At 39.3% G+C, this 72,089-nt stretch overlaps 1 protein-coding gene and 1 non-coding gene across 5 annotated transcripts; both read right to left on the bottom strand.

Annotated features, from left to right (window-relative positions):
- Positions 1 to 21,679: 21,679 nt before the first annotated feature.
- CD55 (CD55 molecule (Cromer blood group)) lies at positions 21,680 to 48,013 on the bottom strand. Of its 4 annotated transcripts, none has more exons than XM_049112048.1 (11): positions 47,847 to 48,013; positions 46,087 to 46,269; positions 44,515 to 44,706; positions 43,792 to 43,891; positions 42,626 to 42,711; positions 38,886 to 39,074; positions 34,875 to 34,985; positions 34,017 to 34,082; positions 25,981 to 30,736; positions 23,851 to 23,956; positions 21,680 to 22,740 (listed from the first exon to the last, which is right to left on the bottom strand). In XM_049112048.1, exons 1-9 carry the CDS (start codon positions 47,935 to 47,937, stop codon positions 30,471 to 30,473), a joined length of 1,284 nt encoding a protein of 427 aa, XP_048968005.1. In that variant the 5' UTR covers positions 47,938 to 48,013; the 3' UTR covers positions 21,680 to 22,740; positions 23,851 to 23,956; positions 25,981 to 30,470. The 4 variants fall into 4 exon arrangements, with proteins under 4 accessions (XP_048968005.1, XP_048968006.1, XP_048968003.1 ...); XM_049112049.1 differs by having other exon boundaries at positions 34,926 to 34,985; XM_049112046.1 differs by having other exon boundaries at positions 34,017 to 34,985.
- Positions 41,206 to 41,307, bottom strand: LOC112649032 (U6 spliceosomal RNA). Its single transcript, XR_003129451.1, has one exon. It is a non-coding gene; the product is annotated as a U6 spliceosomal RNA (small nuclear RNA).
- Positions 48,014 to 72,089: the final 24,076 nt, after the last annotated feature.

Raw genomic sequence — 72,089 nt, 5'->3', positions numbered from 1 at the left:
GGGCCCTAGATTTCTGAAAACCACATGAAATAGAAGCTTAAAATATTTTGTTTAGTCGTTTAAGAACGAGTGACCCTAAAATGTTGAACGTTAACACATACATTGTATGAACTTAAAGTTGCAAAGCAGACTTCTGTGTTCTGAGAAAAGATTAGAAGGATGTATTTTAAAGCATTACCTTTAGATGGTATGATTATAAATAATTTCTTTTTTTCTCTGTACTCACTGCATTTCCTGGATTTTTCTCCATGAGCATGGATATGTTTTTATTTTTGTTTTTGTCTGAAGTTTGATTGGTTGTTTATCTGGATAGTATTTTGAAGTTTGAATGATACCCACCCTCCCAAATTTCCCCATTTCCTTCCCCATTTAATTGATCAGGTTACTGACTAACTGGGTTACCTTGCTTCTGGGAAAGTATGTGGTTAGCAGGAAGGCAGAAGTTCTCTGCAAGACTTCCGGTGTTTTGTTTGAGTGTATAAGGGTTTGCAAAATCTTTAAGAGAAATTGGGGGTTTGGAAGAAACAGAAGGAGGACAGGGGTGAAAATTGTCCTCCAGAAAGCAGTGATTTATAAGGTTGGAGAGGGGGGGTCTGTGCATTTCAAAGGACAGGGCACCAGAATGAGCTTTCTGGTAGTGCTGGGGTCTTGCGTGATTTCAGGGAAATGACTGTGTACTCTTCATAGGAAGAAGAACTTACTGACCCTGGGGTTCTCCGCCTTAACGACAATGTCTCGTGTGTCAAAGATAGTGCAGATGCAACAGAAAGCTGCCATCTTTGAATTCATCAGACAACAGCAAAGGACATTTCGGTGATAACCTGTGTAGACCAAAGGCCCAACCCGCAGTACTCGGTCCCTTAGAGTTTGATTCGGCCCTGGGATGGGTAGAGGAATTTTCCACTAGCCGGAAGGAAGAATTAAATTAAATTAATTAAATTAAAATTAAATTGACTTAAGAGATTAAAAAAAAAAAGGAATGTGGAGAAAACAGAACCCTCATGGATGATGGGAATGTAAAATGTACAGCCACTATGGAAAAACAGTTTGGCAGTTCTTCAAAAAGTTAAACACAGAATTAGCATATGACCCAGCAATTCTTGGTATAGACCTCAAAGAATTTAAAGCAGGGACTCCTTCAGGTGCTCATAAGCCAGTGTTCACTGCAGCATCAGTCACAAAAGCCTAAAGGAGGAAACAACCCAAATGTCCATCAACAGAAAATGGATTTTTAAAAGGTGACATACACATACAATTGCAAATAATTCACCCTTAAAAAGGATTACAATTCTGATTCAAACCACAACATGGATGAATCTAGAAGACATTATGCTGAGTGCAATAAGCCAGACACAAAAGGACAAATGCTGTGTGATCGTACCTATGCGAGGTCCCCACGGTAGAGGCAGCTTTATAGAGATGGAAAGTAGAAGAGAGGTTACCAAGGGCTGGAGGGAGGGGAGGATAGAGAGGTCTTGTTTAATGAGCATAGGGTTTCAGTTTGAGATGGTGAAAAAGTTCTGGAAATGGGTAGTGGTGTTGGTTGCACAGTATGGTGCATGTATTTCATGCCGCTGGATTGTATACTTCAATGTGATTAAAATGGTAAATTTTATGTTATGGTTATTTTACCACAATAAAAAAAATCCTTTAAAAAACACTTAATTTGTGTTTTCGTATTCTTAAGTTTTATTAAGTGGCTTCAGAACAGTCTTTAGAGTTAAGTTAGCCTTCGTGATGAGGCAACAGCCTCTTGGCTTTCTGCTTGATGCCCTGTGTGTTGAGGTCTTTCTACCCTTGCCAGTGAGAACACAGACTGTTCCTAGTTTGCTGAGCCTCAGGAATTTTCTGCCTTTGTCCTGTTGGTGCCTGTTTCTCTGGCTTCGGGTGATTTCTCGTAGGTGAGTAGCTGGTCCCCAGCCAAAGACTCGAGAGCATCCCTCTGTTGATTTCTGCGCAGCTTGTCTTCTCCCTGATGCTCAGCCCAGCAATTCTGGCCACGTTGCACCTGCCACACTCCAATCTCTGCCTGTCAACTCGGCGAGGCTGCTGGCTCCCTGCACGGGAGCTTGGTGACCATGGCCACACAGCAAGCTGCTCCCGCGGGAAAGCTCACCTTGTCTTTTCCCTTCTCACAAAGATCATAGTCCAGGGCTGCTTCTTGTACAGTGTCTCAATCCCTTTGGGGATTCCTGGATTTCTTTCCGTGCGTAGCTCTCTCCACTCTGGTACTCTGCCTGAAACTCCCATGGCTTCAGACTCCCTGAGCACAGATCCCCAGCTCTTCAAGACTTCGACTGCACTGTGTTTTGCCGGGGTTTCCCTCCTCCTGTCGTGACACAAAACATGCGTCCACATGGGAGCCAGAGCCCCTTTTCTCTCGGGTGTTATCTAATGTCCGAAAATTGCTGTCTATATTGGATCCAATTTACCTGTTTGTGGTATCAGGGCAGGTCTGGTACTAGTGGAGTTGCCTGGTCTGGCCAGATCTGGAAGTGTGAAATACCGTACTTTTAATTTTTAGAATTTCTTTTAAAAAACAAAACAAAACAAAACAAAAAACAAAACAAAACATATCTGATCCTTTTCGTTACATCTTGTTCTTACATTATGGTTTCCACTCTTGATTCCCTTTGAACATGTAAACATCTTTAATTTAAGGCACGCTCATATTTTTCTATTATCTGTATTTCTTTGGATGTGATTTATCTAATTCCCTGCACTCTCCCTCTTTCTTACTTCCTTGTCTCCTCTTGTGGGATACACATTTTTACTAGGAATGCTTCTTCAGTGGGAGCTAGTTCCACAGGGATCAAGTGTGCTGATGTGTGGAGATTTTCTCTGTGGGGCAGGATCACATTTGACTGTGTCTGCCAAGGCCCCAGAGGTTTCAGTTTTTATAAGAATTTATCGTTTGGGGTTTTCCACATAGACAGGATAATGCAAATTCATACAACACATCGATCAAAGTTCAGGGGCAGGCTTCCTATTTCTTTTTTCTCTACCCTCTTGCTCCTTTGCTGCTTCACTGGCTTAGTGAGCAGGGTAGTCTAGTTTCCATTTTAGGGACTGGCTCTCAGATTTACCAAAGGGCCCATCTCTTGGTGGCAATGTTTGTCCGAAACTTTGGACTCAAGTCTAGAGCTTTGTATGTGTTAAAACCATGGTCCCCATAGGGATTTACTTCATTCTGGCACCTCCATAGGTCATTGGGTTTAGCTCTTGCTCACTGCACTGGTTTTGAATATTCTATTTGTTCTTCTACCTGGGGATTTCCCATTCTCAATTTCAAGCTCAACTGTCTGTTTTAAAAATGTGATTTAGGTTTATTGGATCCAGTTTTTCTAAGCCTTTTGCATGGGATGAGAAGCTTCAAAAGTCAGTCCTGTCCACCATATTGGCTTGAAGGATGTGTGGTATTGAGGACTCCATCTTACGGCCTCTTGAGTCATACAGTTTCTGGAATCACGCTCTTTCACTTGTAATGAATGTGTTATTTATCTTCTGCTTGATTCCAAAGAGAATTTTAGATGCTAGTGGTGAATTTCTCATCTCCTAGTTTGACTATAAGGTGCTTTTGTGGCATGGAGCATGTTATTTTAGCTTCTATGCTCCAGGACTCCTGAAGCAACACCAGCCTAGCACAGGGCTGAATAGGTATCTGTTGAAAAGAACAGAAAGAAAATTTCTTAAACTTTATTAAGAACTTGTATGTATGTATGTGTGTATGTATGTATTTATTTATTTTTAAAGATTTTATTTATTTGTTCATGAGAGACACAGAGAAAGAGAGAGAGACAGAGACATAGGCAGAGGAAGAAGCAGGCTCCATGCAGGGAGCCTCATACGGGACTTGATCATAGGACTCCGGGATCATGACCTGAGCCAAAGGGAGATGTTCAACTGCTGAGCCACCCAAGTATCCCAAGAACTTGTATTTATTAAGTTCAATTTCTTTAAGATGAAACCCTTTTTATTGGACTGAAGATAACTGTTGGGTAGGCAGATGATCCCTCAACCAGTAGCTGTTTTTGATTTTCTCTATTAATCTGCTAAGAAAATACAGCATTGGGTAGCCCCGGTGGCCCAGCAGTTTGGCGCTGCCTTCGGCTTGGGGTGTGATCCTGGAGACCTGGGATCAGGTCCCGTGTCGGGCTCCCTGCATGGAGCCTGCTTCTCTCTCTCTCCCTCTCCGTCTGCCCTTGTCTCTGCCTCTCTCTCTCTGTCATGAATAAATAAATAAAATCTTAAAAAAGAAAAGAAAATACAGCATTAGGAAAAAGCTCAATAAAAAGATAATACCTCCTCAAAGAGGTAATGCTTCAATTGGCTAAAACAGGAAGTGACAAAATGGAACCACTCCTTTTAAATCCTATTGGTGATCATGAAGTAATTTAGACACACGAAGATGCAGAGAAAACTTCATAAATGTCTAGCAAACAGCGTAAAAAAACAAAACCTTCCAATGAGGGTGGGGGCCAGGGAGGAGTGGGTGGTGGTGCTCTCTCTTGGAGTCTATTACTGGACCACTCAGGGACATCCTCTGGATCTGGAGCCAGAGCAGAGCGAGATGTGGAGGCAGGGGCCCCATCTGTAAGAAAGGAGCTCTGAAACCCCTTCATACTTGCTGCTTGGAGCTCCACAAGAGGTGGTGCCTCCCAGAGAGCTGTATTGTCTGGGGACTAGAGAGGCCTCTGGTTGACCCTCCAGCCAGAGACTCTGGGAATAGTTGGATGCACCCCATTTCTCCTCATTTTAAGAAAATCCCTAAGAGACCCTTAGTTGGAAATTTACGCAACTGGATTGCCCCAGACTTCCCGAAGAAGGAGCAATATCTTGTTGCTTCTGCAAAGAAATGAATCTTTTGGAAAACTTGGGACTCTGGATATTCTTTCAAAAGGCTTTTCCAAGGACGGGGCTGCAGAGAGATGGAGGGGCATGACACTAATGGGAAACACCTGAGGAGCAGAGCTGGGAAATAATTTATTTGGGTACCTGCTTCCTGCATCCAGATTTTGGGGGAAAACCTCTCTCCAGAAGGATCCAGGATCCCTGGAGGGGCAGAAGCGAGGCGTGAGGACAGGTTTAAGAGCAAAGTGATCTCAGCACTGAGTGAAACAGGCTTCATGGGCCCTATTGCCAAACTGAGGACAGGGCTCCATCCTGTGGGCAACTCCTCCTTCAGAGAGGTTTTCTAGAAGAGCCCATAACGAAAAAAAAACCTCAGGCTATATATTGGAAAAAGCTAAAAACACCCAAATATCTGTGACTTCCATGACATTTAAAAACTTAAAGTTTATTAAGAAAGAGGAAAGCCAGCAATGATAATAGGGATTCTCCAGAGGCAGATAAAGACATCCATCAAGTTGAGTTTATCCTTTTGGCACTTGTAAGACAAAGCATTAACTCTGCGGACAGAATGTTCAACCCATAGGGAAGGAGGGATCTCTTCTCAGAAGAACATATACCAACTTGGTTCACTTACTTTTACTCATCTGTAGGGATTGCCCAGAGAGCGGACTCATTCCAGTACCAGGGACTTTTGAAGCAAAGGCTAGGAATTAATTTCCAGCTCTTGACTAGACTGCAGAGTCCGCTCACCCATGCTAGAAGAAACCTTTGCTAGTCTTCAGTTTAACTCACTTAATTTGCAGGAAAGAGCCTTGAAGTCCTAAAGACATGCAATCATACCACTCAATGACAGCTGGGACTGCAATCTGATGTCCTGACACTCAGTCTCATGCTTTTTTCTGATACAACTCAAAAGCTTTTCTGGGCTGGAGAGCACACTCAGAGCTGGCTTACCTGTGAAAGACAATTAAGGAAGTACTGACTTTAGGTGGGGAAGTGACTTGTTCAGCGGTAATGGAACCTTTCCACTGGCAGGAAAATAGATATGGGCTACTTCTTATCTGTGATAGGAAGGAAGAACATCGAAGTTTCCATACTCAATTTCAGACCTTTTTTTATTTTATTTTAATTTTTATTCTAAAGTAACAATCTCCAATTTTGTTTGAGTATATCTGTTTGGATTATTAGAACCACAAGTAATCCCAGTCCCCTTCTGTGTTCAATACTTCCTGAGAAGGAAGACAAAGTTTGAGACGAAATCTTTGGGTTATCTTTCTCATTACTGTTGGGAGGAGTGCGTGAGGTGGGAGGGCAGGTGGTAAAAGTTAAGAGAAATCGAGGCTATGATTCAGTTGCTCTTCCACATAGCGGATGTTCAGAATGTTCTTTTCTACACATGGTACGTTTTCTACACATGGTGGTTTCTAGGGTCCTACAAAGCATGGTGGGCCTCCAGGTGGGCTTGGAGCCCTTTGTTCAAATGGTAGAGGAACCTTGGTGGGAACACAGAAGGATCTGACTCAGCTTGATCTTGCCTCCCTTCCTGTTGTCTCATTGTTTTATCCATGTCACAGTTCCTTTGATGGGAATAAATTGACAGGGAAAAGGGAAGCGTAGGAGCAGTAGAAATAGGAACTTTTTAGGGAAGAACCAGAATTGGTTGTCTTCAGAGTTAGTCTCCAGCTCCCATGTGCACACTCCGTTCACACGGTGCCTTATAAAGACAGCCAACGAATACACATGCTTAGCCTGTTTCTTTCTTTTTGCTATTCTAAACAAATGTTCCTTGGACTAAGTAGCATCTTCTTCTTGTCATTCTTTGAATCTATGGCAGAAATCTTAACTTAGCAATAATTGACCCAATGGTATTTTAAGAAGGTTCTGTAGAAAACGTGCAGGAAGATAGAAAATACATATATTTGTATATGTATTTTTGTAAAGCCTCTTAAATTTCTGGACTTTTTTTTTATTTCTGGACATTTTTTGATGGTCAGCTCAATTCAACTTGATGTATAGACTTTTATGGAGTATTTTTCTATTTTATCTCCTCATAACCTTCTCATATTCAGAAACCTCGTTCTCTTTATTATGTAATTTTACAGTGAATTCATCATATGGTTTCACTCATAGGTGGAATATAAGAAATAGTGAAAGGGATTATAAGGGAAAGGAGGGGAACTGAGTGGGAAAAATTAGAGAGGGAGACAAACCACGAGAGACTCCTAACTCTCGGAAATAAACAAAGAGTTGCAGAAGGGGAGGTGGGTGGGGGGATGGAGTGACTGGGTGTTGGGTACTGAGGAGGGTACTTGATGGGATGAGCACTGGGTGTTACACTGTATGTTGGAAAATTGAATTTAAATCTTAAAAATGCAAAAAAATTAGTGACTTATATTCCTACTGGATTTAAGCATTTGTACAAATGTGGGAAGTACTGAAGGGTTTTCAAATGTTGATACTGTTACAGATTAAAAAAAAATGGAAGGCTCAAAAAGATTCACTTAGTAAATGAAGGAGAGTCATTACAAAGTTATCTACATTTCATACCTGAAACCATTTTATTTTTAAGAAAGTCTGAGGGCAGGGATGCCTGGGTGGTTCAGTCGGTTAGTTGTCCAACTCTTGATTTCAGCTCAGGTGATGATCTCAGGGTCATGAGATCTGGCCTCGAGTCAGGCTCTGCTCAGCGGGGAGTCTGCAAGAGATTCTCTCTCTCCCCTCGCCCTGCTTGTGTATGCTTTCACTCTCCTCAGTAAATAAATCTTTGTAAAAAAAAGTTTGAGGGCTATATATAAGTGTGAATAATATCGGCTCTAAAATTTAGCCAGAGGCCAACCTGAGAAAATGACCAGATAGCTAGCTGACTCCATCACATAAATAAGAACCACTGGCATCTTTATTTTTTTCACATTCAAATAAGCAAAAATTTTTCAATTAATTAACAGAGTATATTACTGGTTTCAGAGGTAGAGGTCAGTGATTCATTAGTCTTATATAACACCCAGCGCTCATGACATTACATGGCCTCCTTAATGCCCATCATCCACTTACCCCATCCCTCCACACACCCCCTCCCAGCAACACTCAGTTTGCTTCCTACAGTTAAGAGTCTCTTATAGTTTGTATCCTTCTTTGGTTTCATCTTGTTTTATTTTTCCCTTCCTTCCCTTATGATCCTGTTTTATTTCTTAAATTCCACATGAGTGAGATCATGTGATAATTGTCTTTCTCTGATTGACTTATTTCACTTAAGCATAATACCCTGTGTTCCATCCATGTCATTGCAAATGACAAGAGTTCATTTTTTGATGGCTGAGTAATATTCCATTGTATACATATACCATATCTTCTTTATCCATTCATCTCTCGAAGGATATCTGGGTCACCATATTTGTATCTTTGGGGTAAATCCCTAGTAGTGCAATTGCTGGGTCATAGGGTAGCTCTATATTCAACTTAATAAGGAACTTCCACTGTTTTCCAGAGTGGCTACACAACTAGCATCTTTAATATATATTTTTATATGAGAATTTTAGACTTTATACAAAAGGATCTTGTTAATATTTTAAAGACGACACCACTAATTTGAATAAAGTAAAATTTAAATAAAATTTTTAGTCAGCAAAAAAAAATTTCCTCCCTACATAACAAGATAAACTGTGGGGACCCTGATGACATTTACCCAATAGCAGCCACAGTAATTCCTATTTATTCAACGCTTCAGTTGTTTCCCAGTGCGACCATGGCCTTATTTATTAAACAAGTACTTGAAATATTTTTCTACCACTAGATGGAGACATAACTATAAGAGATCAAAGCTCGCTTGCCTGTTTAAAAGGGGGGAAAAAAATCACCTCACCCTGCACTAATTGCATAGAGAAAGGGACATATAAGTAATACAATATGATCATTTTTTGACAGTTTTATATACTTGTTTAAATTTTTAGTATTTCGGGATCCCTGGGTGGCGCAGCGGTTTGGCACCTGCCTTTGGCCCAGGGTGCGATCCTGGAGACCCAGGATCGAATCCCACGTCGGGCTCCCAGTGCATGGAGCCTGCTTCCCCCTCTGCCTGTGTCTCTGCTTCTCTCTCTCTCTGTGACTATCATAAATAAATAAAAATTAAAAAAAAATAAATTTTTAGTATTTCATTACTATAAAAGCCTGACATGTAAACGTTCCAGGTAATTTTCAGATGCCGTATTAATACCTTAAATCTCTGGGACTGAACAACAGAAGATGGTCAGTTGTGAAAACAGAATATAGTAAAACTGCATGTGTAATGTTATTAGGACCATGTCTAGAATCTAGTTTTCTTTTTTTTTTTTTAGAATCTAGTTTTCTATTTAATAATAGTAAAAGATCTAATAAAAGCTATTATCTAGCAGTACTTTCTGTCATGGAATTTAAAGATTCTTTTTCAGAATAAGACTTAGATGGATGCATTTGCTTCATCAGTTTTACCTAAAATTCTGTAACTTTTTACTCTATAGATTCAAGACTATCTTCAAACTAGAAACATCTTCCTTTATTATTTCTCTAGTTATCATCTACAATGAAAATGTTTTTATGTACATTATTATGTGGTTATATGTGTATGTATAAGTTTTAATAAATTAATATATATTCACCTATTTATAGAATATAAATAATAAAAATGAGATTCCCAGGTTAAACATTATATATATATTTAAATGTGATCATATACTGTCAGATTACTGTCCAGTTGTTGAAACAGCCACTTTAATCCCTGATGTGTATGTTTGCTTTACTAAAATCTTTTTAACACTGAATGCTTAGAATTTTGCCTACCTGATGACTGAAAATTTATAATTTTTACCTGCATATCTTTGAATACCTGTGATATTGAACTTTTTATATTTTTATTAGGTATATGCAATTTTCCCCCTATAATTGTGTTTTTGCTGCTTTATCCAATTTCTTATTTGAATGTTTATCTTTGTAATTGCAGAATTCATTTTATATCAGATATTAGTTTGTCGTCTATTATACTGGCTGCAAATATATTCTGGCTTACATTTATAGTGATTTATGCCATATATAATTTTGAAGGTGATCAAGTATTTTTCTTTAGAATTTTTGGTTTTCTGGTATTGTTCAAGTTTATTCAATTGTTATTCTCAATTCTTATTGCATGTATATACTTTCACATAAAGATAATAAAATAATATATACATATTTAAATTCTAGATACTTAATCTATCTGGATTTTACTTACATAAATAATGGGATGCAGCAATCTTTCTGTCTTCCAGAACAATATGCATTTATGCTGGCCTCATTTTTATAAAATAGTCTATTATTTTTCTAGTGAATTAAAGTATCAAGTTCATCCTAAATTAAGTTTCTGTATAATGTTAGAACTCTTTCTCTGCTCATACATTTCACTATCTTGGTTTATCTATTCTTAAATATGTATTAGTACCTTTCATGATTAATTTAATTTTAATTTGATAAGCCTTATTTCAAATAATTTAAGATATAAAACAATGGCTATTATGGAATTACAATAAGCCTCAAAATCAGCTAAACTCCTGGACTCCTGACAGTGAGGATAAGCAATTTCACTTGTTCCTCTTTCTGAGGCCTCAGCAATGATAAATCTAGGTGATTCCTCATTTTCCTGAAACCTAAACACAACGCAGGGCTTTTTAAAAAAATACATTTTCCATGATGAATAGTTCCATTGTCTTGATTTTATTTTTTTTTCTTACAGTAAATAACTGTTTTCTCTGAGCAGTGTGGCATACTGTTCTATTATAAATTACCTAAACTTAGAAAGATCTTTTTCTCTGAGTGGGACTTTCAGTAGGGGAAAGCCTGGGCTGGCTGCTTAACTGCATGCTTGCCTGGTTGGAATGTATTTCTGCCAATCTCTTTTGCAGTTTCAGAATGATGTTTTATAAAAGTCATCCTCTAGTTTGCAATAGTACATAAAAAGTATGGGCTTCTGATTGGCTGCCTTAATAATATTAGCCTTGGTTATAATATTTAAATTCATATATCTGTTTTGTCAAAGATACAAATACTTTTGAGTAGGGGGCCCTGGGTGGTTCAGTCAGTTAAGCATCCGACTCTTGATTTCAGCTCAGGTCACGATCTCAGGGTCGTGGGATCAAGATTGTGGGATGGAGCTGGACATGGAATCTGCCTAAGATCCCTCCCCCCAAATAAATAAATAAATAAATAAATAAATAAATAAATACTTATGAGCCTTATTTTTAGGGAAGAGCTTTGAAATTTTCTTTTTTCCCCATTATTCAAAAGAAAAAGTAAAATCTGCTGTCTTGCTGGATTACTTATTCAAACAGAGAATCAAGAATCCTTGCCTCTTTTCAATTAGCAACTCTCTGGGGACTAAACGATTAAAGTGAGGTGGAGTGCATGCTAACAGAGGTAAGAGTCACCACCATCTGGGGCTCAGAGGGAAGACCCATCTGTCTGCTGCCATCTGTCCCAGCAGTTGGTTGTCGCTGAGGTTGGATCCATTAGGATTCAGATATTTGTTTTGTTTTAATGACACGAGGACATCTGCAAGCCTTTGAACTTAAAGAAAAATGATTAAACTGCTTAATTCCCCATTTTGGGTTTGATACTTCACCTATTAAACTGGTTAGAACAGTAGTCTGGCTAAAGGCAGGAAATAGGTTTCTTTCTTTTGTAGTGAGAGCTTGGGGTCCAGCAGAAGGAGGTTCTGTTTCTGTAATGTGAGGGGCCCAGCAGGGAGCGCTGCTGCTCCTCCCACCCCGGGAGATAGATACACTGTGCTCCCGCCTGGTTCTCCAGCTTCACTCAGGCGGGTGATTGGCATCCTCTGTTGAACAGCCTCTCCCTGCCCTGGTTCATTCATAGTTTGCTATTTCATTTCTTTTCTTTGAACAAAAAAGATGGTCAAAACCCCTACTTTGCTGCCCAAGCATTTGATGAAGTTCCACTACTGATGATGATCTGTTTTTTTTCTTCCCTGAATGAAAGTCCATAACTTTTACAAAACAGGGACTGGGGAATCCAGGTGAAATTTGTGAGTCCAAAACGGGGTCTCCAGTCTTCTGGAAACACTTTGTTTTCAGGGTATGCGTATCTCCTGAGAAGTGAAATGGGCATATTGAAGACAATCCTGATATATTCTGAATATAACCCAGTTCCCAAGGAGGGAACGTTGATCTGGAACAGTTTATGTGCCTTAGTAGAAAGAGAATAATGTTTTCCAGATGCGATGGTATATTAGTACAAAAAGACCACTAAATGCATATATAAATCAGAGAGTCTCTAAGGCTTCAAAAAGCATAAGAAATCACGATAATATTCCTAATGTTTTAAATGTGCTTTTTCTGAAATTAAAGCAAAAAAAGAATAAAGAAAAACCTCTGTAGTTTGAAGAAAACAGAAGCACCTATCTTGCAGTCACTGTGTTTGTAAAGACAACCATTATTTACATATGATAAAGAAATAAATATTCAGGGGACAAAGCCTTAACATGTTTTTTTTTCTATTTGAAAATGTGGCCTTCCAGGGGCGCTTGGGTGGCTCAGTTGGTTAAGCATTTGCCTTTAGCTCAGGTCATGATCGTGGGGTCCTGGGATCGAACCCTGCATCGGGTTCCCTGCTCAGTGGGGAGTCTGCTTCTCCCTCTGCCTATAGCTCTCCCTGCTTGTGCTCTCTCACTCTATATTTGTCAAATACATAAATAAAATCTTGAAAGAAAAGAAAATGTTGCCTTCCAAATAAAAATACTGGTTTATTTAAATGTTCTAATATCATTGGCTAAAGATAATAGTACACTTTGATGAGAGGGGAAATAGAATACATACACATTAGCTGTAGAAAAATCTAAATTAAAAATGAAAGTGTTTTTCCTGAACTGGTATAAATACTTTCTATCCTTTTTGGGGTTTTGGGTGAAGAAAAGGAAAACTTACAGCTTAAAGGCCTCAGTGTTTCTATTGAAAACAATAAATTAATCATCAACACTCCAATAATTAATAGTCATGAAAAGGCCAAAGAAGAAAAACAACCATGGAAGGCAGTAGGCCTAAATTAGTTTTTATAGTAGAAAGACAACATTTAAAGCTATAATATACATATAAATATGATTAGAAATGCATTTTATTTTTACTTATATTTAATGTAATAAATACACAGCATATTGTGCCAGGCACTACTCTAAGAACCCTACAAATATTGACAGATTTCATTCTTACAAAAATCCTACAGGGTTCTACTGTCAGATTTATAGATGAGGAAACAAAAAGGTTAAAAAAAATTGCACAAAATCACATTGCTAAAGATCTCAATATACTTTTCAGTTTAAAAATTAATATATAAAATGTCCCTTTAAAATATAATGGGAGTAAAATTACCAAGTGTTCTGTAAACAAACACAAAATAAATAGTGAACGCTACATTTAGCTATTGTTATTAGCTGGAGCTACCATAACAAAATACCATAGACTGGGTGGTTTGCACAACAGAAATTAATTTTCTCACCATTCTGGAAGCTGGAATCCTAAAATCAGAGTGCCAGCATGGTTGGTTTTGGTGAGGGCTCTCTTCCTGGCTTGCACTTGGCCACCGTCTCACTATGTATTCATATGGTGGTGGTCAGTGGGGGAGACTAGAGAGGGGGCCAGCTTTCTGGTGTCTCTTCTTATAAGGGCACCAATCCCATCCTGAGGGCCCTCTCCTGTGACCTCTTAACCCTAATTGCCTCCCAAAGCCCAGTCTCCAAACACGCATCACAGTGGGGAGTTAGGGCTTCAACATATGAAATTTGGAGTGGACACAAGTCAGTCCCTAGCAGCCACCTTGCAAATGATAACTCAACATTCCCACAATGAAATGACCATTGAGACTCCATTACATCTGCAGCTCCTCCTGAATCAGCAAAGACCCAATTGTTTTTAGTGGTTTGTAGGTAACTAATATATTTTATGTGTTTGTTTCTATAATACTGCATCGAAGAAACTGTGCTTGTGTGTTATTTTTGGATTAGATCTACTAGAGATTATTTATATCCTTCTAGTTTAGGGCTCTAGACTAGCAATCGACACCTGCCCTGGGACTGATGAATATGTGCATAGGTCCCTGTGACAGCTTTCATCTATTTGTTCCAATTGTGGTGCCACCTTTGGCACCTTTGGAATATGGCACCTGAGGATGGTGAGAGCGGTAGCTCTTATCTTCTGTGCCCCCTTGGGGGCACCCAGAACAGTCGCCCAGTCCCTCTGCTGGTCCATGTGAAGGCAAATCTCCAGTGATGACATTTCTATCTCTCTCTAGAAATTTCCAGATTGTTGCTCCACAAAGCCAATGACCCTTCCTTTCAATGCCTTCCCTTGTCTCCAACTCATGAGGAGATGCCATGCTGTCCTTGATCAGTATTAGGCTATGCTGGGAAGAAATGAGTAATCTTTGTATTAATAGGCTGCTTTTTCACTCCATCTACAGGCCCCTTGCCTGTTCTCCCAGCTGATGGAGCTGATGGAAGGCGGAGGTGTAGTCCACATTGAAAGAGGTCCCATTCCAAGAATGCAATGATTATGACCTAAAGAGTCATATCATAGGTTAAGACACACTGCATACCATAAACTCCAAGGGGTAAATACAACACATATAGAAAATGAAGTATTATTTATGTTTTCACTGCCTGGAAAATGGATAACACTTGCATTTGTGTTATCATCAATGAAGCACAGTAACAACCTTTGAATGTCATTGGAAGCTCCAGGGTTCACAGCTGGTGCAATGAATGATCAACATAATGAATAATGATGTGATTAAAAGTAGTAAATGGTATTAGGGAACCACAGGAATAAGAAGACCTAGACAAATATAAATAGGTTCTAAAGAACTATAGCATTGTGCGTAGTCACAATGTTGCCATCTTTTCCTGCCACTAGAAGACATAAAACTACCCTGATTAGCACATTGGGCATTTTTAGTACTAAGAAAATGTGGGGGATCTAGGATCCAAACCAATAGAGATGGCACCTGAACACTATGAATTGATCAGACAATAAACAGATACATAAGCCCCTTCCCTCTACTTATTATTCTAAATTTTCATCAATAAATGACTGTACTTCATATGGGACCATGAATTTAAAAATTAATTTTAAGCCTCATTGCATTTATAGACAGGGGATTCTCAAAAAACAAATTGCTTGCGGCCCTGTACACACTCAGTGCAGCCCTGCTTGTATAGGAAGGCAAATGCAGCATCTGCCCATGGCTCCGATACTTGGTGGGGCAGAGAAGGGGGATGACCAGCATCACAATCCATAGAGGCTCCTTCCATTGGTCAGCCTGATTTCTGTTTCCTTTCCCAGTCCCTATCTCTGTGCCTGCCAGCTCCAGTGTGGGAATCTTTCTAGTTTTCTCCAGGAATAATGCTCCGTGCTTGATGCTGCCGCTGTGCACAGTTGAGGCTCCAGCTCCCCCTACACTGCATCATTCCTATTTGGGCTCCCATAGGCATTCTATCTTCCAAACACCCTAAAAGCAGAAGCAGACAGCTGCTGACACCTCCGTCAGCTTATACAACAGACTATACAACAGACAGCGTTCACAGCAGTCACTAAAACCGTGGATGGAAATAACAGCATGTTCTAGAGAAGTTTGTTCCTCGAAGTCAGAGTTAGGCCTGTTCTGCTATTCTCCTGTGCTGCTGGGCTCAGTGCGGCTACCTAGAACAGTGCTTCCGTACGGAAACTGAGCTTAACCTAAGCTCACTAAAGAATGCTGTAGGGTATGACTCATAAGAAGAACTGGTTAGACTGTCAGAGGCAAACTTAGGAGATTTTGATAAAGAATTATGAAGATCACGGGTGCCTGGGTGGCTCAGTGGTTGAGCATTTGCCTTTGGCTCAGGTCATGATCCTGGGGTCCTGGGATCGAGTTCTGCATCGGGCTCCCTGCAGGGAGCCTGCTTCTCCCTCTGCCTCTCTCTCTGTGTCTCTCATGAATAAATAAATTTAAACGCCTTTTTAAAAACTATTATGAAGATCAGAACATCAGAACAAGCTTGATAAAGAATTAGGAAAGACTGGAGTCTCAGAGTACACTCCATGTCATGACTGATGCAAAATAAATTCCTGCAGACAGCTAAAAACTAGGATGGTGTAGAGCAACAGTAGCTTTACTTTCATGTAAACAGAGCAGAAAGTCCTCTCCAGCTCTGTGGCCACTTGTTGGGCACCTGCATGTATTCTGGCCTGTATTATATTTGCTTTACTCAATAATAAAATGAGCTAATTCTGTATTTATTAATTAGCACGTTTCCTTTGGGTCTTGATTTCTCCCTTTCCTAATACTTCCAATTGTTTTCATATCTGGGCACAAAAAGAAAACTGTGATAAAAAAATTCATCACATTAAAACTATCACTAGTTATGATAAGAATAAAATACAAGAATTAGGAAAGGCTTTGTATATTGAATGCATATGAAATTTCCAAATAAAATATTTTCAATTTTTTTAAATAATAAATTTATTTTTTATTGGTGTTCAATTTGCCAACCTTCAGCTTTCTCATCCATGTAGCTTTTCTGCAACTTTTTATATGGAGTTTTGTTCTTGAAATGCTCTACATAATTCCTGATTATGAGCCTTTAACGATCCTTTCAAAATCTTGATGGTAACTGTCAACGGGAAATTTCTCTTGTACAGTTTGAAATGGTTTTAACTATTCACAGTTTATAACATTTGAAATTACAGTTGACTGTGAACAATGCAGGGGTAAGGGGTTGAATCCCTACATAGTAGAAAATCCGCATATAACTTTTGACTCCCCCAAAACATGACTACTATTAGCCTAGTGGTGACCAGAAGCCCTACCAATAACATAGTCAATTAATACATATTTTGCATGTTATATGCATTATTTACTGTATTTTTATAATAAAATAAGCTAAAGAAAAGAAAATGTTAAGAAAAGCATAAGGAAGAGATAATACATTTTTAGTACTGTACTGTAAAAAAATGTCACATGTAAGTGGGCTTATACACTTCAAACCCATGTTGTTCAAGGTCAACAGTATATGTTTTTCTTTGACTCAATATTTTACATTTACATGTATTACATGTATTGTATCATTGTATCTTTCTTTTCTTTCAACGGTTTCATTTTTCATAGTTATGTGATGAGAGCCTACATTGTGCTTAGGAATTCTATACTTCAACAGTGGCAGCCTAAGATTTGGACTTATTACTAAGAAGCAACCAAGGTAATGGGATTTAAAACATTAGAAATTATCTTAAACCCATTGATAAGCTAACAAAATAGCATGGGGATTGTCAGAGATAACTGATTGCAAAACTGAACCTAGGAAAGAAAGGGAGAATATTAGCAAGAAAATTAAATCTGCCTGAGGGTTGATATCAGGAAGCTCACGTTTATCCTTTTAATTTCAAGGGGCAAGAGGACAGAAGTCATGGTCCAGCGCCCATCCAAGGTGGAGAGTTTTATCAGCTATGGGGTCCCAGCATTGCCCTGGACTTATAAAGGACTCTAGCCTCAGGCTCAGAGTGAACCAAAAGTAAGGCTCCCTTTTCTGAACCCAGACCTGGAAGATTGCAGGAAAGGTTGCCATTCCGTTGAATGGAACAGAGGAAAATAAAAATGAATACAAAGATAAAAACATAACCCTGAGAATTTGTGGTGATTGCCCAGTCATGGTGAGGGATTGTCAGTCCAAGTTCACAAGGCCTGAGTGGGTCAGGGAAGCCCACACTTTAAACATGGGTTAAGGTAGTGCCCAAATGATACTGCCAAATAAATATGGTGGATGGCAAACTAAAGTATCCCTGGAGAGAGTACCTTCACCCTATGCTTTAGGTAATCCCAGCAAGCAAGTCTGCAAAGAGCAACAGGTAGCACAGTCAAAGGCAACCAGGCACACACAAGGAAGTAAGCCTCCATGAGTGAGAACCTGCAGAAATGAGGCAAAGAATGAGATGGTGAGTAGGAGGCAAAGAAACAGATCAGGCTTGAGAATTTAATTTAGTAAATTATTTGGCAGTGGCAACTGTCCCATAGTATGTACTGGAAACAAAGAGATCAGGAACCCACTAAATTTTTGAGGGAATTGAATAGTCAAGGAACTTAAGATCCTGGACTTAGAAGACCTTGGGCTATTCAAGCTTTTGGGTGCCCCAAATTGCATGGGCAGTACGTGGGCAGCAACAGCTGTACACTCCAAGGGAACGGAGCCCCTGACCTCCACTCATGGTCATTCTGAAGTGAACAAAAAGGAACCTCCCTGGGGCGGAATCACAATACTAGTGACAAAGGGTGTTGGCTGTAATGAGACTTACTGGGAATATAGGAATCAGACGGAAAGCAGAGCACACAGGATTCCTAAACCCCGATATTCCATACGTAGACAGGTTTGGGCCTGCAGAGTAGAGTGGTGGGTGCTGTGAAAGGTAACTTCATACAACGAATCTCATTCCAGCACCGCTTTACATACTTCTAGATTCCTCTCCATTTGTGCCCTAGCAAGGGCTCAAATGTACTGAGTATTTCCTATGTGGTTTGCACTATTCTAAGAACTTTATGTTTTTTAACTTAATTCTCATAGAAATTCTATATATTCCCACTTTACAGATGGAGAGGCGCTTTATAGATTGATAACTAAGGTACATAGACAAGGCGTTTTCCTAAAGTTGCACAGTTATATAAAGGCAGGAGTCCTATTCGAGCTCAGGCAGTCTGTCTCCAAAATCCACGCTCTTACCACTTAGCTATACCACTTCTCAGGAGGGAGGCCGTTACCTCTCACCTCATCCAGGGCTTTAGAAATTCTTTCTTCTTTCTCCTGCATCATATCCCATCAGCATAAAACCTGATACAGTTTCCCCCATATTTTAAAATACAATCTCTCTTGAGCAAACATGTCTCTGCCTGAACTTTTCTGTAAAACTTCTCAAAAGAGTTGTCCACATTCATCTGTATTAGTTATCTTCAATCTCTCTCCTTCCAGTCTCTGTTTTACCCCTCAGTCTAGGCTTTTCATTACAACCACTCTATTGAAAGAGCTTTGCTCAAGGTTACCAGTGACCTCCATATCGTAAACCCTAATGTTGAGTGTAAGTCTCCAGCTTGCTTTCTTCATTTGGGTTCATTGACATGTGTTCTCTTATTGAGGACTCCCAAATATGTATCTCTAGTCTAGACCCTCTTCAGAGCTCCAGATTTGTATTTTTAACTATTTATACAACACCTCCACTTTGATGTCTAAAGGGCATATCAAACTTACTGTGTAGAAAAACAAACTCCTGATCTTTCTGTTACAGAAGTCTTCCCCAAGGGAAATAATGTTAGGAAAGAGGGACAATCTCCCTCTTCCTGTTGATCAGGCTAAAATGCCTGGTGTTATCCTTAATTCCTCTTTCCTTTTTCACTGGACATCTAATCCTTTAACCAATCCTGCTAGTCTTAGCTGCAAAATATAACTGTACCTCCCATCACTCACCTCTGAGTCCTTACCTCCTTACCCTAGAAACTGTCAGGATACCTTGGATCAGAGGCTTTGAGCAACATCTGTCTTCTTTGTTGTTCACAGGAGTCTTCTCTCCTCCTGATTCTGCTTCTACCTCCCTCCCTATAGCTTAGTTGGTCCACGATGAGAGCAAAGGACATCAGAGAAGAATAGCAAGAAAGAAAGTTGACATTAAGTGATTCTGCTTCCATAGGTCATCATGCTCCTCTGTAGCAAGGAAGACCAAAATTTGACTACCTGCTTGGAATTGAGACAGAGAGAAAACTATAGGGAAAAAACATTTTAGTAAATTGCCCTACTAGAGTGAAAGGATAGTTACCCTTATGCGGTACCTGGGTGGCTCAGTGGTTGAGTATGCCTTTGGCTCAGGTTGTGATCCTGGGGTCCAGAGATTGAGTGCACATTAAGCTCCCTGCAAGGAGCCTGCTTCTCCCCCTGCCTATGTCTGTACCTCTCTCTCTGTGTCTCTCATGAATGAATAAAATCTTTAAAAAGTTAAAAAATAATAGTTACTCTTTTTAAAGAATATATGGGAAACTTGAGATGGATGGAAGTAGAAGCAATGGGTAGTAAGGAAAAGAATACTTCTCAACATTGAGGCACATGGAGTATGAAAGTGAACCAGCCCACCACTGGGGTAGTTTGCAAAGGAAGCACTGACTTTACAGAAGAGGCTATTTTTAATTTAGGGGGTGAAGGCACATTCAAGTTGTTTGAATAGAAAATAAGGCATTTCCACTTTGGCATTAACCAACCAAAAAAGCTAGGGTGTGGTAAGACAAAAACTATTTATGCTTAGGTGTTCTAAGAAATTTGATGGTGATAGTAGGTTAAATATAATAAAATGCAAATTTCTGTGGTAAGCAAGAACAATATCCAGGAACAAACCAGCATCAGTCTCAAGAGCAACACAATCTTCACAAAGTATAATCTCAATGGAGGGCTTACCTTGGGGAAAAATAAAATTATTCAAGCTCATGACAACAGGACACAAAACAATAATAAATCCTATAAGAAAATGCCATTACCCACAATTTGCCTACTGTTCATATTATTATCTTCAAGATAACTGTTAAATATTTTTTCAGCTTTGCCTTTATCTAAACCATAAGATGTAAAGGCTAACTCTGGATTGTGTTGCTAAAGTTCAATATTTCCCAATGGCTACAATTATTGCTATTATCAACCTGTGCTCATTGACTCCAGCTTTAAATTTAATCAGGGCAGAATAAATATTTGGAACTTGTGATATTTATTTCTACACTCAATACGAGTCGTCTCTCTAAGCCTTTCCTACTTTATCATGCTGCATTGTTTGCAGGTTCCATTTCTGTTCTGTGAATCCCCTCTATTTGTTCTTCCGCATTTCACATCCTGTCTGGAACACCTCCCTGCCCACCATTCATCCACATAGCAAAGATAGCTTAGGCACTCCCTATATTCCGTACGGGCGATTACTAGAACACTTGTAATTCTATCCTCTTTGTCTCAGTAAGTGTTAATTTTGGTTTTCCTGTGATAGAATAAAAGCAAATTGAAGGCAGCCACTGTATCATAGTTATCCTGACAAGCTCACACCTGGCACACAGTAACCTGAACATTGTTGGCTCGCAGGTAGTTTTCTGAATAACTGAATCGGTGTTATCCTTGCTACTCCCCGAGGAAGCACCAGACTGTCACAGGGTACGCGGAGTAGGCCCTCCCATTTAACAAACAGATGAATTAGTATTTGGCTATGTGTCTATCCATATCCAACACAAGAACTTTTTGGAGAGTTAAAAGAACTTCCTAATATTAGAAACTATTAGGAAATTATTGTTAATCTTGTTAGTTGAGACCATCATGGTTAGATAGAAAACATATCCTTATTACTAGAAATACATATTTTAGTATTTATAATGAAGTATCATGATGCATATGGAATTTACTTTAAAATACTTCAACAACAAAATAGATGAAGCAATATGACAAAATAACTATTGTTAAATTTAGTTATGTGTACATTCTAGTCTATTCCAACTCCTACATATAATTGGTAAGGTGGTAAGAATGAATAATAATCTAGAAACTAATGTGATTGCCCTTAGGGAAATCAGTAACAAGTGACACAACTCTAATGTGAGAATATGACATGCTTGAGAAAGTACAATAACGTATAATTTAAAAGTAACTGAAAGTGATTCACACCAGGAGAAGCAGAGGACAGCATTCTAAACTACTTACGGGAAGCAGGAGAAGGATTTCTTATTTAAAAATAAATTTTTTATTCTGAGAAAATAAATTTCAAATACTACATGAGACCAAAAATTGCGATCAATTATTTATTTCTATTTAGGGAAAATAGATTTTTCTTTACATATATTCTTGAACTTTTCTTCCTATACATGTAAAACCAATTCATTCACCAACATAAATAAATATAAATAAATTAATCTCAATATTACAAAAGATTTACAATTTGGCTATGAACATCTCACTTCAGAAAGATACACCCTTTTCTCATGTTAATATCATAACATCTCTGGATATTTTTAAAGACATTAAGTCAATAAAGATACCTTTCATGCTTTCATAGGGGTCTTTCTCCAAGTGAAAAAAAAAATTGTCCTAAAACAAAATTATAGCCAATCCATCTTACTTACAAGTGAGAGGCTAAGTCTTGTTGTGGTACCTGTACTTGTGTGACAAAGAAGGAATTATTTCTTCATTCTATGTTCTTCCTTTGTCCCCAACTAACCCAAGAAAATCAACTCTTGGGTCATAAGCATGTTTTTCCTTTAGGATATTTTGCCACCCCATTCAGACTCATTTTAATGGAATAAGAAAAGATGAAAGTGCCCTCCAGTCAAGTGTTATTTTATAATAGGATTCATCTCTTTTTGGCAAGTTTGCTCAGAAGAGACTGATTTTAGATTTTTTGTTTGTTTGTTTGTTTCTTTCCAATATCCAGTTACTGTTTTTAATTTTCTTTGTGAACAAAATAATGTACATATCTAGTGGGGAAAAATGATATTTTCTTTTCTTCATGCTTACATTCTAAGTATGAACAAACCTCTACACTTTCCTACACTTTTAGGAAAGTAATCACTCTAAATCTTGCAAGTTGTTCTATTGGTTTGGGAGTGTCCAAGGACAGATTCACTTCTCCTTGCTTTGTTGATTTTCCTATGCCCCTTAAAGACAAGGATAGTATGCAGAATGAAGAGCACTATTCCATTTATTTCGTCCACTCCTTCAGAAAGGTCTAAGAAACTAGAAATATTCTGCATACTTGTGTGCACTTTCTTCTTAACTCTTCTTCGGATAAATCAGCTAGCCCATGGTAACTAGCGTCACAAACAAGACTGTCAATGTTACACATGCATGTCCTGAAAATTAAAAAAGAAAAGTAAAATCAAAATAAATTTATTGACTGATGATACACATTAATCTTTTGGTTACCATGTATGATAAATGGAATGGATGTATGGAAATTATGGAATGGATGTATGGATGTATGGAAATTAATCGGTTAACATGGCATGCAAAACAAATGCAAAATTAGTAAGTTATCCAATCTCGGCCAGTGTACATTCTAGGGTTTAGTAGCTAGAGTAACAGCGATTAAAACAGGACACTTGAGTTTTTCAGTTTCTTGAAATTAAGTGGCCAAGTTAGAATCAATTCAGATACTTCCGATTAAAAGTCAATGAAGACCCCCGACATGGGCAATAGAGAAAAGTATCATCAAAAGACACCTTGAGGGGGATCCCTGGGTGGCGCAGCGGTTTGGCGCCTGCCTTTGGCCCAGGGCGCGATCCTGGAGACCCGGGATCGAATCCCACATCAGGCTCCTGGTGCATGGAGCCTGCTTCTCCCTCTGCCTGTGTCTCTGCCTCTCTCTCTCTCTCTGTAACTATCATAAATAAATAAAAAAATTAAAAAAAAAAAAAAGTAAAAGACACCTTGAGGAAGACACCTAGAATGTTTCCTAGATATGTTCCTATTAAGTTATTTTTGCGTCATAATTTTGTATAACATGAAAGGGATGTAAAATCTATAAACATGACTTATAAAAGATACCATAAAACAAATCTCAATATTTCCTATATACTGGAAACTCTCAAAGCCACCAAGCAAAAAGGAGAAACAAATACAATAAAAGCAAATCATCTCATGATGCAAAGTCATAATGAAGGCATTCCGATTTGCAAGCCCTAATTTCTTCCCCAAATATTTGTGGCATTACTAACATCTAATCATTTCAATAAACTGAGTGCAAAACGCAAGATGAGATGATGAATGAAGAATGGATGACATGTCATGCTAATGAATGATCCAATCTGTTAGTCATTCACTCAACAAAGAAAAACCAGTATGACAAGATAACAGAGGTCTGGGCCCCTATTATTCTTGAACAGTCATGGATAAATCCTGTACCAGCTGTGGTGATGGAGATTTTGCAAGACACAGAAGTGTGACTTTATAAAACCACATACTTTTTATAATTTAGCAGAAGGTCTTACTTCTGAGGCATCACCAGTCACAGTTAAATTTTGAAACACAGCACTGAATGCTTTGCTGTTTTCATGAGGGTAATAAGAGCTGAATAGTAGAGAAGGAAAACACTAATTGAATTACATAATTTTAACTTCGATCAAAAAGCAGTATCAGCATTTCCTTACAATCACATCCCTTTTATGAACTAAAACATATGCAAACCCAACATTTCTAAAAAAAAGTAAATCCTTTGATAGGCAAACAAAGGATCACCCGATGAAGGTACATGATCACCTTTACATCAACTCTCTTCCCTGTCCCTATTCAGATCCAACTTTTAGTTATATTGGTATGAAATCAGGAGCATAACCAGGAATGTACGAAGTTAGCTCTTAACTTCAACAGCTTTTATTTCCAAAACAAGGCAAGTGGAGTGTTTTTTAAGTGCACATGAAAAAGGCAAATACTTTCTTAGGGGTTAGCACAAATTTCCTCTGACTCCGAAATAGAGGAATTCAGTTTACTGCGAAACCCCAATAAAATTCAAAACAAATATTCCATTCTTCTACATTTCAACACTTTCCATCCCAATGGAACCATCATGGCCAATTATTTTACCGAAAAGTGTGTAAAGAAACTGAAACCACCTGGAGAGGGCCCCATGAGCTCCACATTCCAACCAACCCGCCTCACCTACCAAGCCACAAAGCACTAGCTCTGGAAGGTAAACCCATAAAGCTCTAATTCAAAAGGAGAGCCAGAACAAGGGCAAGGAAGTACATAAGATGAGTGCTTTATTTTTTTTCCCACGGTAGCTTTGCTCAAGCATCTGTGCCAACTTAACTCACTTTATATGACTCTGAATTCTGTTCGTTTTTGGTGGACTCTAAGCCACATTCTTAAAGTGTTTCTGAAAAATCCGAAATTAACATATTAACTTAGATAAGTTAATACTGTATAAATTAATGTACTTTACCATATATAGCATCTAAAACATTTTATTGACAGTAAACACGTATCTATTTAAAAGCTCACAAAGCCCAGGACGCAATGGCCAGATAGTTTTACTATAAGCCCGAACCATTTAGTGACTTAAAGAATATTTACATACTTTAGCTCACAACAGGCTTAAATAATATTGTTAAGAAGAAAGGTAAGAGTACAGAGGGTAAAAATTAGATAGCTCACATCACTTCTTAAATTAAAACAGGCCATTTAGTAACAGCAGTAGAGTCATTTTTAATTAATGAGAAAAAATAGACAGGCATTAGGGCAGTTCAGAAATAATTCAAGTTTATATGAACTCTACACTAAGTTTTCTGAATAGTAAAATACATGAAACAGAGGAGGATCCATTTAAATAAATCCTCTGTCTACAGGATATGTCAGAGCCAATTATGACATTATCCTAACACACGCACGTTGAATGCAGGTCAGATATTTCAAATAATACTGATTTTTTTTTCTATGTGTTGCTGTTTTACCATCTGATGGCTTTCCAGGTACTAAGCAACAGTCTACCTTCTTCACAGGTGGCAGCTCATTTGATCCTTACTACAATCCCCTGAGGTAGGTGTTCTATTTGCCCCACTTTACAAATAAGGAAGGAGGCATCAGAGCAGTGACATTGCCCGTTTTCACCCCGCACAGGTGATTCCTGTGAATCCCAGGAGGATTCAATGCAAATGGTCAAGCTCCTGGGCCTGCCCTCTTAACCACTGTTTAGCTGTTCTGGCGTGTTTTAATGAATACAACCCAGAAAAAGGCCGAATCACAGGCAATCTGACAAGTCTGTTAGAGGCTGATTTTTTCCCCAGGTTTTTGGCTTCTGTGTAACACACAGATACTACCAGAAATTGTACTGAGTGGGGAAAACAAGGTGAGTTGATTAATTGATGGCTTTCAAATCGTTTTCCTTTGAAACGTTAAAGTCCTTGAATCTACTGAAGAAGTAAAAAATGAAAAAGACAAAGTCTGTTCACCTAGGGAATTACAGAGAAAAGGAATCAAGAGATAGGATGTCAAAAAATACAATTAAGCTAAGAAAATTATGGTCGGATAAAGTGTTAAGTTTTACTGGAAAGAAGCTGAGAATACATTTTTTTTTAATTATCAGAATTTCTGCTCACCCTGATTTTCCATAGTGCCAGAAAATTTTGATTATAATTAGGATAACAATTACAGTACCAGCAACAAGTCCTTGAGGGGGGAAAAGATTTGGTAACACAGTTAATAGAAACATGAGCAAATAAATATACAATGCAGTTTCACAATGACAAACACACTGGTAACAAGCCAAGTTAAAGAAAAACAGGAGACAGGAATTATATTCTGTGTGTGGCTTTCTTAGGTCACAAGTTTGACAGTAAAAATTACATGCTATTTATCTTGCTTTCGGTAAAAGAAAAATGAAATAAAATATTTAAAACATCATCATGTTCAAATAAAATGTTTCTAACTGGTTGGGGAGAGGCTTCTGAAGTATTTCAGCCCCACCATGCTCAATTTTAAATGCTTTTTGATCATTGATCATTCCAATATGATGACTGTGTAATGTAATTTTAGGACTAGAAGGTTTCTTGGAGTTCACTGTCATTGTGTAGATGAGTAAACTGAGTCTCAGAGAGGCGAAGGCTACATATGTGGTTAATGGGGAAGCCATTTACTCTGTTCCTAGGAAAGATAAGAGCTGTAGGCATTTTGCCATCACAGGAAAGGTAGTATCACCTGTGCATGGAGGCTAGCATATGTTTTGCTTACAGAATATGCTGTTCAGTGTTTAGTCTGTTGTAGATAAAATTTCATTTAGGAAAGCTAACATTTCCTTTTAAGATCAAATGCACTATTTTGAGTTGAATGACAGAAAAATAATTGGTCAAATAAGTTGGTCAACAATAATTTTTACAGCTTGATTTTTGACACACCATCTTTCTTCTCCAAACACACCCTTTCCCCATACCATTCTTTGTCTCCCTTTTCCTCCCTACTCCACCCCACAAAGTCCTTGAGCTCTATTCTTTTGATCTGTATTGCAAAGGAAATTACACATGACACCAGGAAAACAACGGAAGCTGATGTGACCAAATCCCAAATTGGTTCCAAAATCAGCAAAAACACACATACCACACAATTGCATTGTCATAGGGATACATGATGGAAGAAAACAGCTATTTCTACAGCAGGTTAAGTTTTTACAGTATTTTACCCAATCAATTTCTTTCACTGATCCCCTAGCTCCAGATTGTTAGCTTGGAAAGACTGAATTCATAAAATAAATCATGGCTCCTCAAAAATTTGGGTTTTTTTTTCCCTTCACCACTCCCATGAACGCCATCATCTTCAATGATTGTAAGACCATCCCATTTTCAATTTGAATCATAAATGAAGATCGAAAAGTTTAAAGTGACCCAAAGTATCTGGATGACAGAACTAAAATCTTATTCTTAGAACACTGACCAGCAGATATATGTAATTCTAGAAGAATATGTGCAGAGACTGATGTTTTCACCGGAAACTAGGTCAAATACAGAAATATGAGAAACAAGATTCTACATAAATGATTCCTCAGTAAATTAATAAGAGTATTACTTCTCAAATTATAAACAAAGATATCTTAGTGTATAAAGGCAATAGCTATGATCTCAAAATTTACTTGGTATCTATGGAAAACCAACCCAAGTGATTCAGTCTCATTTTAAGACTTATGACTTAGAATACGTGAGGCAATGGAATTATGATTATACCAACATTCTGAATCATTAATTGAAGAGCTTTTAGGTAGGAAAATTATATAATTTTAGAAAACAGTTTTCTCCAACTAAAAGGAGTATTTTAACAATGTTCCTCAATAGGGTGATATTTACAATGTTTAAAACACTATAAAGAAAGCCGTTTGTCACCTTGTATCTCATTACTCCAGTAACTAGAACAGTACTTGGCAAACAGTAGGAAGTGTTTAGAAAATATTTATTATTAAATAGCATTGAATAATCTTTTTGCAGATGAGAAAACTGAGATCAAAAAAGGCTATGTTGAATAGTTTATCACCAAAGAAAAAGTGATTTCTAATCCCAGGTTCTGGACACAATTTTAATTGTTCATAGTATGCTCAATAAAAACACCTGAAGGTTATTTGAATACCATTTATGTTAAATGGGTACTAAATTAACATGTACAGTATCCATCCCCATTCCTGAAGAAACCAAGTCAGAATTCCACTAAAAGATCTGATATTAATTTAAGGATTCTATTTCTGAAGAAATGTGGGTTTGTCCAGTCACTTCAAAAGATCTCACTTATATATATATATAATAAAGTGGAAATGCAGTTCATATGCAAAACTAAAGAAGCTGTTAATAGGTTGTTCTTCCTTATAATCCTATTTAACCTAATAGAATAAAGGAACTGAGGTCTGTAGACAGTGGAGGTCACACCAGAAAGAGTCTTTTATAGAAGGGAAAAAAAATGTGCTTGAGTAAACCTTAAGTTTTCAGATTTATAAATGACAATTCAAGACTACTTCCTTAGCAACACCCATAGGACCCTTAAAGGGTTTTGTTTTTATCACTGGATTTTCTGTGCCTCTATATTTTTTAAGTGCGGGAAATTCAAATGCCTCTCTGGGCAGCCTAAGCAGATCAATGAAAAATTATATGATTATGTTATCTTATTTCTTAACTTTGAATTAAGCTTCAAAGACTTTAAAGAGGGATCATAAATGAGAACATGGAGAGTCAGAAAGATTAAGTTCAATCATCTGGGTTGAATAATTACTAAATTAAAAACAAAAACAAAAACCAACAACCAACAGGATTCAAGGCCCAACTCCAAAACATAAGCCTGTCTTCTATACAATGTCAGCATAAAAAAAATCAAAAAACAGAAATAAAAGCAAAAACAAAATACAACTATGTGAAGCATGTACTCTCAATGGGGGTAGGAGTATCCCAAAGGGGTGAAAAAAAATCTTACTTTTTTAAGGTATAAAGTATAGATATACATACAGACTATAAATAGATTTACAGTATATCAATGGTAGTAAAATTTCATGGTGGGGGTTATTAGGAAAAAAAATGTCTAAGAAGTTCTGTGAGGGGGAGAAGGCAATAAAGAAAAAACTATTTTTGAGAAACACTGGTACAGAGTCCGCTGAATGGATAGCTTTAAACCTCACAATAAAGTCTTCACTTACGTGGCAAACAAGAAAGTTCTGAGATTAGTCTCTTTCTTAGCAGAATTAAATAGGAAAAATTCAAATACTTCCAAAGTTCTAGTGTCATCCACATTAGTCACTAACATTGCAAGGTAATCAAGAAAAGCAATTTCCTTGCAAGTTGAGTTTGCTTATCTTCCAAATGAAAAAAAAAAAAGGTGGCAGGAATAAAAGGCGCAGCATAAGGAATTTTGTTAACGACATCGTAATAGCATTGTATGGTAGCAGACGGCAGTACAAGGGTAGTGAGCACAGCATAGTGTATATACACTTGTTGAACACTATGTTGTACACCTGAAACTAATGTAACACTGTGTGGGTGGCAACTACACTCAAATTTCTAAAAAAAAAAAAAAAAAAATTGATAAAAATAAAATGAGAAAAGTTACCCAATTCACAGAGTACATTGAAGAAATAAAGATAATTTTTAGGTTCATATTTTACAAGTATGGGATCCCAAAGAAAAATATTGCCACATGTCTGATGTAAGAAAAGGGAAAGAGCTCCTCTTTATTTTTGAGCACAAACTGGAATTACAACTAACTCTAAGGGAAAGTTTCTGGGAAATCACATAATACATACTTCAAGAATTTCAGAGAAAATAAACACCTGAAACCTTCATTGGATGCCACTGCGCAGGCGAGAAAAAGCCCATCCACTAAACTTATCGTTGTTAATATTAAATGATGAAATCATGAAGTTTTCATTTAGAATACATTTATTTCTATTTAAAATATCAAACAAACAAAGTGAATTCCAACTGTTCAAACCTTCCAAGATAAGTATTTTAGCTAAGGAAAAGTTCATTCAAAATATAAAAGAACTATAAATAATAATACGAAAATACTACTCTCAGCTTCAGCCCCTTGTGTCATTCATGCATACAGCAATAGGCAACTTTAGCTTATAAGAACATAATTTAAAATATTCACTTTTTTAGGAGTATATTTTCTATTGGACATTATTTATTAACATGCCAACTTAGCTGTATTGCTTCTTAACAAACGCTTCTTTCACCGTCTTCTTCGGGGGTTATTCATCTTCTTGTTAAAATGTGTACCATCAAATAATATATTTATGAACACTCAAAAAAGGGCTGGAATAAGGGCTAGAAGAAATCGCAACACAAATATGTCCTCCTATCTATAACAACAGAATAATTGTAAAGCTATCTTTGCTTTAAATCACAGACAGGGAAAGGAAGAAGAGGATGCAATTAAAGGTAGCATTCCGGTTTATTTGGAAGAGAAGTGAAGGAGTAGTTTGCGATTACTTATAAAATATTTGAGGCTTAAAAACTGTATTGATAACTGCCTACTTCTTCTTGTTCTTTGGCCCCTAGAATGATTATGCATTGACACCATAGGCATTCAATAATACTTGACTGGCTGGCTAAATGACTTTAAGTCACCCTAAAATTACCTTGGAACAAGAACATGGTTGGAAATACTTAGGAATATACCGAGTACCTAATGGTGTCCAGCAAATATGTCGATAAAATGCATTTACCTTTCTTCTCTTTGACACCTTTAAACATCGCATTTTAATAGTATTCTTAAGACACTTAAAAGACAACATTCTCTTCCAGGGATATGGACTGTACAGCCCACAGTAATGACAATTCCTTTTAACTGCCGAAGAACCAAACTTACCAGTTGTAATGGCGCTAGCACCTGAAGAAGAAAATAAAAGAAAAAAAAAGAATTACAAAAAAAAACCAATAAATTTAAAGTCAACAATTTGCTAGCAATTTAACATATATATCCACAGAATGTACTTGTTCAAAAGTAACTCAGATTTTCATAGCTGAAAGAAATAATTGTAAATAAATTTATGAAAAATTATATGTTAACTTAATCCAACAACATATATACCAGTATCTATATCTATTCAACGGAATCAACACTATAAATATGAAACATGATAGTTAGTGAATACTGAAACACCATATAATTCAGTTATATGACTTGATGGCAAGAAACAAGTTTGAAAGCTTACAGAGTAAATAACTACAATCCAATCCCATGACCAAGAAGCTATCAGAAACTGAGGTCTCTCTCAGCAGACTCTATCAAAAGCTCAAATTACCATAGCACGTTAATTTTTACACCTTTCGAGGACTATGGAAGTGCCACTGCAAAATAACTTTCAAATAAATATATTGATAATAATACGCTGCTCTCTTAAGTAGTGAACAGATTTACTCAAAGTACCACTGAGAACAAGGAGATATTATGCAGCAGAAAAACCAAAGAATTTGGAGCCAGCAAATAGATGTTTAACTCCTAACTTTGTCCCTATAAGCTGAGCACTATATGAATCATACAAATTAATCTCTGAGCCTGTAATTCATCATCTATAAAATGAAGCCAGAAAGGCTTATTTTGCAAAGTTGGCACAAGGACTCATGTCTAGAAATGGGAAATGCATGGTACACACCGCTATGGCACATACCCAGCAAGTAGAAGCGACTTTCTTTTTCAATTTGAGCATAAAATAGTATATGATTTTTAAAGAATAAGCTAACTGCACAAAAGAGAGAAATCTGACTCCAAATATTGGTTGTATTTTCATCATAATTATTGACTCAGGTTTCGTTCATTTTTTTTTCAGGTTTCATTTAAATTTGTCTTAATTTAAATTGTCTTATACATTAATTGTATAATTGTCTTATACATGTATTATTATGTATTATATGTATTAATATATGTAATAATATGTATTACATATTACATATATACATATATATATGTATATGTATATACATATACATAATATATAATAATATATATTATTACATATATATACATATATGTAATAATATATGTATTATTATGTATACATGTATACATGTATACATAATTGTCTTAATTGTCTTATACATGTATTTTTTTTTGCAGAAAGAAATAGTTCAACAAAGTACTGTAACAAATTTATATAAAGTGGAACTTATTTCTCTTTGCCTTGCTCCATGAAAAATCAGGTGTACTCATCGTAAAACCTTTAGGCCCAGGGAGGTCATAAAAATTGGAGAAGTTGGTAACCTCCTACGAGTGTTAAAAGTAATGAACTAGATCTAAAAGCGTCAACACAAGCTATAAAACCGATGTTGAGGGCCAAAAGTTAAGTCAGATAATGAAACATACAACATGCTGTTCATGTAAATCATAAAAAAATACAAAACAATATCATGTACTACTAATGGATACACGCATACAGCATAAGAATTAAAACATAGCTAGGATGCTTACGTACCAAGCTCAGGAGAGTCAGTGCCTTAGAGGGAGAGAAACGGAAGTGGCACAAGACATAGTATCTGTAATGTTCGAATTCTTAAGAAAAGAATGGCAAAAAAAGGCTTCAAGAGAACAACTGTGAAATGAATGAAATCCCTATGAAGATATGGTCATAATGTGTAAAACTATTTTTAAAAACTTTAAAGAGAGGGCAACCTGGGTGGCTCAGTGGTTTAGCACTGCCTTCAGCCCAGGGTGTGATCCTGGAGACCTGGGATTGAGTCCCACGTCGGGCTCCCTGCATGGAGCCTGCTTCTCCCTCTGCCTGTGTCTCTGCCTCTCTCTGTCTCTGTGTCTCTCATGAATAAATAACTAAAATCTTAAAAAAAAAAAAAAAAACAACTTTAAAAAGAGCTATAAAAAACCCACAGTGATTTGATGCCATCGAAGAATGAGCAAAAGCAGGCAGGAATGGCTTAAAGTTTCGTGTACATGCATGTACTTGGCTTTTTTATCTAAGGAATCAAGAAATAAAGGAAAGTTCAACAAGGATACAGGTGATGTTTCAAGCTCTTAAAAATTATCTGGGTGATGATGGTAAAACAGGGTTCATCATAGCAGTTCTGAAATTTGGACAAAATATGGAAAAGCAATAATCACAATGATTTGAAGGCACTGGTGGGGAAACTAAGAAGACAAGCAGAAGCTGGCCGAAGCCAAAAGAGGGAGAACCATATGCCATGAGGGAAGGCCCTCGGCCATGTGGCGTAGGGGGCAGAAGCCAGGGTCCTACTGGTTAGGGAAGTCAGAGGACGGAGTTCAGGATCATCGACAGAGCACCTGTAAAGTAAGGGGGCAAGTCGGAAGGGCTGCCAATATTTTATTTCTTGATGTTTGTAGTGGTTACACAAATATTTGCTTGAGAAAAGTTACTGAGCCATACATGGGTGCTTTATGCAGATTTTGTGTGTGTGTGTGTTGACTTCAACTAAAAAGTTAAACCAATTTTAAAGAAGTCTCTTCTGGCTCAAAGTCCTATTGAGATTTCCCAAAGAATTGAAAAAAAAAAAAAAAACAAGGGTGGGGGGTCTCTATAACAGGGAATAAGAATGTCTATAAAAATTTTGGCTCTATATTAGGCAAGTTAATAGACAAGGCAAGAACATCCCGGTAGCCTGAAGCAGCAGTCATCAGTAAGAAGGGTTTCATTCATTCACTCAAAGCGTATTTCTGAAGTCTACAGCGTATTTTACTCCACTTTTCTAAAAATTGTCATTTAAAGACCCTGTGTAAATATAAACTATTTCAAAGAATTCTGCATTTTCTGTTATTTAGAAGACACAGTTGACACGCTCTACCAAATCAGCGACTCTACGGAACCTAGAGAGATCCTGGAGCATGCTGAAGCAATGGGTCTCTATCAATAAACCGGACCCCGAAAATGACCATAAGGATGGTACATATTTGGTTCTCTGAAGGATCTTGAGGAACTCAAGGACTCCCTAAAGCTCAGATAAAGAACAGAGTTTCTTTGCCAAACTTAATGTAGCATTGTTTTCATGGAGCCCCACTCTTTTTATATATTATTACAGAATGTTTCACCCTCACATACTCCCAATCTGCCTCTGAAGAAAGTCAAGAGTGTTCATAGGAAAAACTCGTTCCACCATAGCACATTAGATCCCCACTCAGGAAAACCTGAGTAGTGTCAACTAACCTGAACCGGGGGTCCCTCTTCCTTTAGGTGTGCTGGTTGCTCTGGGAACAGCTGAACTCTGTTTTGCTGTAATATGAGCAAAGGTCAATCTTTTTGTTGTGTGGAGACCCTTAGTCGTTGGGGCATGTACAGCAGTGGACTTTTGTGTTGCTGGAAGGCGCTGTGTAAATGAAGCTTTCGTTGTGGTGGATTTATGGGTTGCTGGGATGGCCTGTGTAGCAGATGCATTTGCCATGATGGGATTCTGGGCTGCTGATGGGGTCTTTGTAAATAGAGCATTTGATGTGGAGGATTTTTTGGTTGTGGCTGAATCATTTCCTGTGGTGCGTTTCTGAGGAGTTGATGGGACCTTTGTAGCTGAAACATTTACTGTGTTGGGTTTCTGAGGAGTTGGTAGGGCTTCTGTAGCTGAAGAACTTACTGTGTTGGGTTTCTGAGTTGATGGGGCCTTTGTAGATGAAACATTTACTGTGTTGGGTTTCTGAGGAGTTGATAGGACTTCTGTAGCTGAAGAACTTATTGTGTTGGGTTTCTGAGCTGATGGGGCCTTTGTAGCTGAAATATTTACTGTATTGGGTTTCTGAGGAGTTGGTAGGGCTTCTGTAGCTGAAGAACTTATTGTGTTGGGTTTCTGAGTTGATGGGGCCTTTGTAGCTGAAATATTTACTGTGTTGGGTTTCTGAGGAGTTGACAGGACTTCTGTAGCTGAAGAACTTATTGTGTTGGGTTTCTGAGGAGCTGATGGGACTTCTGTAGCTGGAACGTGTGCTGTAGTGGTTTTCTGAGGAGTTGATGGGGACTTTGTAGCTGGAACATTTATGGTGGTGGGTTTCTGAGGAGCTGATGGGACTCTGGTACCTGGAACATGTGCTGTAGTGGTTTTCTGAGGAGCTGATGTAGCTTTGGTACCTGGAACATTCGCCGTGGTGGGTTTCTGAAATCCTGGTGTGACTGTAGAAGTCTGAGAACCTTATGTGGAAGAAAAATGTTTAAAAAAATTAGCTAAATAATGCTGTCAAGTTAAGACTTAGGAACAATTTGCTTGCTCTAGGACTTCTCTCTTTCTCTCCCACAAACACCCAAATACAAATATGACATTTAGGAAACCAAGTCTAATTGTGATTTTCCCAGGGAACTGAAACGATGCATTGTTTTTACTTTAATATAAATTATACCTGTGGCCAACTAAAGTAGGTTTACACCAAAGTAGTAGTACTGAGGTTCTTAAGCTGTTTTCCGTGTAAAGAAAAGAAGCCAAAGTCAGAGTTGGTGGTGATCTCATTCTGCGACACACCCCAAATTAAGATATTTTCTCTCACAAAATGTTTTCCTTTGCTCATGCCAGGACCAAAGAACCAGATATAACCGCTGGGCAGGCAGAGATAATCACAGCATGGTTCCTTTTTCTAATGTTTTCAGGACATGTAAGTGACCTTGGGAACTTGTTCTGTTTTGCTTCTTTTTTTAAAAGTAATACAGTTGACCTGAATAAAATAACTCTTTTTCCCCTTGTGCCGGATGCCAACTTTACACATTTGAGTTTAGTCCCTCAAGGGACTATAAGACTACAGATCAGCGAACAAACCTCTCAAGTGAACTCGGATTAGGATCCTATTCTGAAAATCACAAATCTAACCATTTAGTACAATGTTAGCTCTTCAGTGCCTGTTGGTTATTGGGGTTGCTTACAAACTCCCTTCTAGGGCAGCTGAGTAGGGCTGCATTTCACCACACACTAGAGACGGTTGAGAATTTCTCTAATCCCTCTGAGCTTTATCATTTCTCATGGGTGCAATGAGGACAAAAACAAAGCAAATTTGAGAGCATGATGGTAAGGACTGAGAGAAATAACGGAGGTAAGTCATCTCACACAATGCCTGCCCCTGGAGCAACCCATTTTACCATTCAGGTGTACCACCACCAGCACTGCCCGCGCATATTCTGCTCCACGTACCCAGGTGCTGTGTCACTTATTTCTGCTTCCCGAATCTACCTCTGAGGACGGTGGAGAAGTGATAACTCACATAAAACACCTGGCCAGAAGCACAGCCCTTAGGCACGCAGACAATGATGGATGGTAATATTAGGGTAGGATTTTATATGGACTCTTCCTCTAAGATGCTCATATATAACATTGATTCTGTGTTGCACTAGGCTGGTTCTCATTTTTGGTCCAGCAGGCTTACATGCTACCATAGTTTATGTTTCCTGGAAATGGCTCTTCCAGTTGTCTTTTTTGGTTTTTGATGTCTAGTTTAATTCCATCACCATTGGCGCACTCCAAACTATTTCAATCTTCCAAACCACATCATGATTTAGAGCCCAGCATATGGTCAGTGGTCCATGTCACTTGAAAATTTTTTTTCCATCTGTCCTTATGGGGCTTCCTTATGTCCTTATGACTCTTAGCATGTCAATTTTTAAAAAGTTTTACTGTTGCTTCTATAGTCTTATTGATTTTTGGTTGCTTATTCTAACAGCTATTGAAAGAGGTATGTAGAATTCTCAAACTATAATCATGGAATTTGTCTATTTTTCTTTCTGTCCGTTTTTTTGTTTTTTGTTTTTGTTTTACATGTGGATGGAAGCTTTTTCTCGAGTGTTCATAGATCGCAGATCGTGATAGATTCCTGTTGGATGGACCCCCTTTATCATTATGAACTGTCATATCTTAAAGTATTCTTTGATATTAATAGAACTGGCACCAGCTTCTTTTTTTCTTTTTGGTAACTGTTTGCAAAGTATATTTTTCCATCCTTTACTTTTGACCATTCAGTGTTTTAATCATTAAATTGTGTCTCTTGTAAACAACGAATAGGTCTAATCTGTGTAATCCAGTCTGACTCAAATTACACTTAGTGTAATCTGAGTTTGAGTACACTACACTTACACTTGAGTAATCTTACTCAAATTACACTTAGTGTAATTACTGATGTAGTTGGGTTTATATTAAACACCTGACTATTGGCTTCCTCTCCCACTCATCTATTTTATGTTTCTCTTCCTCTCTTGTTTCCTTTTGGATGAAGTATTTATTATCATTCCTTTGTTAGCTTATGATTTATACTTTCTGTCACTATTATTTTCCTGGCAGCCCTAGTGATTACAGTAGGTATTAGAGGATAAGTCAATTATGCAAAGTAACAATTTTACAACCTTTTAGTATTGCCAGAGGCTTTTAACTTTTAAATTCAATTGACCTCTTTCTGCCTTTTGCTCTGATGCTATTATATACTCGTACTTGACATACAAGTCAAACCCCAGAAGACACTGCATTTATCATTTTGTACAGTCCATATTCGTGTACTTTGCTAGTGTGCTTCATTTCCTCTTGCATTTTCATGTTTTTCTTGGGATTATTTTAATTCTACTTGAAGGAATGCCTTTACTTTGTCATTCTGTGCAGGTCTGGTCTGCTGGTGACAAGTGCCCTTAGTTTTCATATGAGAATATCTTCATTTTGCATTCAGTTTTAAAGGACATATTCATTGGGTAAAGGATCCTAGGTGAGCAGTCATTTTCTTTTCTTTAACTTGAAGGATTTCTTCTTATTGTCTTTGGCTCCATAATTTTTGCTGAGAAGTCTATGATCAGTTTTAGCGTTGCTCCTTTGAAGATAATGTGTCTTTTTGTTGCCTGCTGCTTTTATCACTATTTTGAGTTTCCAAAATTTTTGCCATGAGATATGCCAGAAAGTGGTTTTATTTTTATCCCTGAGAACCTCTGGAATGGGTTCATGTATTTGGAGCATTCTATTATCTCTTGGAATACTTCTTTTTTTTCATTCTGTTTATCTCTCCTCTTAGCTAACCTATGTTAGAAGAGTTTCACATGTCTCAAATAACTCCTGAAATGTTATCTATACTTTACATTTTTCTTCCCTCTTTGTGCTTCTGGGCATTATTCACGAACCTTCCTTTCGGTTCCTAATGCTGTGCCCTAATCACTGTTAAACCTATGGTGCTCTTTGTTTCAGATTTTAGATTTTTCAGTTGTAGCATATCTACTCCATTTTCATAGATTCCAGTTCTTTGTTGAAATTCTTTATTTCTTTTTTTCCTTTAATACCTTAAACATATTAATCACTTATCTTAAAGTCCTCGTCTGTTAACTCCATTATCTGGATCTCCTTGATCTGGATTTATCTTCCCCTGATTTGGTTATAATTTCTTGCTTCTCTCCAGGTCTAGTAACTTTACTTTCCGTTTTATACCCTTCTGCATGATTTTAATATTACTTCACTGTCTATGTATACCATTTATAACAAAAAACTGACTACATTCACAAATTCATGCTAACACAATTCTAAGTATAATTATAAAAGCAGCATTTGCTCGAGTCACACTGGCATTCACATATAACATTGCGTAAACAAATACCAGCTGCTAGGGTCACTATTTCAATCCCTCACCTTAGTCTAAGCGTCCCTCACAACTGAATAAAATAAACCATACATACAAAAAGTTTCCCTCACAACTATTAATAAAATTAACCATTCATACAAAGCACCTTTTGTATGAATATTAACTTACTGAATGTGATCTGGAGAAATGGCAAATTTAAGTGAACTTACTAAAAATGTGAGACATATTATGTGTGTGTGTGTATCATATGCTATATGTGTGTATTTATATATTCATACATTTTACATTACCCCATGTTTTCCATATCAGTGGTTCCTCCTTCCTTGGAAATCACAGACCCCTCTGAGAATCTGATGAAATATTGTACCCCCCCCCAGAAAAATGCAAATATGCATATGTACCACATTTTACATTCATTTCTCAAGGAGTTCATAGAATCTGTGTAGTCCGAGTATAGACCAAAAGGTAAAAATAAAACAAAAATACAACTATGCAAACTCATTACCTCTGCATTCAGGTGGCGGGCCGCTCCATTCTCCTTGATCATCTTTAACAGTACAATAAATAGAGTTCTCTCCAATCAGGGTGAAGCCTATCGTACACTTATATTTTACAGACTGTTGATACACGTAAGTCTTCTGTGGATCATAAATTAATCCATTGCTAATTTCTGGTGGATCTGGACAAAAAATCTCTTTAAAAAAATCCAACATAGTTTATATTAATAAAACTGCCAATTACTTACTTTAATAAGTTAGGACTACAATATGTTAGATAATTTGTTTAAAAAATTAAAAAATCTACCATTTCTAAATTCAGCATTATCAACCAGAGAGCTTAGAAATACCTATTAAGTAATGAGTAGTGTGTTTGGAGTTTTGGATACAAATGGTATAAAACATGAATGCTAATTTTGAGATCAAAGTATAGAAATGAGATTTAGGAGGAGCCTAGTGGCTCAATTGGTTAAAAGTCTGCCTTTGGAAAAAAAAAAAAAAAAGTCTGCCTTTGGTTCATAATCCTGGGGTCCTGGAATTGAGCCCCATATTGGGCTTCCTGTTCAGCAGGGAGCCTGCTTCTTCCTCTCCCTCTGCCTGCCACTCTCCCTGCTTGTGCTCCCTCAATGTCTCTCTCTCAAACAAATAAATAAAATCCTTTAAAAAAAAAAAAAAGAAGATTTGGAACATACATGTAAAGCAAAAATTATAATAAAGTCCTCACACATTACATACCAAACTGTGTAAGAAAAAGCAAATACTGCTGGAGTTCAGAGGTGAAAGCAGGGCAGAGATTTTTAAGGAGGAAATGGAACTTGAGTTTAATACTGAGCTATACCCAGGACGCCTGGGTGACTCAGCGGTTGAGTGTGTCCGCCTTTGGCTCAGGACATGATCCCAGTCCTGGGATCGAGTCCCGCATCAGGCTCCCCGCAAGGAGCTTGCTTCTCCCTCTGCCTATGTCTCTGCCTCTAAATAAATAAATTAAAAATCTTAAAAAAAAAAATACTGAGCTATACCCTTCTGCTAAGAGGGCAGAGAAAAGGGCATTGCTCTGCATTCTGGAGGGAAATGATGCCAAAATAAAAGGAGCCTAGAAGTCACATGGCATACTTAGGAAACAGGAATAGATCATTTGAACAGAGCAAAATATCTAAAGTATCAGGATTACATTTTGACTTTCAGGATAAAATTTTTTAAAGCAAATATTGACTCACAGTCTTTTACTTAAAGTAAACTTATTGAGCAAGAGGTATAAGTAGAGTGGCTCTAGTCATACCTGGCAGTAGCCCTGATAAAAAATGCAATGGCTCACACTGTCTAGAGGCAGGAAAGCAATGTGATCACTTGTGGACATCAAATTTTGTTACATCGGGTGGCCTTAAGTATCCAGAGAATACCAATAAATGTTTAAGTTACTTTTAGGCCACTGATCAAAGCAAGGAGCAAGAGCAAATTAATCTGATTTACACTGGGCTAGGGTGCATGATGACTACACATCACCATCAGTACAGTTCAGAGATTTTCTGAGTACCTAACACCTACCAGGCATTGTTCTGTAAACAGAATTGCAAATAAGATATTAAGTCCTAGGTCTTAAAATAAAGTGACAAAAAGATTCAAAGATTTTCATTTTAATACAAAATAGTGAGGCTTATCATAGAAGTGTGCACCATGGCGTAGAAAGAGATAAGAACAGTTAACTAGAGGGGAGGTCAAGGAGAGCTTCTAGAAGGAGTACCAGAGCAAACCCTTAATAAGGGGGGGAAAAAAAAGGAGAAACAAGGAAGAAAAGAAAAGCTAAGCAAAGAAGGGGTTGAAGGACATTCCAGGCAGAGGTAGTAGCAGGAGGAAAGATGTAGGGCAGTCTGCGTGGGTAGAGCATAAAGTGTGAGGGCAAGACATAAGCGTGAAGTGGGTAGACCATGGCTACCCTTGTATGCTTTACTAAGGAGTTTAGGCATTGTAAGTGACGAGGAAGAAGCTTGAAGAAGGAAGAGATAAGCTGCATCTGTATTTCAGATGGATCCCTTTGGGTAGAGTGTGGATGAAAAATTAATGGAGCCCAAGAACGGAGGATGGGAGCCACTGCAATCAGTGTCACCCTTGAACTCAGGCAAGTGGGACTCGTGCCCCAGCTCCCACACTTTAGAGGTCATGCTGTGCCCCTCCTCTCACTGTGCTTCTCCCTACCACGTAGGGTATCTGCAGGGCTGAAGGTATGCTCACTGAGAGCTCCTCCTCCACCTCATTGTAAACCATGCTCTAGGAACTGATCCTCGGAACTCCCCCTGCAGAGCCTGAAAGGGTCCTTTCTTCTGATCCATATATATTTTTTAGTATTACACAGATTTGCAGGTCATCCTTGAGCAAGGGCCATGCTAATCTTCTCTGCATCGTTCCAATTTTAGTACATGTACCACATGGTCCAGATTGTTGAGAATGGCCTATACTGCTAACGTGTACACCCGTAGCCCAAAATTCAGTGTCGTGGGGGAAAAGGTCTCAGGGTCCATGACTTGGGCGTGGAGGGCAAATTGTCCATTTACACGCATCAGAGACCTCACAGAGCCAAAAGGGGGTACCTATTTGAGTAAGTTTGCTGTCCAAACTTAACTTTAGTATCACTTACAACATCCCTTACTAAATGGTGGAAGTGAGAAAAGTGCGTAGTGAGGGGTAACAGTGAAAATTTCAAAGTAATAATGATAAGAAAACGGAGAAGTAGCAGACATAAGAGGGTAGAGCGCAAGGTGGCGGGCCATGTGGGGGTGTACTTGGGTGTGACCAGCTTACTCCAGCTCTTTGTTGGCAAGACTTCATTTTATTTGTCTTCATATCAACTGACCCCATACATACATTTCCTACCACAGTGTATCAATCAAGACGTGCTTAACAAATTACACTAAGTCTATCCCACTTTTCTGCTCCTCAAAACACCAAAAACTTGACCTGAGCAGTAATTTTAGCAAAGATGGGAGACATAATGCCTACATTTTTAAGTTGTTGCATTTTTTTTCTATTAAGAAAAAAGAAGTATGTTACACATATTTTACTCCTCTCTATTTTCAGGAGACCTATGTCTCTCATGGATAGAAATTTGACTGGGTACATACATTTATGATACTATTTCTATGCCCTATCTCCCTCTGAGAAGATTCTCAAGTCCAGAAATAATATTTCTTCTTTATTGTGTAACCTTATTTCTCTAATGATGAAAAATAAATCACACCTCAAAACATGTATAATTAGCTCAGTTCATAATCCTAAAAGAGGCAACTCTGGGTCCTGGAAAAATGATGGGTTTGAAGTCCAGAGATCTGGGTTAAATGCCTTCTCCTGCCACTTATCTTGGGATGTAGGGTCAGATGAAACAGACTCTCTGATCAATAGTATTTTAATTCATAAAATTAGGAATTATGAAGAAAGAAAACCCCTGCATCTATTTTGCTTGACTGTTAGAAGGAAAGGTAGGATAATAAATGACCAACCACAATACACACCTGTTTGCTGTGTATTTTTTTGTTTTGTTTGTTGGGTTTTTAAAATCCTGTATCTTCACAGCTAATAAATTAAGAAACACTACTGATAAAGATCTTTAAATTAGCTAAGACGCTTTCACCTTGGAAGGTGAGGTTACTCCAAATACACAATGTGGATAATTTTTAATGAGAGAAAGTAATTTACCATTGATTATTCAGCCTTATAACCAGAGTGCTTAGGGTTTTTTTTTTTTTTTCAGTCTTACCTTGGCATTCCGGCAACGGATCACTCCACTCAACACTGTTGTCTGCGAGGACACAGTAACTAGAAATTGCACCAACTAATCTGTATCTAAAGCAATGAAGGGAGAAAAAAAGTTAGGTCCCATCCACATGTTTGGCTTCCCTGAAGTTCTCCAAAATATCATCCTAGAATATTTACTCCACCAGTAGATGGAGACAAAACAATGGTTGATCAAAGTTCACGCAGGAGTTAATAGGAAAAGAAAAAAATTAAATTTAAAAAAGGTGATATCCAAAGGATAAAGAAATGCAAGATATGCAACACATTTTTTATTTGGGTGGGCCCACATGAGAAAATGTGAAAGCGTTTTTGAAACATTTTAAAGTGCCATAGATGCTTGAATATTTTATATTTCCGAGTTCTAAAAGATCAACACAGGCTTCATAGAATAGTAGAATATATTTGTATTTTAAGGCTCAAAGTACTCCCCAAATTTAATATTAATCATATGAACCATGCAAACATCTCTGTTTTGTACAGGAGATGCATGACACTGATATTTTTAGTTTATAAAGAGCAGGGACACAGACACACGGAGTAAAATATCATAATTCAATATGCAGATATTTAATGAGAAAATGAACATAAAGTTTCCAGCAGTCTCTGAGACAGATATTGATGATACCCAGAGTGAGTTCCTTTTCCCTACATAGAGAACTGAGAAAAGACCTCAGGTCAGAATGACATTTTCATACTAGGAATAAATGTTTTTAACACATAATATTATATAACAAGCAGTTTGTATACAGAAAAAAAAATATGCAAATTCACTGTTAGGTAAAGTAAGGATTGGTTTCATTTGAACACTTGAAGGATTTAATTTCCACAAGTGCCAACATATTATAAGGTTTTTCCTTTACTAATCAAATTTAAAAATTTTTAGTGAATCATATATGTACCGAAATCTAACAATTGAGAGAATTTGGTGATATAAGAAATTGTCCTTTCTTGTTCCATTTTATTAAATTTAACCATGATGAGCTCATGATGAAAGATCTTTGAGCAGAGGAATTGTTTTATTGAGACTAGCTTGTAAACACTGATCACAAACCTAAAAACTTCAGTCTTAAATCCTATTTTTAAATTTGTTAAATATAGAGTATAAGTGTGTAGCATGCCAAAACTTACCCCACATTACACGAGAAGGAGATAGATGAACCAAATAATATGTCATTTGGTATAGTGACATGACCATGTCTTAAACCTCCAGGATTAGGACATGATTTTTCTAGAAGAGAGCACAACTTGATTTTTTTTTCATTAAATTATCAGGCCCTTCTGTGCAAATTCATCATCTGAACTACTGACATTTCATATCCCTAGACTTTTAAAATCTTGCCTTTGTTTTGTAGGTTTCAAACAAGGCACCATATTTAGAACATATGCTTATTATATTCTAAGTACCCTTAAACTAATTAAATGTGATATCTGTGAGTGAATTGATACTCCTATATCACAAGAAATTAGTTTGCAAAAAAAAAAAAAAAAGAAATTAGTTTGCCTAATTTAAAACAAAATTATAGAATTACTCTGATGGCTCTTTTCAAAATAATTCTAGGGAATCCCTGGGTGGCTCAGTGGTTTAGCACCTGCCTTTGGCCCAGGGCGTGATCCTAGAGTTCCAGGATCGAGTCCCACATCAGGCTCCCTGCATGGAGCCTGCTTCTTCCTCTGCCTGTGTCTCTGCCTCTCTTTCTCTTCTGTGTCTTTCCTGAATAAATAAATAAAATCTTAAAAAAAAGACTCATTCTAAATAATAATATGCACACAAAGATTTCTAGCATGAATGAAAGAAGAAATACTGTTTCCCCAAATACCATATGATTAAGAATACTCTAAAATTATACTCACTTTTACAAAATTCATCTGGCTTGGACCACTTAAAATTCTTAAGGCAAGTTAGTTTTTCTGAGAGAGAATAGTCTCTTCTGTAGCCTGGACGACATTCATATTCCACAACAGAACCCTCCGGGAAATAATTCTGTTGGCTGAAAGACTTTTTGAGAGTTGCAAAAAGTAGCCTGGTTGGAACATCACAGCTACCTAAAGGCATTAACAAAAGCAACAGCATAATGAATATTACCTTATTTTAGAATCTAGGTTTAATTATCCAGAATTGTTTGGTCCTTATGTCACCTTTTTCTGTACTCCTTTGTACATATTTGGTATTTAACTATATTCATATCACTAGGACATTTAGAGTGCATCAAGCATATTCACATATATACTTCTATTTTCTACTTAGTAAATCTGGTACCTAGATATCACTATGCCAACAATTCAGGAAATATATATAACCCATTTTAATTGCCAGGTACAGTCTTGGCACTAACCTTTGCCTGCCCTATGGAGGGAGAGGTGAGACAAGAACTAGTATTTCCAGACCCTGGGCTAACGTCCTGAATAACAACAATAACAGTAAATAGTAATAGCTAATATTTATCAAATACTTCTAAATGTTTTCTACATATCAACTCATTGAATCCTCACAACAACCCAGAAGGCCATGGATCTCATGAGCTAGTGGTATACATACAAGTATTTACAAATGGTAAATATCTGGGCAAATGTGGCTTTGTAGAGGCGTGCTATAGTGGATGGGACGTTGGATTTATAGTCCAAAGGCTCAAGTTTGGACCCTGGTTCTCCTGTGTAAGACCTCTGATCTCAAGAAGTTACTGATCTCTGGAGGATGATTTCCCCAGACTATTTCCATACTGAAAAATGGGGGTTAGAGTCCTTATTCCACTCATGGGGTTGTCTGGAGGAGTCAATGGAGTAATATATGTAGAAGAGTTATAAACTCTACAACATGATACATGTGCAAAGGCTTAAGTACTTCAACCCACTGCCTTCTCTCTAACCAAAAAGTTAAAGCTGATTTCACACCTGGTTTCAAAAAATACTTGTGGCAGTTTCAGTATTTACTCTACTTTGTATTCCCCAGGTTGTCCAAAGCTGGAAACCAAGTCTTATCTTTATGTTTACTCATATGTGTCAAAGTTAACACAAGACTATGCATCTAATGATAGATTTTTGAGGAAAACATAGAGAACTTTTTAAAATGCCACCATGGAGTTGTATTTGGTAAGTGAAATGAAAATGAAATTTAAGAACACAGAAGACCTATGTTAATGTGTTGCAAGGTGATTGCCAAACATATTCATAGATAATTTACTCCCTAAGTCGTACTTATTGTTTATTTTCTCTATTAGTTCAGGATGTACAGCATCGGGGGTTAAAAAAAACAACAGAAAAAAAAAAAAAAAAACCAAGCCTGTTAATGAAGCAGCAGGACCTATTCTGGGAAGTAATGTAGTCAATTAGCCGTGGTGTGAAGTGCCAGGTATACCCTGGGGTTTCATAATGCTTGAAAACTATCAATTACCAGTCACTCTTCTACATACAAAATTAAGAACTTACGGTTGCAAAATTCGGCCACCTGTGACCATTTGCTGTCGAGGCAGATCACGGAGTCTGATTTGCCAGGAACTTTTACAAAGCCTTCATTACATTTGTATGTTACTGTGATGTTTTCAGGAAAACTGTCGCGATCTCCCAAAATTGGTTGGGCATTAGGTACCACTGGGGGAAAGGTGCAATTACCTAAAGAGGAAAAAAAAAAAATCACCAAAAAACAGAACTGAAGGAAATAATACTTGTCAGTTCACAGCAACATTTCCTTTTCCAAGAGGAGTTAGGGAAGCAGCCAGGGCTTCTGATGCACATGTTACATCCCCTCCCAGTGCAGGAAGGACACACCAGAAACTTGCCGGGCTGCCTGTCTTGTCATCAATTCAGCACTAAAATAAAGACAGAATCAAGCCCTCCTTCTCATCATTATTATTTTTTGAGTGGTTTCGAGTTGATCTCCACATTGGTGCTGTTGCTGAGCCCACAGGAAAGACAGATGCCCCCATGGACGTTACACCTGGAAGGGGAGGCCTGCGCACTTGCAGCGGCCTGTGCAGCACACAACCCGACTCCTGTTTAAAAGGTGAGGGTGGGAGTCCCCAAAGATACAGATGCAGTGAAATGCCAGGACACCTGCACCCCGATGTTCATAGCAGCAGTGTCCACAATAGCCAAACTGCGGAAGGAGCCTCAGTGTCCATGGAAAGGTGACTGGATACAGAAGCTGTGGTCTATGTATACAACGGAATATCACTCGGTCATTAGAAACGACAAATACCCACTATTTGCTTTGACATGGATGGACCATTTCATCCATGGACCATTCCAATACCATGGAGGGTATTCTGCTGAGTGAAATAAGTCAATTGGAGAAGGACAAACAGTATATGGTCTCATTCATTTGCGGGATATAAAAATTAGTGAAAGGAAATAAAGGGGAAAGGAGAGAAAATGAGTGAAAATATCAGTGAGGGAGACAGAACATGAGAGACTCCTAACTCTGGGAAATGAACCAGGGGTAATGGAAGGGGAGGTGGGCAGGGGGTGGGGGTGACTGACTGGGTGACAGGCACTGAGGGGGGCACTTGGCAGGATGAGCACTGGGTGTTATATGTTGGCAAATTGAACTCCAATAAATAAATATATATATTTTTTAAAAAGTGAGGGTGGGGGCGCCTGGGTGGATGAGCCGTTGAGCATCTGCCTGTGTCTCTGCATGACCCTGGGCATGACCCCGGGGTCCTGGATCGAGTCCCACATCAGGCTCCCCACAGGGAGCCTGCCTCTCCCTCTGCCTGTGTCTCTGCCTCTCTCTGTGTGTCTCTCATGAGTAAATAAATAAAATCTTAAAAAAAAAAAAAAACAATAAAAAATAAAAGGTGAGGGCGGTCAGCCTCTTGGCCTCCCGCCCGTAAAGGTGTGTTGGGGGACCGGGGATCCCTTTCTGAGCCCTGCGGTGGGGCTTGCAGGTGTTTGGCCCTCGGGCTCCTGAAGCCCTGCAGGCGGGGATCCCGCCCCGCAAGCCTCCCGCCCCCCCAAACTGCAGGTTAGCCGCGGGGATCCCGCCCGGCCCCGGGGGACCCCGCTCGCAGCGCCCCGGCCCGAGGGGGCGGAGGACAGGAGCAATCCACCTGCCCACATTCCTCACCCCCCACCCGGGTCCCCAGACTCCTCGTGGTCGCGGAGACGCGCCCAGCACCCAGCACCTAGCACCCAGCTCCCAGCCCCGGGCTCCCCCGCGGGGCGCCCCCGCCCCCGCCCCCGCTCACCCCGCGCGGCAGGTGGACGCAGAAGCAGCAGCAGCAGCAGCAGCAGCGGCAGCAGCGGGGGCGGCGGGGTCAGCGCGCGCGGGAGGCCCATGGCAGCGGGGACCCGCACCCGAGCGACACGGAGCCGCCGGCCGGAGCTGGAAGGAGCAGCCGCGTCTAGGCGGCCGGCGAGCCAGTTAAATTAGCGCCGGGGCGGGGCTGGGGCTCTGAATCACGGAGGGTGGGGCGAAGAGCAGTTTGCTCACAGCAGGTGCAGGGCAGGGCCAGGGCAGGGCCAGGGCGGGGGGAGGGGGGTGCTCCCGCCGCTCCCTGCCCTGGAGACCCCGGGCCCCCGCGGGGGGGGGGGGGCAGCGGCCCAGGAGAGGGGCTCCCTGGCCAGACGCCTGGACCCGCCTTTGCTCTTTGCTAGAGTGGGGCCTGCGATGAGCCCCCATCTCAGAAATGTGAATATATCTGCTTTCCAAGTGAACAAAACACTGGGGGGTCCCCAGAGGAGGGGGGGTGGGTGGCTCCAAGTGGCCAGGGCTTCGCTTCCCCGGGGGATCTGAATTAGGCGAAGAGGAAATTCGGGGCTCTTGAGAGCTGCCAGGCTGAGCAGAAGGTGCGGGGGACCTGGGAGCCTGAGAAGCAGTGTCCACCTGGGACCCCGGGGCCTGCAACTAGGGGTCAGATGCCATCGAGCAACGAGCAATCAGGAAACCCTAAGTGCCTGGCCTCTAAGCGCATGGCGCCCTCTGAAACCCCAAATGGGAAAGGGGGCAAAGAATGCGGGGCCAAGCAACACAGCAAGGGGTGACCGTGGTTCTACTATGTTGGGGTGCCACTTTCCTCGCCAGGGTTCTCCTGGTTGACCAGGGACAGCTCATGAATGCCACTTTGGGATTATTCAAGTCTGACTGCTGGAGAAATGCACCCAAACTTGTGCAGTGTGTGTGTGTGTGTGTTGGGAGGGAAGAAAAGTGCCAGAAAACTAAGTGATAGGGTGGTGGTTTTAAGAGGAAAGTTTGTTGGAACACCTTAAGTATATGCCAGTGGTTTTCAAGACTAGTCACACATTAGAATCACATGGGGAGCTCAAAAAAATCCAGTTGCTCAAGCCACCCTCAGACTACTTCGATTAGAATCTCTGAGGATGGGAAAAGGAGTGGCAGGATGATTTAAGGCATTCCAGGAGATTGCACTGGGCAGCACAAATCTATATTGGGCTGGTCAGCATAAAGGCCCACCCCCCCCCCCCCACACACACACACAAACTAGCACTGTCCTTGTCAAAAACACAAAGGACATTGATGGAAAGGCCAGTTACTGGGCTTGGTGGAGACTAACCTCAAGAAGATTTCCCTTTAGCAATTCTCCTGGGTCTGATTAGCAGAGTCCATCCTAGGTTTCCTATCCCCTCAAGTACCTTCGCTGGTTAAATGAAATCCTTTACTTGGAAATATAATAATAATGTTTCTCTGGCTCATGCTTACTGTAGGGAACTGAATGAACCTGTGTCACCCAATGATGGAGCCAATTTGTATGGGGATTCCAGGAAAGGAACTCCTATAGGCTTTCATGGAAACCTATCTGTACTAAAACATTCTAGAGTTTAGAGGTTGGGTAGAGGGACTTTTAAAATTATCTAGCATGACCCTCATATTTGATATTAAAGCACTTTGCTTTTACTTCTGTATGTGATATAAGAACACAAAGCATATCAGGCCCAGCCGTGTTCTAGAATTGATATCTGATCTTTGTTTATTCTCCTTAAGAGTCCCCTATGACCTCCACCACCATTCTTTTCCGCCCAACCATTATAGGTAGGCAGTCTTCATTCCTGCTTGAGCTCACAGAATTGGTGTGAAAGGCAGGGTGGCATCATGGGAAAGAGCTGAAGGTCAAGGCTAGTTATGGAGCTGTGGAAGACTTAACTTCAAAGCTCAGTAGAGCTCTCTACGTGTTTATTAGGTGAATATAATACCTTTTTATCCAGGAAAACAAGCAGCTCTGGAAAGTGCATTTTGACAAAAAATCTCTAGCCCTCAGTTTAGCTATGCTAAGCTCTCTCTACACATTCACCTTCCAAAATATTCTGTTCTTGATAATACTTAAAAAAAAAAAAAGAACTTTTCCGAGAATAGCTGGGAAACTCTTTAGTAATGCTACGGCCACGAAAAAACCTTTCAACATTCTGAGGGCAAAGGGAAAGAAAGAAATCCACTATCCATTTACTCAATTTAGGAAAAGAAGAAATTCTATGCATTGAGAAAAATTAAATATGCAAGTTTGTAACTTACTGAGGATTATTTTAAATAATGGCTTCAATGTGTTATGTTCCAATCATTTCCTACACGTTGCACCGCTTCACCAACACCACTTCACTTCTTCAATGTGGAGATACTGTCCACATTTTATAGATTAGCAGAAAAGCTAAGTCATTTTCCAAAATCCACGCAGCTAATAAGTGACCAGGCCCAAATCAACACCGAGTTTGTCTGATTTCAAAATCTATACGTCTCCAATTGTACCACACTACATTCTTTTTATTGGACCCAGTTGGCAAAGGTTTCTTGTGTGTTAGAGGATGCTGAGTTAGGTGCTTTGGGAACCCATCTGCTTCCGGCATCCGCAGTTGACCTAGGTCTTCAAACTTGATCCTCCAAAATCTAGCTGTGTGTTTTCGGTGAGCCACTCTACCCATTAAAGCCTCATTCCTACAGGGACAAAAAAAGAGTATGGGGCTGAGATGGTCTCTATAGAGCTTTCCAATTCCAAAACAATAAGTGTATGTAACTGGGTCAAAAACTATTTTTTAAAAATAGCAAATAGGTCTATGACTTTGGCAGAGGTTAGGGAACACGGCTCTCCCCCTGTCCCAGGAACCATACAATGACTAAATCAAAGACTTTTAGTAATTGGAGAGCACACAGTATTCAGAGGCACATTAGGGATGTGCCAATGCTTGTGCTCAAGAATCTATAATCTACTAGGGAGCTCTTGTGTGATAAACGGTACAAGAATGCCACAACTCATGCGGTGTGGGGGATTAAAAAGAGAAAAGACCATGGCATTTGGGGTGGAGGAGGCCAATGGCCTAGTGATTCAGCTAAATGTCATAAATGAACATCAGTGAAATAGGGAAAAAATATGAAAGGTGATAAGAATGGTATGAGCATATATTTGCAGTCAGGAGAAGGTCAGTTGATTCCAAGAATAGTAAGAGGGTTAAGGGAGAACGTGGAGGAGTGAACTAGAGCAATGGAAGAAGGGGTTGCGGAAGCTGAGAATTAGGCTGGCGAGAGACGTGAGAGCTTTAAACACAAGGTTTCTTCCTTTTCTGTTACTCAGAAGCACCGAAGGACTGTTGGAGATCTTAAGCAGGGAAGTTCAAGGTTAGCGTGAAGGTCGTGTGCAGGATGCTGCAGGGGGAGTGACGCTCTCAGGAAAAACCAATTTTACCAACTGTGCAGTAGTCCAGGCTGTGAAGTTTAGAGAATGGAAATGTCTTTAATTTTGGTTTTCAAATTAATAAATCTATAATAAAGACACAGTCTTGGGACACCTGGGTGGCTCAGTGGTTGAGCATCTATGCCTTTGGCTTAGGTCATGTCCTGGGACCTGGGTTCGAGTCCCACATCAGGCTCCCCACAGGGAGTCTGCTTCTCCCTCTGCCTATGTTAGTGCCTCTCTCTCTGTGTCTCTCATGAATAAATGACAAAATCTTTAAAAAAAGGAAAAGACACAGTCTTGTTGCTGTACAAAACCCCTGACACAATTACTACAACCACATAAGTGTCCCTGCCTGTTCTGACCAAAGATGTTTTGAAGAACCCACAGAATTTAGTGAGTGATTAGATAAGGAACAAGGAAGAAAAAGAGGAGGGTTAAGGATGACTCAGAGGTTTAGTGTCTATGAGACACAGGGCCCTACGCAGAAGAGCGAACTATCCATTCCAAAGTCAGGAGCTAATTTAGGGAAGAAATAACAAATTTGGCTGCACACTGGCTGAATGTGAAATGCCTTGGCAGGTGTCTGTGTGCGGATAAACAGCGTGAGATGGGCCCGCAGGGGCACTGAGCTAGCACCTGGGTGAGACATGGCTGTGGGCAGGGTGGCCAAGGGAAAGAGTGTAAATCGAAACTCCAAGAGGCAACCCCCCACATCTGAGTATAGACAATAAAGGGGAAGGAGAGAGGAGTGGAAAAAGAAGAGGAGATAATGCAATTTCCTGAAAACCCGGGATACCAAACTTCGAACCAAATATTATCACTCTAGTTATAGGTGAAGCAACTGGTGTTTAGGGAAGTTAAGTAACTAGGTCCAAACCACGAGGCTTGGTCGGGTGGAGCTGCGCTTAGAGATTTAGCTCCTGTTACACTGCTCGGGCATCGCCTCCTCCGGGAAGGCTCCCTTGCTTACAACATCAGACCCAGGCCCTTCCTCTACATTACCAAAGTGTGCCTGTCAGTCCTCCAGTCTAAGGGATCACTCTACTTCATATCTGCATTCAGAACTCAGCCTAGAGTGATTCCCAAGTGATCTTAACATGGCTGAGGAAAAACAAAACAAAACAAAAAACAAAACTTTTTATTGAGGTATTTTGCCATGCAGCTGCAAATGAGGGCAGTTGTACTCAACTGTGCAGAATAAGTGGTGTATTTTTTAAAAGATTTTATTTATTTATTCATGAGGGATACATACAGAGAGTCAGAGACACAGGCAGAGGGAGAAGCAGGCTCCCTGCCGTGTGACATTTCCTCCTGATTCGATGGCATTGAGGAAAGGCTCAGTGACCAACCCAAGGGTAATGCCTGACTCACATTGGCATATGTTTCTTTGCCAAGCCCTAATTTTCTGAGATTGGAGCGAATGTTTGCCAAAGTGGAGAAAGTGGTGGCAGGAGCCAGAAAACTTGTGTGGGAGTTTGTGTGTGTGTGTGTGTGTGTATTCATGCATGTGTGTGTATACTGTATGTATATTTGCCTGTGTGTGCGGCATAATTGTGTGTGTAAATGTGAGTGCATGGAGTGTGTGTGTGACATGGGTGACAACACAGCACGGGCACAGAGTGGGAGGGTTTGGGAGTCAAACTGACTTAGTGTCAAATACTGACTCCAGGGGTGCCTGGGTGGCCCAGTGGTTGAATGTCTCCCTTGGGCTTGGATCCTGATCCCAGAGTCCCTGGATCGGATCCCAGATGGGGCTCCCTGCATGAAGCCTGCTTCTCCCTCTGCCTGTGTGTCTCTGCCTCTCTCTGTGTGTGTCTCTCATGAATAAATAAATAAAATCTTCAAAAAAAAATACTGACTCCATTTCTCCCTTACTTTCTGTGTGGCCTGGTTTTCAAAGCACTCTGTACCACACATTCCTCCTTCGTAAAAATGATATGATAGTATTACCCACCTCCTAGAGTTTCTGTGAAGGATAAATTGGATATAATGTATGTAAAGTATTTGGTATGTGGCTTGGCCCACAGTGAATGTTCAATAAATATTAGCAATAATTGATGGCAATGCCTGACATGGATGAACACTTTCTCACGTAACCTATAAAAAGGGACATGTCATGACGCAGAATCTGAAAAATCTATAAAAGAAGTAGAGAGTCTCTGGAGGAGCTGCTAATAGTGTTGAGATCATTCACTTACTCTTCTAGTCTTTCCCCACCCAGCAGAATATGTTCTTTGGCAAAGATTAGATCATTTGCAAAGTTCCAGATTTGTTTACACGTTGTCCTCTTTCCCTCCCTCCACTGTCGTCCATCTGCATTTGTTGGCTTTGATTTATGATCTTTCAAATTAAGAAGCCAAATTACACTCGTGAGAATCACACAAGGATGAGGAGAGAGGAAAGAAATTTGCGTTTAAGGATCACGTACCATTGTGCTCTTACTCTGGGCCCTAGCTTCCTGCTCACCCGTTACATCGATGCCATGAGTAGCCCCGTACAACGTCCACTTTTGCTTAACGAAACAGACATTCGAAGAGGAAATGATGAGTTCGAAGATGTAGCTATAGCAAAGCCAAGATTTGAACCCAGGTCTAAGTAGCTCTGAAATTATGCTCCTTCCACGACACGTGTCCTGTAATAGTTGTTGGTGAATAATTAAGGCTAAATGTTTCCTTGGTATGTCTCGAGAGTATTCACTAGTGGGTAAATATTTTCCTACCACTTTTCTTTCAGCTGTCAAATAGAAGTCATTTACCCAAATGACGAGCACTTCCATGGGATAAATTGCCCTTTCTTGTACAAAGTCAAACAAGCTGCTACGAAGAAGACACTTTGCCTCAAACAAACAACGATTTTAATTAGCCTTGATAATGCTCCTCTTTTCCTCAAGAGGAGGAAAAGACCACCTCCACCTCTAGATTTCTGGGATACCCTTTCTTTCTCCCTCCTATCCTTGGGTCTCAGGGCACTTGGACTCTCCTTGATGGGGCTTTTTTTGTTTATGCTGCCACATATAGGCTAACTGAGGCACAAGTGTACATCCCAGGGAGATCTGAACTTACTGAGGCAAGTATAATGTCTCATTTATCTTGGTGTCTTTTACTCTCTAGCATGCAGCCATAAAAAAAGGCCAAGACTGTGCCATTTGTGGCAACATGGCTGGATCCAGAGGGTATTATGCTTAGTGAAATGAGTCAGACTGAGAAATACACTTACCATATGATTTCACTTAAATGTGGAATCTGAAAAAAAAAAAAAGAATATACAAAAAGCAGAATTAGAACTATAAATACAGAGAACAAACTGATGGTTGCCAGGGGGGTCAGGGTGGGAGGATGAGCAAAATGGGTGAAGGGGAGTGAAAGGTACAGACTTCCAGTTACGAAATGAGTCACGGCAGTGAAACCCATAAGGGATACAGTCAGTGATATTGTAATAGCATTACATGGTGACAGCAGCTACGCCTGTGATAAGCACAGCATAATGTATAAACTTGTTGAATCACTAGTCACACCCCTAAAACTCATGTAACACTGTGGGTCAACCATCCTCAAAAAAAAAAAAAAATTAATGTTTCCGTTTGTTTTATGTAAATTACACCTCCATCAAGTGGATTAAAGACCAGAAAATGAAATCGAAGACTTCAGTTCTGGAGCTTGTGGGCTGTAGCTACAACAGAACCAAGTTAAGTCATTACACCAAGCACAGCACAATCCAACGTTCTTTCCCCCATAGGCTCCTCTAATTTAGTAGGTCGGTTGTAAATAGTGTTAACGTTGCTTGTGAAATAGTCTTAGCCTATATGGAACAAGATTCCATATAGTTGTTATATGGTGTTGCTGACTTCCCCAAAACTGAATTGTAGCATAGATACAAGGAAATTAACAGGACAAAAACAATTATAAGCATGTTAGATCAACCTTTTGCTTTGGACGGTATGACCCTGGTCGTTTACTATATTCTGAGAGGCACAGGGTCGAACTGGAGCACTCACCATTACCAGGACAACCGTGGTAACTTCCAGGGTGACTTTCCACCAAATAGGAACCAAGGAGATTCCATGACCCATATGGTGTTGACCCCAGTCTGCTCTTGCCACTCCATCTGAGTTGCTGGTGATGTTTTCAGAGCTAGGGAGGAGAGCTGTTGACTCTTTTCCTAATGACCTCTCCCTTGCTCAGTGAATCCCTGCTAAATCTCGTGCCAGGATAATACAGAGGATGGAAAGGCTGACAGCAAAGGTCAGAATTGTGTTGCTTCTGGGGTGTTTTTCACTGAAGTCCCAGCTAATCTCAGATCCAGTCTGTGAGGAAGATATTAGGACCATCTCCCAACCGAATTTCCAGCTTTACCTAACTAGCCCAAAGTCATACATCTGGTAATGATCATCACAAAACTTGAACCCAAATCATCTGACCGTGGATTTTGTGCTTTGTGCACCATGCCACTCACACTTCACAAGGCCCTGCAGAATGAAAAGCTGATCCCTGCAGGCGCCAGTGCTCACTTGGCGAAATTTTCACTACTAGTGCCAGCAGCTACTAACTGGCTCAGATATCAGGGGCTACTAACTGGCTCAGATATCTCTTCTTAATAATGTCTGCTGTTCCTACGAATTCAGAATTTTAAGACAACAATGTGATGAACTAAGAAAAATTGCACCTGTATTTCAGAATGTACTATAACTCTTAGCTTAAATGTAGATACGATATACGTAAATTTAAATGCAACCCCCAAACACACAAATATAGATATAAATATAGTGTGCTTTTGGTGTTAATTATCAACCTTAGTTTGCTTCCTTGGATGGTTTCTATGCTCTGGTTAATTTCCCGAGAGTCATTATCGTTTGTCCTCAGGGGCAGCAGTGTGGTTAAGAAACGGTCATTTTGTCACCTTGCTAAGGTTTTTCCGTTTAACTGTTTGATCCCCATGTAAATAGAAGTTATGTTTAAATGGTCATTTATTTCACTGTCCGTTGTTTTGCTTAAAGATTTTTATCTAGGAAACTAGACTAAGAAAATAATTTGCAATATAGAAAAAAGATCTCAAGCAAAAAGATTATAGTATGAAACAAGAAAATTTAGCAGGTGCTTAAATACCGTTCTATTTGGCGGGGGAGTGTCTGGGTGGCTCAGACCATTAAGCCTCTGACTCTTGATTTCGGCTCATGTCGGGATCTCAAGGTCCTGGGATCGAGCCCCAAATCAGGTCAGCACTCAGCATGGGGTCTGCTTGACTTTCTCGCCCTCGGCCCACCCCACCCCCCGACCACAATAAATAAATAAATCTTTTTAAAGAATGCGGTGATATTTGGTTAAATACCTATGCTCGCATTACTGAATGTTATGTAATTATTTAGAGTTATGTATACAAGTAAATTTGTAATGGATTATGAAATGTTTTCTTTTTCTTCCATTTCCTGTATTGAGCATATATTACTATTCATTCTAGAAATCTTCATTTTCATTTTACAGGAAATCCTACCAGCTGATTCAAGATCATTATTGTGAAGTATTTGATTATTCTGGGGTGTAAGCTGATTGACTCTAGTAATGCGAACTTATTTTTTAAAAAGCAGATACTCTACTTGAACTTCTTACAACTTAACCGCATTTTAACAATACCTGTTCCATACTTTCAGGTTTGAAAATCTTTCCCCTTGGTAGCCTAGAGATGAGAATTACTCTGATTTGATTTTTCCTTTTAACACCCCCTGCCTCCTACAGGGTAGACACCTGGATGCTCTGAGTATGCGAAGAGTCCTTGGGATCCAGCTACTTTACATAGTCTTTCAACATGTTCTACCATTTTCAGTCCAACTCTCATCCCCCATCTTCAGAGGTTCTTGGAGCCCCCAATTCTCAGCCTGTATGAGGTTCTTCAGCATAAAAGACGGGCTCCTCCCTAGGCAGGCAATTAAGTTTCTCCTCTCTGCTAAATCAATAACCATTCAAACACCTTCCTGCATCTCCTTACCCATCGTCTTGTGTTCCTATGCCTTTGGAAAAATTACTGTCATTGTAGTGGAATTTGGGGAGAGTAGAAATAAATATGAATATTCATTTTTCATCATTTTAAGCCAGAATTCCCTGTCAATATATGTATTTATGGCTTCACTGTCTCATGGGATGCTATTATTACCTAAAGAACAGAGACCAATTTATCAGCCAATATTTATTCAGCATCTGGCTAGGAACCTTGGAAAAAACACTGGATGTCAATTTAAAATGTGGAACAGAAGTATAAGTTGAAAAATCTTTGTTCCTAAGGGGAAAAAACCACACCCAGCAAGTAAGGCAAACTGTAAATCAGCTCTTTCCTTTTACATGGCTTGGAGAGTGGGCTGTTCTTATCCCAAATGTGACCTAAAATGCAAATCAGACAGGGAGACAAACCGTGAGAGACTCTTAACTCTAGAAAACAAACTGAGGGTCGCTGGCAGGGAGGACTGTGGAGGGGGGGTGAGGCAACAGGGTGATGGACAGTAAGGAGAGCATGTGACGTAATGAGCACTGGGTGTTACATGCAGCTGATGAATCACTAAACTGTACCTCTGAAACTAATAATACGCTATATGTGAATTAATTGATTTTAAATAAAATAAAATAACCAAAATGCATCAATATTTGTCGACCGAAAAGCCCATTAAACTGTGACTTATAAAAGAAAATCATGATGGCCACAGAGTGATGTATGGAAGTATCAAATCACTATATTGTACACCTGAAACTAGTATAATTCTGAATTTTAATTAACTGAAATTAAAATAAAAACTATTTTAAGAAAGAAAGACACTCTTCGAGGTCTAGTCATGTTTTTCAATAAAATCACACACACACAAAAATGCTAATTCACATTCTAGGATCTAATGGACGTAGCAGTGCTTCAGGAGAAGACAGGATTAATTTTTATGTATTGATTTAGCAACTATTTATCATGCCTCCAGTCTGTGCCAGGAACGGGGGTGGCTGGCTTTTGAGGTGAGTAGTCCCTGTGGATGAAGTGATAGGCCTCCACGGGGAGCCTTCCTTCTCTAACCCAGCCAATCCAGGAGGGTTGCCAGCGATCACGGGTGCTCCATCTGTGCACAGAGCACTAAAGTTTGTACTTCCAGTTGAAGTTTACACCATCTCAAACATGTGATGAGTCTAAGCTTCCAAAAGGGGCTCCAAATTAAGAATTTTTCTGAGACGGTAACAGCATGTATTTAACCAATCAAGTTGAGAAGCATCGGTTGTTTTAATCTGGTAGCTGAAATGATGTCGCTACCTATTCCTCATGGGCTGAGACCAAAATGTGTAAAATAAATGCAAGCTCTAGTGTGGATGAGGCAATACAAAGTCAATTTGGTTTTTCTTTCTTGGAGCCAAAATCCCACTCACTTTCTTTCTTGGAGCCAAATCCCACGAAATCCTGCTCATTTCCAGAGCATGAGTCCCTCAAGGTCCCACCTTGAGGTAGCAGCTTTAGTTTGGCAATGTTTATTTACATAGACGAAAATCTGAATATTGATCGTATTTCCAAAGGATGTCTTTTTCTGCTGTGGAGGATACAGGGTGCCCCGTGGGTTTTCGGGATGAGCAGGTAATGGACGCGGTCTGCGGCCTGCTCCCAATGCTCACACTCTGGCCTCTGTGCACTATGGCCTCTGCGCGCTGTGGCCTCCACTTAGGCCCCAGGTTCCATCCTACGTCTCCGGCTCTAGAGCATTCTTCCACCAATTGTTTCCCCTCTCATTGGTGAGAGGAGTCTTACTGGATGCCTCACTTTCTTTCACACCCTGCAGAGGATCTAGTGGCAGATTCTGTTGTCTTGACCTCCAAATACGTCCCAAATCTGCCTCTGGGTTCCCTTACCAGTCTTGCCACTTGTGGCCTGAGTTTCTGCAGTAGGGTGGTCTCAGGTCTCCTTTTCCTGCCCCGACTCTGTGGAAGTTCGCCTTTACCATAGCAAGCACGGAGTCTCTCAGCTCAAAAGGATCACTGGCTCCCCATCTCACCCATGACAATGGCCCAGACCTTCACCATGGCCGACAAAGAGCCAGTAGCACCTAGGTGGCTCCATACTTGAGCATCTGCCTTCGGCTCAGGTTGGGGTCCTCGGGTCCTGGGATTGAGTCCCACGTTGGGCTCCCCACAGGGAGCCTGCTTCTCCCTCTGCCTGTGTCTCTGCCCCTCTCGCTGTGTCTTTCATGAATAAATAAATTAAATCTTAAAAAACAAAACAACCAAACAAACAGAAAAACAGTAGCAGCCTCTCTTCCTTACTTCTCCCCTTATCTTTCCAGACTCTTCCTCGAAGTGTCACTGCGTCTGCTGCACCGGCCTCTTTGAACTCGCTGGGCAAAGTCCTACTTTGGAGATTTATTGTTCTCTTTCATGTAAATATGGAAGTGGTTATCGGAGTGGCTGGCTCCTTTGCTTCCTTAAAGCCTTTACTCAGACCTTTTCTCAGGAAGGCCCGTCTCTGCTACCCTACTTGACATTGCAGCCCACTCCAACATTGTCCATCCCACACTCCCGCTTTCTGTGTCTTCTACGCTTGCCTCTCCAACGAACATACTATGTATTTTCCTCATTTCCTTTGTTTACTTTATGTGTCCCTGTGCTTAAATATAAACTTCACCCAGGAAAGGGATTGTTGCCTCCTCTAACTCACAGCAAAGTCTGCAGGCCCCACAATGGCACCCACACAGTCCGTGCTCAACACCTATTGATAAATACAGGAATTCACACACAGGGTTTTTTGTTTTGTTTTTTTTAAATCTGAAAATTCCCTACAAAACACCATGTTTTGAATGATGGAGACAATGAGTGAGGGTCTGAATATGTCCCTATAGTGTAGACTGTGTGCTAATACAATATGGCCTGATGTGAGCCACACTACTGCCCATCTGTGAACACACTGTGCTTCTCTGATTTGTCGCTGGTACAACAAATATGTTGGTACAAAACCAACAAGGGGTAGTGAAAGTGGAGGTGGGCGGGAGGATGGGGTGATTGGGTGACGGGCAATGATGGGGGCACTTGATGGATGAGCACTGGGTGTCATACTATATGTTGGCAAATCGAACTCCAATAAAAAATACAAAAAATAAACAAAAACGGGAGATTAAAAAAAAAACAAAAAACAAAAACACCATGTTTACACTTCTTCTTGACCTATTAGAAGATTAGGCAACACAGAGACTGCCTGGAGTGGCATGGGGCTGTTTCCTGGGTGATAACATGCTCTCCATCACTCCCATTGTCTTTCATCTTGGTGATGAGTGTGTCTTATCTGAGTCTGCAGCAGCACCCACTCCCATCCTACTCGTGTTGATAAGGAAACAATTCTTTCTCTTTTCTTTTTTTTTTTTTCCCAACAAAGACAATCTTCAAAGTAGCAAGAAGGAAATTAAAGGGAAAAAGTAGATTCATTTGTGTCTGATTCATGGATGCTGGAAAGTTCATCTCTGGTCCCTCAGGCTGGGCATCTATGTGCTCTGTGCATTCTGTTGAGGATCTTCTTCCATGGCCTCGGTGAGAACCCAGACACTGACCTCTATCTCGTGCTTTCAGCCTGAACTCTCTCCTGAGGTCCAGACTCGCAGAACCACTACTTAATGGAGGCCACTGCTGGGAATTCTTAGAATCCTCTCAAATCAATCTTGTGAAAGTGTTATTTGCATCTCCTTCCCTAATCCCTCCCAACTCTCACCTCTTCTTCTTTATTCTGCAACCAAAGTTTCATCTCCTCATAACTGATGGCCCCCACAGAACACCAAGTAAACCTGGGCCAGATTCTTGAAGTCATCCTGGAAATCCTATGCTTTCCTCTTGTTCTCAATGTACATTTCCATCACCAAGTCCTAGGAGTACTACCTTCTAAACATCTTCTAGTCTCCTCTCTCTTTTCCTTTACCACACAACTGTACTTTTTTCTTTTGTAGTAATCTCTTGACTGATCTTCTGGCCTTGAATTCTCCCAACCCTCATCCCTACTCTTCTCAATCCATGTTGCCAGCATTGCCATCTAAGAAAAGAAAAACAAAACAAAAACGTGAAATCCTACGTGGCCTTGACTTTCTATAGATTAGAATCCAAACTCCTTAGCATGGCATTCAAGGCCCTTCAGGACTGGCTTTCTCCATACCCTCCCATTGATACAACCTACTATTCCCCTCCACATACCTATACCACATTCCTAAAGCCCAGCTGAACTTCCGGTTCTTTCTATAGGCTGTGTGTTCTTTTCCACCTCAACTACTAGGCCTTTAGCTAAGATGCAGACTAACTGTTGTCAGCTTCAGGAAATTCTCCACAGCCTTCCCATGGAGACATTCATAAGACTTTGTACAATGTTCTATTATAGCCCTTAACAAAGATCTGTTATTATTTCTGCCACTAGACCATGGCCTCTCAAGGAGAAAGATCAAGAGTTAATCACCTCTATGCCCCTAGCAACTAAATTTATCTAGTAGTGCATCATGTGTAAGAGATAATAAAGGTATAAATGACTGAATCTGTCAAGGACAGAGATTTGCTTCAAGTCTCTCCTTTCATTAGTACTTTCTGTTTCAGGGCTTATGTACATAGTAACCCAACTCACATAGTAACTCAACTCAATTATTATAATCATAATATATTAGATTACTTAGCCATAAATGAATGATTTAATTTCTCTCCATCTTTCCCAAGAATTGTGAGTCACAAGGACCTGGGTGTAGTACATTATAGGCTTCATCATAATATATTACACGGCTGTACAAACAAGTAAACCAGGCACACAGGCCTGGTGTGTGTGTGCCTCTGGTCCACCAGGCACAGAGCAGAATAATGGACAGCCTCAAACTAGGGTGAACTCAAAAGTCAGCAAACATGACTAAAGAAAATACATAAGCAAGAGAACAAATTGTATACTATTTACAAGATGCTAATTCATTTTCCATTTAAATTATTCTTTTTAAAGAAAAAGTTAAAAGTATCAACCCAACTTCACCAATTCTGTGGTTTCTATTAGTAAACAACATGCTTGTTCCGCACTATAGTTTCAGATAATTTCTTTTCCACCCACGGATGGAAACATTTCCCTCCCTGGTGGAGATAGTTCCATTTAGCAACACTGTTCCATGCCTTCTGCTCATCATCAGCTGCAAACCTCTCTTTGCCACAGATCTTGATTTGTTGAAGACTTTGGCATCCTCACAGTCTTCTCCATCCAATATCCCACCCGTTTTTCTGTATGACATCATATCCATGTTTGACATTCGGGGCATTAATTTCCTTGACATAGTCATTTCCAATGACTTCTTCTGTTGCAGCCAACCCTTTCCACAGATGCACTCTGGAACTTGTCACCTGAAATTACTCCAGCTCTAAAAACATTTTTTCAGATGTCATACTTTGAACATGACCTTGAATCAGTCACTCCCAATCTGCTGTTGTTTGTCCTTGCTGAGACCTCCAACTCACTGATCCCTCGACTTTCTACCCCCTCTCAGCTTCTGTCTTTATTCTTTCCTTTCCTGATGGATAGTCTCTTGCCCATTACTTCCCCATTTTTCTTTCTGATACCCTTAATTTTCATACACTGAACTTTCTAAAAAAGTTTTCCATCCACTTATTACCTGCAACATTACCATCATGTAAAGTTATCCCAATACAGGGAGGCCTGGCTGGCTCAGTTGGTAGAGCATGCAACTCTTGCTCTCAGAGTTTTGAGTTCAAGCCCCACATTGGGCATGGAGCCTACTTTAAAAAAAGTAAAATAAAATATAAAACTGCAGACAAAGCTATTTGGACACATCAAATGTTTCTGAAGAGTTGAGGGTACACACAGAAATCCTATTATGTAAGAGGAAATTGAAAAGACATGCAAAGGGAGATTCCTGGGTGGCTCAGTGGTTGAGCACCTGCCTTTGGCTCAGGGTGTGATCCTGGATTCCCGGAATTGAGTCCCACATCAGGCTCCCTGCATGGAGCCTGCTTCTCCCTCTGCCTGTGTGTCTCTGCCTCTCTCTCTCTGTCTCTCATGAATAAATAAATTAAATCTTTAAAAAAAATAAAAAAATAAAAAGACAAGAAAAAACAAAATTGATATCAACAATAAAAACTCTTGGCTAAAGGTAATTGGAACCATAGTTCAAGAGAAAACAACAGAAAAGTCAAATTATTCAAAAGAAGTGCCCTCGGGGATCGATCCCATTGAATAGCATTGGCCCCTCGTTCTCTAGAGCTGCAGTTCGGTCTTACCTGCTAAAGGTCCTGCTTCTTTAAACCTCTCTCTATATCCTGGCAATTTTACTCTCTCCAACCTCTTTGTCTGCAGTTTCAGGACACTTTTCCAACTTGAAGACCATTTTGGCTTCAGTTCCATATAGGGCCCTGTGTGATTGGTATAATGTGTAATAATTGATTTGACACCATTTTTACATCATCAACAGGGTGCAGTTTTAATATGTCATGTATAAATATGTAAAGCTGACACGTAACTTGTGCTACTGTGAAAGTGTGCTGTTAGATCTGTTGGAGGACACACACGATGGCCTTGCTTGAATCAAGGAGTTTCTTGGGCTTGGCCTGTCAGGCCTTATACAAGTCACTATCAGCAACCTCAGTTACTATCAGTCTGAACAAATGGTTTCCAACCCAGTACATAACTTTTTGAATGTCAGAATCTAGATCCTTATATAATAGTAGTTGTATTTTTTAGAATCTCTTGATTAAAAATATAGTCATTTAAAAAGCTACCATGAAAAATAAAAAGCTACCATGAATTCAGAGATGCTTTAAAATTCATTTTATTTTCTTTCTTTTTTTAAAAAAAGGTTTTATTTATTTATTTATTTATTTATTTATTTATTTATTTATGACAGACAGAGAGAGAGAGAGAGAGAGGCAGAGACACAGGCAGAGGGAGAAGCAGGCTCCATGCAGGGAGCCTGACACGGGACTCGATCCCGGGTCTCCAGGATCACACCCCGGGCTGAAGGTGGTGCTAAACCGCTGGGCCACCGGGGCTGCCCTTATTTTATTTTCTTAAAAAAGATTTAAAATATTTTATTTATTTATTCATGAGAGACACAGACAGAGAGGCAGAGAAATAGGCAGAGGGAGAAGCAGGCTCCCAGTAGGGAGCCTGATGTGGGACTGGATCCCAGGACCCCGGGATCATGACCTGAGCCAAAGGCAGATGCTCAACCACTGAGCCACCCAGGTGCCCCTAAAACTCATTTTAGTTTATTAATTAATAGTGTCTACATACTTTTATAAATACCATTTTATTAATTTGTCAGAAAATGGCTTCACCAAGCACAATGATCCAGAGACATCCTGAGCATATCCGCAGCCATCATCTGGACCCACTTTCCCTTCCTGCGGTGCTGGACCTTTTCTTTTCTTCTTCTTTCTGGCCTGGCTTATCTCAGAGATCCATCCTCCACTCCAATTATTAAACTACATTCTCTCTCATATCTTTTCACTGTGCCCATCCTTCAGGATGTTCTTTGAAATGCAATTAATTCAGATTTAACAAACCTTACTGGGCATTGATTATGTGCCAGGTACTATGCAAGGCACATCCATGCCTTAATTACATGCAATCTTCACATAAGTCTTCTCAATAACACCTATTATTGCTATTATTACCACCACTTTACGTAGAAGCATATTGATGACGTGGTCAGGTTGCCAATTAGAAGACCCTAGATCCCAAATACATCCTCAGTGCCTCTAGTTTTTCCACTGGATAGTATCTGGTATGATACATACCTCCTGTTGCTTTTAGTATTTATGTGGACATACATTGTGTAACATTTGTTCTGCACCAATTTCTATTTTAGGGACTGGATGAGGACAGTGAGAACAAGTTCCACACATCGAGGTGCTTCTTATAGAATAAGTGTAATAAAGTAATGGATTTTTTACAACATGACTTAGCATACCCACGAGTAATTTTTTGCCTTTCATGCAAATGTCATTTCTCCATTTAGAAAAGCTAGTCAAGTATATTTCCCCTTATCCACATAATAGGGATTTCCTACATACATCCCTATTAACAGATTCAATGAAAAAAAAGTACTCAGAACCAAATTACAGAGATGTGATAGTTATTTCAAATTCAGTGCCTGTGAAATCTTGCCAGAAATACACTGGCCTCTGTGGAAGTCTTTGTAACCAGGCAAACATGACATTGCTATGGCATTGTCTCTTGGAACAAAATAAGGCCCTAAGGTCTTTGGGGACCTGAGGCCACTTTGGACCTCAGATCAAATTGGAGTCTAAAGAAGTCAACCATAAAGTACACCACAGGTGTAGTGTACCTTCATATATGCACTTACTCACACACGAGTGTAAACGCTTGGTCTCCTCTCTGTTTGTTCTAGGCATGTGACAGGCTCTTCTGCTAGGGTATCCATTTTGTCCTTTGACAGAAGAGTAGAATTTCAATTTTAAATATTTATTTTAGAAAGCAAGATTGACTTATTTTAGTAGAATAAACAAATAAAGAGAAAGGAAATAAGACCAAGAGGTAAAAAAGATTTGCCTCTTTGGGCATGGACAGAAGCTCAAGTGTGGAGAAGTCTGACAGACAACTGAGCAGACATCATCATCAGTGTAGGAACTAGGAGTAATTACAACACAGTGAAAGTACTTTGACGTCTGAAGTTAGGAAATCATTATTCGGGCATGAGTACATTTGAAGACACGTTGGTAGGGCCGTTGTACTATGATTTTTAAGCCCATGTGAAGATGGTGCCAGGAGAACAGAAAGGAGGATATTTCTGCACAACTGAAATTTTCATTTTCCCCCAAAGGAGGTTCTCCCAGTTTCCAAGCACTTCTGGCCTGGGCACAAAGTCTCGGGCTGAGACTCAAGAAATGTGAGTTCTCGTATCAAATCTCATAGTAATGAGGAGGCTTACATTAGGAAAGTCAAAGAATAATGGAATTCCAGGCTTGAGAGAAACTTCAGAATTTTCTTCATATATTGCCTTATTTTACAGCAGTGGAAATGGAGCTGGGAACTTTCTATGCTTTGGTTTTTCCACCCTGTCAAATGCATTCATCATCCTCCTACCTCCATCACCAAATGGTGGCGAGGGTCTGATGAAATAGGTTTGAGAGTGGCTTATCCTTGTGATCTCTTTTTTTCCCCTGGATTCCTGTATTATTTACTGTTATTCCCATCCTCCCATTCTTCCTCCCTCCTTCCTTTTTCTAATGGCCTAGTCATATTCCTTACACTGTATTTTTCTACCTTTGATCTTACCTTGATTCTGAAGGCAAGGAGTAATATATTAAATAGCAGACAGCCTGAAACAGATTTGTTGAGGATATATTAACAACTGAAATCCACTGTGTGATTACTATGCACAGGCACTGGGCTACCAGACACAACAAATCCTTAGAAGTGGGTTGTATAATCTTCCTTTTCCATCTCAGGAGACTGAGCTGCTCAAGAACACACAGTTAGGAAGTAGTGAAGGAGGGACCAGATACAAATTTATCTGGCTCCCAAACCTTTATTCTGTCCATGCAAACAGGCTTGATTAAGTTAAATATGATTTTGAAATTTTGGGCATAATTTTGACCACCCTTGAATTTCCATCAGGGACCAAGGAGATAAAGTGCAGGAAAAATCAGGAGGAAGCAAAGGGAAAAAAGATTCTTCTGATGTTATTGGAACCCACAAGAGAACCAGAAAGCCATTCATACACCTCATACCCCCAAGATTACTGAACAGGAAATTTCCTTCTACCTTATTTCTACTCTTCTCTACCTGCCTATGATACATTCTCTGGCTCTTTTCTTCATCCGCAAATGAGGGATGAATTAAACATTTTTAGATCCCTTAAATTTAATCTCTGTCCAAGTGTCTTCCATTTTATGTCTTCTCTGTGCCTGGTGGGGCAGTGCAATGGGCTCAGTCAGGGCACCAATTCTCAAGGTTTGATTCCATAATGAGTGGAAAGCTACAAGCTGTGCCCCCAGGGAACACTTGAACCCTGTTCTCTGCACCTTCTGTGCTTTCATGAGGCACTGGCCGCCAAGGATACCCGGCGTTAAAAACAGCTGCAGTTTTAAATGGCAAGTCCTCCAGGAAAAGATTGTGTTTATACCTTTCTTGGAGTTGTCTACAATTTTTAACTCTTTTTTAGCCCCAATGCTTTAAATTACACCTTAGCAAAGGACAAATTTCACCAGAAGAAAACTCTAAAGAACACATGGTCCAAATGGGTGAAACATGAACCCCTTCTGTTTTTAATTCATGTAATATGTATTGATTGTCCACTCTCTGCAAAGCTTTGCACAGCAAACTTTGAATTGATGGGCATTTGGGGTCCCAAAGACACTGCTAGAGCTATAACATCACCTGTACAATTATGTCTGGACTTCCCCAGACTTTCTTATCTCCCACTTGCTGTTTTTTTTCCCTTCTCTATGTCCTACACAAATACTGATTATTTTATTTATTTATTCATGAGAGACAGAGAGAGGCAGAGACACAGGCAGAGGGAGAAACAGGCTTCCTGCAGGAAGCCCAATGTGGGACTCCATCCCAGGACCCTAGGACCACACCCTGAGCTGAAGGCAAGTGCCCAAACACTGAGCTCATCCAGAGGTCCCAAATACTGACCATTTTTTAAAAATCCACTGGACAGAAATAGCCCAAGTTTCATCACTGGGAGGTATGAAGATGCAAGACTTATGCTGGAAGATGAGGCTTTATATTATGATAAAAATATACCTATCATTGAATCCCACTGTTTATACTGGCTTTAGTTTTCCTAAGAGGGATATTCTTTTATTTATTATTTTACAAAATCCATTTTTTAAGAGAGAGAGGTGTGAGAAGGAGGGGATGGACAGAGGGAGATAGAGAGGATCTTAAGCAGGCTCCATGCCCAGTGCAGAGCTTGATGGGGACTCAATCCCACAACCCTGAGATCATGACCTGAGCAAAAACCAAGTCAGATGCTTAACTGACTGAGCCACCTTTACAAAACCCATTAAAAAAAATCAATATGTATTATAATTGAGATGTATTTTTGTGTTGATGTTTTTATCACTCTTCAGTTTGAAACTCACTACTGACCATTTCTCATTTATCTTGCCATAAAAATATTAAGCATTTAAGTCTTGCTCAAAATCAAGATGCTGGATTAAAAACTGGCAAGCAAGCCACCTACCTTTCTCTTCTCCACAAGAAAGAAACAAATAAAATACATAATCTTCAAGTACTTGGCTTTCTAGAAGTAGAAAACTATTGTCCTGAGTCTCTGTTAGTTATAATTATCTCTAAAAAAGAGAAAATACTTAATATCAAATCATGTATTATTACATATTCATAAATATTTAATATCATTGACATTAAGTAAAATATATAGGATTGGGGGGAACACTTTCTGAGTGAACCCATCAAAAGTGATTATTCAGTATCTTGATGAATTCCCTGTCAACTTTTTTGCTTATATAATTTTTACTTAATATTATATTGTGAACATTTTTATATCAATGAAAACTTCTAAAATAGTTTCACAATAGTACATTTCTAACTGGTCAGTAATTTATTGATCATTTTCCTGTTGTTGAATGCTTGGTGGTTTCCAGTTTTCACATTACAAATAAGGCAGAAATGGACATCCTCCATATACATTTTCCTAGTATTTAAATTATTTCATTGGTGGACTCTTATACCATACAGAAAAATAAATTTAAAATGGATTAAAAGGGATCCCTGGGTGGCGCAGTGGTTTAGCGCCTGCCTTTGGCCCAGGGCGCGATCCTGGAGACCCGGGATCGAATCCCACGTCGGGCTCCCGGTGCATGGAGCCTACTTCTCCCTCTGCCTATGTCTCTGCCTCTCTCTCCCTCTCTCTCTCTGTGTGACTATCATAAATAAATAAAAATTAAAAAAAAATAAATAAAATGGATTAAAGGCTTAAATATAAGACCTAAAGACCTAAAATCATAAAACTACTAGAAGAAAACACAGGGAAAAGCCTCCTGACATTGGCCTTAGCAAGGATTTTTCTGGATAAGATACCAAAGGAAAGCCAATACAAGCAAAAATAGACAAGTGGGACTCTATCAAACCAAAAACCTTCTGCATAGGAAACCATCAACAGAATGAAAAGGCAACTTATGAAATGGGAGGAAATATTTATAAGCCATATACCTGATAAAGGATTCATATCCAAAATATATGAAGAACTCCTACAACTCGATAGCAAAACACCAAATAAGTCAGTTTAAAAACGAGCAGAGGGCCTGAATGGAAACTTCCCTAAGAAGACATACAAATGCCAACATGTATATGAAAAGGTGCTCAGCATTACTAACGATCAGAGAAATGTGAATCAAAACAATGCGATATCACCCTGTCCCTGTTAGCATGACTAGTCTTAACAAAATCAACTGTGTTCATTGCATACCATGTATCCATGAAAGTGGTGAGAAAGGGAACCTTGTGCACTGCAGGGAATGTAAATTTGTATGGCCGCCATGGAAAACTGTACAGAAGTTCATCAAATATTAAAAATATAGCTGCCATAGGATCTAACAATTCTGCTTCTGGGTTTATATACAAAGGAAATGAAATCATAATCCTTTTTTTTTTTTTGAAATCATAATCCTGAAGAAATATCTCATCTCCATGTTCACTGCAGCATTATTCACAATAGCTAAGACATGGAAGCAACCTAAAGGTCCATTGACAGATGAATGGATAAAGAAGAAGGATATTCATACAATAGACTATTATTCAATCTTAAAAAAAAAAAAAAAGAAGGAAATCTTGCCACTTGCAACAACAAGGATGCCTTGAGGACATTATGCTGAATGAAATAAGCCAACACAGGGGTACAAATAATATACTTTTTTTGAGGAGTTTAAAAATTGTCAGATTCAGAGAAACAGAGAGTAGAATGGTGATTGCCAAGGTCTGGAGGGAAATGAAAGTAGGGAGGTAGTAATCAAAGGAAGCAAAGTTTTAGTTCTGCAAGATGAATAAGTCTTAGAAATCTAGAGTACAGCATAGTGTGTATAGGAAATAATACCGTATTGTATGCTTGATCATTTGGTGGCTGTCATAAGAGGGGTGGCTCTTAAGACAGGTGATATGATTACATACACAAAATCGAATAAGTAAAAAGGATGGGAGGAAACGTTTGGAGATGGTGGAGGTGTTTATGGCATAGATTGGGGTGATGACTTCATAGGTATCTACTTATCTCCAAATTGATCAAGTTGCATACATTAGATATGTACAGTTTTGGTATGCCAGTCATACCTCAATAAATTATTTAAAAGTTATTTCTTTGAGAATGAGTCTAAGAAACAAAATAAATAAACAAATAAAAAAAGATACAAACAAAAACCAGACTGTTAAATACAGAGAACAGACCAGTGATTGCCAGAGGGGAAGAGAGGGATGGGTGAAAGACAAAGGAAATGAAGAAAACACTTATCAACACCTTCATTGCATAATAAATAGAACTGTTGAATCATTACACTGTACATCTGAAACTAATATAAAGCTGTAGGCTAATTATACTTCAATTTTTAAAGAGATACAAACTTCCTGTTGTCAGATTAAAAAAAAAGACAAAAGAGAATGAGTCTCAGATACAAAATTATTATATCAAAGGCTTTTGATAGAAATTTTCATATTGCTTTTTAACAGACTTGTACCAGCTTACTATTTTAAGAGAAAAATATCAGTCCTGGGATGCCTGGGGGCTCAGTTGGTTAAGCGACTGACTTGATTTTAGCTCAGGTCATGATCTTAGGGTAATGAGATCAAGGCCTGCATTGGGCTCCATGCTAAGCATGGAGTCTGCTTAGGATTCTCTCTCCCTCTCCCTCTGCCCTTCCCCATCCCACCCCCTGGCTCATGTTCTCTCTCTCTCTCTCTCTTTATGTCTTCCTCTCCCTCTCTCTTTCTCTTGGAAAAGAAAAAAAAAAGAAAAACATTAGTCTACCACACTCTCAAATTTATATTCAATTATGATATCTACATTACTGATCTATGAGGCACTACAATTGGAAGGGACTCCTTAATTTCTGTAGCTCTCTGACAGTAGGCCTGCTGTTGAAGTTAAGGATTTATCTTATCCCATTTCATGTTCTGAAAACTTAATTTTTACAAAATGTGAGTTATCTACAAAGAAAAAAATTTCTGAATGAACTAACAAATATTTCCTAACAAACTTACTGTGAATGAGGAACCCTACCTAATGCTAGGGAACATAGTCCTGGCACTCAACGTACTTATTCTCCACTAGGAGAGGTAATATGATTAATCTGCCTTCCATGGCACCCGCTTGCTGTTTTGGATTAGTTACAGAGCCAACACAAAACAAAAAGTAGTAAGAGCCACAGAAGAAATACAAAGAGCTTCAAGAGAGGACAGAAGAGAAGGATACATTTGAGGAGATTGGGAGATCTACTACCAATTGTTTTGAGCCTTGTCCTCTTTTATTAAAAAGAATAAAATGCTGGAGCAAGGGTTTTGGGGCCTTAAGATGCTGTTATAGAAGGCTCTGGCAGAAATAGGACTTTCTTGAGAAATTTGCGTTTCTTTAAAGCATTATATACGATGGAAGGAAGGACTTCTTACTCATGCTCACCATCTTTTTCACTAGTATAAATTCTTTCCATAGTGTTTCAAGTAAAATGGATACACAAATAAGTGCTCTGTTTTAAAATATATGCAAATACTCTTGATATGCATATATTTTAAGGTCTTTCCTTTTCTTGTATTTAATAGAGATGAAATTGATTTTTGCAGCAGAGCCAAACAAAAGGAAAGGCCAAGACTTTG

Source organism: Canis lupus, chromosome 7 (genome assembly GCF_003254725.2).
Source record: "Canis lupus dingo isolate Sandy chromosome 7, ASM325472v2, whole genome shotgun sequence".
NCBI lineage: Eukaryota > Metazoa > Chordata > Mammalia > Carnivora > Canidae > Canis > Canis lupus.
This window is presented reverse-complemented; position numbering and strand designations above follow the sequence as displayed.

Excerpts from the sequence above, each read along its gene's own strand:
- CD55 (XM_049112046.1), bottom strand. The coding sequence starts at position 47,937 with ATGGGCCTCCCGCGCGCGCTGACCCCGCCGCCCCCGCTGCTGCCGCTG. Across the intron at positions 44,707-46,086 it reads GGTGGCCGAATTTTGCAACC|GTAGCTGTGATGTTCCAACC; the intron begins GTAAGTTCTTAA and ends TAATGCCTTTAG. Across the intron at positions 39,075-42,625 it reads TCCGTTGCCGGAATGCCAAG|AGATTTTTTGTCCAGATCCA; the intron begins GTAAGACTGAAA and ends ATTTTTTTAAAG.